This window comes from Macrobrachium nipponense, chromosome 17 (genome assembly GCF_015104395.2).
Source record: "Macrobrachium nipponense isolate FS-2020 chromosome 17, ASM1510439v2, whole genome shotgun sequence".
Classification (NCBI taxonomy): Eukaryota; Metazoa; Arthropoda; class Malacostraca; order Decapoda; family Palaemonidae; genus Macrobrachium; species Macrobrachium nipponense.
The window spans coordinates 39,867,337-39,939,425 of record NC_087210.1 but is presented as its reverse complement, the minus strand read 5'-3'; the positions used below and the strand labels follow the sequence as shown (position 1 = coordinate 39,939,425).

Below are 72,089 nucleotides of genomic sequence, written 5' to 3'. Positions count from 1 at the left end.
CAACAGGATTCACATTCTTGGATAAAGCTAAGTCTTTACCAACAATAATGTCAACACCTTCGACGGGCAAACTGTCCACAACTGCAAGTTTTACTTCTCCTGACACTACCTGACTTTCTAAATTCAACTTCAACAAAGGACAAAGAACACAAGTGTTAGGAAATCCACCTAACATGACTTTCTCTTCCATATCGATTTCTGCCCTGTTCGGCACACACTCACTTCTAATCAGTGAGACAGCAGCGCCTGTGTCTCGAAGCAAGACTACTTCTCTCGAATCTACTCCTCCAAGAGAGGAAACTACGCCTTCCGACAGAAATTCACCAAAAATTTTCCTAGTTTCTCTCATCACATCATTCCTACTTGACAAAAGGTTAACTAGAGATACTGGTTTCTTACCGTCCTTCCTTTCTACTGCACAATTTCTCACTAAATGCCCTTTCCCATTACATCGGAAACAAGTTAATTCTGAGCCACTAGATGCCAGTTTACTCTTACAAACCTTAGACGTATGACCAGGTTTTCCGCATGTATAACAGGAATAGTCACTTTTACTCGCATTGCTATTACTAAGACTGAAACCTTTACTGCTTTGTACTCTACCAGATGAAGGATCGTTTCGTTTCTTACTAACACTCAAATTATGAGTTAGATATTCGTCAGCTAGCCTAGTTGCTCCTGCAAAAGATACTTCTCACCTATCCTCTATATAAAGCTTAATCTCAGGGGATACGTTATCTTTGAAGTTTTCTAACAACACTAAGTTCTTCAAACTATCAAAATCATCAACCTTAGCAGAAGTTAACCAATCAAAAAACAGCCTATCTAACTTCTTACCGTATTCTACATACGTAATATTTTCATCCTTTCTCAAATTTCTAAATTTCTTACGGTACGCCTCCGGTACTAACCTATACGCACTAAGAACAGTTTCTTTCACAATATCATAATTATCACATTCCTCCTTAGACATGCAACTATACACAGTAAGTGCCCTACCACTCAAAACTGACTGCAAATATAAAGTCCACGTTTCTTTAGGAGAACCTACTCGTTCCACTAACTTCTCAAAACACATGAAATATGTCGTAACATCTTCCTCATCGAACTTTGGTACTAATTTTAGCACTGCACTCATACCTAACGTATCAGCTTCATTTTCGTTCTCGCCTGTCCGACTGTCGCGAGTACTTTCCCTTAACTGAGCAATTTCCAACTCATGCATACATTCTTAATCTCTCTCTCTTCCTGCTGCATTACCAACATTTCTCTCTCTTGCTGCATTTTCATTGCTTCTCTCTCTTGCTGCATTTTCATTGCTTCTCTCTCTTTCTCTTGCTGCATTATCATTGCTTCTCTCTCTTTCTCTTGCTGCATTTTCATTACTTCTCTCTCAGCCGCTCTTTCATTTCTCTCATACTTTTCTCTTTCTTTCTTTTCAACATACGGAGATCATTCCCCTCTAGACCTAGTAGCTTACCTGACTCAATAAACTCTTTCACCATCTCACTCATCCTGGTTCTTTCTATATCCTCCCTGTTTCAAACTGTTAAAGTGTTGATAGCCTAAGCAAGGTCGCCACAATGTTACGGTGTCGAAAAATCCTGGCCAAAGGTCGACACAATGTTACGGCCTCTGGGAGAGGTCCGCTTCAGGTTTGATATGAAATAATAAAAAAAAATATATATTTCAACACCAACAGTTGAAACTGGGGATACGAATATAGAAAGAAACACTAACACAACAAAGGTTTATTTACAAGCTTACTAACAAAGGTAAATGCAGAATGGTATCTCCTATCTACATAAAAAGATAGAATCTTACACTGCATGAACTGGGGGAACAGTGAGGCAATTCAAATACTTGCTAGTCAATATGATATTGTTATGATACAATAAAGTTTGTTCATACTTACCTGGCAGATATATATATATATATAGCTGTATTCTCCGAAGTCCGACAGAATTTCAAAACTTACGACACGCAGTGGTCGGCCAGGTGGTTAGTACCCATTCCCGCCGCTGGGAGGCGGGTATCACGAACCATTCCCATTTTCTATTCAGATTTTCTAGTGCCACTGTCCCCTGAGGGGAGGTGGGTGGGTACTTGATTATATATATCTGCCAGGTAAGTATGAACAAACTTTATTGTATCATTACAATATCATTTTGTTCATGAAACTTACCTGTCAGATATACATATAGCTGAATCTCACCTTTGGAGGTGGGAAGGGACAGAATAGAATGATTTAGGAAACAAATTGCATGCAGATGATTGACATCTTGGTTCCATACCTGTTAGCAAAGCTGATTTCGTGATTACTGTCACCCAAGTCGGGTTTTGTTTTACTAGAGTCACCAGCAAGGTAGTGACCTGTATAGCTGGTGAATTCTAGATGATCTATCAATGGGAGCGCGACCACAATGTGACTAGACCATATTGACCATACCATGAGGGCTAAGAAGTAATGTATATCACCACCTGACCAACCTAGCCAAAGTTAAGGATGTTTAACTAAGGCTTAAGAATTGAGAAGTCCGCCACTGGCGGCCGACCCAACTATAATTAACAGCTCTTCCTAACCATTTTCTATAAGATAGGATGAGTGGTACTTCTTGCCCCCAAGATTGTGTCTGTGGACACGTATGGCCCTAGCGAGCAGCAGATCCCATATGTTTGTCTTCACATCCCTTGCCCCCATGCAGGTATTGTGAAGCGAACACAGAGTTGCGTCGCTAAAACGTGGCACTCAGGATGTTACTGAGTGCCATGCTCTTTAGAAATGCCTCCGAGGCCGCGCCCTCACCTCGTGAGCATTTACTTTAAAAGTTTCAAATCCTTGTCCAAACATGACGAATGAGCCTCTTTGAAAAAGCTCTTTAAAAAGAACACGCCAGGGCGTTCTTTGACATGGGCAAGTCTGGCCTTTTTACGGAACACCGCAGATTGTCCGAAGGACCTCGACTTTCCTTAGTTTTATCTAGATAAAACTTGAGAGCCCTGACAGGGCACAGGACTCTCTCTGGATCTTGCCCAATAATTTGTGCCATTCCCTTGATCTCCAAGCTTCTGGGCCAAGGGTTAGACGGGTTTCCATTCTTAGTCAAGAATGAAGGGCTTAGAGAACACACCGCATTATGTCCTCTAAAGCCAATATGTCCGCTGATGGCTTAAACCTCACTAACCCTCTTTGCCGTAGCTATAGCGGTTAGAAATAATAATAAACCTTTCTGGTCACGTGCTTTAAGTTCGCAGAAAGGAGAGGTTCGAAAGGCTTCGACATCAGGAACTTCCAGACTAAGTCTAAGTCCCATGTCGGAAGCTTCGAACTATACAGTTTCGAGATTTCAACAGACCTCAAAGATCGTGACAGGCTTTGCCGTTCGACAGATCCAAATCTCTGAGTCTAAAGGTCGTCGACAACATACTTCTGTATCCTTTAATAGACGGGACTGCCAGCTTATCCACATTCCTCAGACGGAAAGGGAAGACGGCAATCTAATTCACAGAGGCCGAGGTGGAGGAAAAGCCATTCTTCCTGCACCATCTGCAAAAACGGCCCACTCCGGTTGGTACACTGCAAGATAGGAAGGTCTTCTTTGCCTTGGCAATAGCACTTGCCACTAGTCTTGAAAAGCCTCTCCCTCCGATCAACTTCTCTATAGTCTGAACGGAGTCAGACTCGGAGCGGAGAGGTTTTGTGGTACCTCTCGAAGTGGGGCTGTTAGAGTAGAGCGACTCTCTCGGGAAGGGTCCTTGGAAAGTGTGCTAGGAAGGACGTGACCTCTGTGAATCCAGTCTCTCGAAGGCCAACATGGAGCGATCAGCGTCATGCTCGCTCCCTCTGACGCCAGAAATGATCTTATTACTTCTCCTAAGAGTTTGAATAGGGGAAAGAGACTAAACATCCATCCCCGTTCAATCCCATAGGATGGCGTATATTGCTACCGCTCCTGGATCGAGAATAAGGGAGCAGTCTAGAGGAAGCCTCTTCGACTTCAACATTGCAAAGAGATATGTCACAAGACGCCATTAAAGTCTCCACCAACCCCGATATACTTCTAAGCGAAGATTCTACTCGGACGTCAGTATTCGCTGCAGTCGATCAAGACGATACGCACGGACGTTCTGCCAACGTGCAACGAACCTCTTGAGGATCGTTACGTTCTGTACTTGTTCTCACAACAGGCTCTCTCTCGTTAACTCGAACAGGGACCGAGAGAGTGTTTCTTGATACTTCTTGAGATATGCGAGAGCTGTGGAATTGTCCGAGTTGATCTGGACCACTGGGTAAACAACTCGTTTTAAGAAGAACTGGAGAGCCAACCGAACTGCTTCCAATTCTATGAGATTATGAGCCAGTACATTTGTACCCCTCTCCAGATGCCTGGCACAGTCTCGCTATCCCCTTAGGTGATCCTTGACTTTGAGAGATGTTCAGAATCATTTCTAGATCTTCGATGCTATTCCAGTTTTCTGGCAGGAAAAACTGGAGAGGTCTGAATTGCAGTCTATTCAGGGAAACAAACTTCTCCAGCGAGGAAATGGTCCCCAGCAGACTCATTCATTCCCTCACCGAGCATGTTTCCTTCCATAATAAGGCTGCGCTTTGCTTAAGCAGGTGTGCATTATTATAGTGCTATGCCGCGGTAGACTCGTACAGAATTCTGTTACCTTGCGGTAAACAGAACCGAAAAGGTCTTATATATATCTCTGTTGAAAAAATTCTCGCAAAGCGAAGAAAATGTTCATTCATGCATGCTAGAATTCCCCTCAACCCGAGGCTAAAGTCCATGATTGTAGGGCAGAGATACGGTTAGTCAGTCAATCCTGCAGGAGAGAGAGACGTAACCGACCGCGCATGGCAGAAAACCAGCTGGAACTGAGCTGGCTCTAGTGACAGCAGTGTACGTTCGCCGTCTCGCACTACTCTGCCTGAGTTGCCAGCTACTCCATTCTACGAATGAATAGATTTGTTATCATCATCGAGTAGAAAGAAAACTCTCAAGCTGGTATATTTAAGAAAAACGGAATTTGCTAAATATAGAAGGCTGAATTGGTATTGTTGTAACAATACCTTAAATATCTAAAAGGGAAACAGGCAACTCCGTTGTCCTCCGTAGGGGTAACTACGGTATGCGTATATAACTTGAACCATACAATCGCTTGATAGTAATAATAAAGTTTGTTCATACTTACCTGGCAGATATATATATCTGACAGGTAAGTTTCATGAACAAAACGTAGTGTATTGTAGACACTTGGACAGCTACCTCCCTACTACATCCTTTCCTCGCCGAGGGAGGGAGAGAATGGAAATCGACTGTCTTCGTTCTCTTAGCCAAGAAAACGAATTAATATTAATCGAAGGAGATCCTCAAATGAGAACCGAGAACCGACGAGGACAACTCAAGCTTATTATGGTATCAGACATAAGACTTCATGGACATAGTCTACAAGTGTCTTTGCCCGCCGAGCCTTCGCGAAGTAGTGACTAATGAATGAGGGTTCTCCTGAATCTTGTCAATGAGAGCTTATCCGCTTATGCGATAGAATGTTATTGGGATCTTTGTCAATGGGAACTAACCCATTTACGTGACAAAGAGTTTATATATTTCATCAATGGGGTCTTACCCACTACCTGACAAAACGTTTAGTATCTTGTCAATGGGGGGGAACCCACGTATATGACAGAAAGTAATCTAGGAATTTTAGCATACATTCTTCCCGATTCCCGTAGGAATCGAGGAAGGGGCAGGATTCCTGCTCAGAGACTGGGCTTACGGCGGGTAGGACCCGAAGGTTTCCCTTAGGCAGCGCCTTCCTGAACGCAGAAGAGGAGTTTTATGACACCGAAAACTGCTTCAATTAGATGTTCAAAATGACTAAAGTCTCCTTCTAGATGCCATCTCATCAGAACCAACCTGACTACCTTATCCATGCAGGTTAGATAGTTATTCTGGAGAAGAGAGTCAGGTCCCCGAGACTGCAGGTCCAGGGCTCCGAAACACCAATCTAGGAGTTAAAAATATCCATCGTCCTGAACAGCCCTTTCAGATGGTGGTGCAGATCTGAAAATGTTTAGGAAACCAACAGCGAGAGAGGAGAGCAAGGGACCGAGGGCCAAAACTTGTCAGCAAACAAGTCTTATAGAAGGCAGGTCGACACCTTGATAGATGAAGATGATGAGAAGTAGTCTCTTCTTCATTCGTAGGTTGCGAGTCGCTCCAGGACTCTGTCTCCTTTACGGGAACAGGAGAAGGGTCCTTAACAGACCGCAAAGCAATCAAACTCTGAGGCTCCTCTCGTAAAAGGGGGTTTTCTACTTGAAGTAGGGACGAAAGTCGGAAATGTATAATAGCCAACTCCGAAACTTTGCTAAGTTCCGGTAAAGGAACATCCTGCGGAGTGTTCTGAAGAGTGTCCGATAGAGAAGCTTCCTAAGGAGCGTACTGAAGAGCGTCCACAAAAGCGTGCAAAAAAGCGTCATGCTGGGCATCCTGATGGGTGTCCACAAATGTGACGAGCGTCCAGACGAGCGTCCAGCAAAGCGTAACGCCTGGCGTCTTGACAAGCGTCCAGAGAAGCGTCACGCTGAGCGTCCAGCCAAGCATCACGCCTGGTGTCCTGATGAGCTTGCAGAGAAGCGTCACGCTGAGCATCCATAAAAGCGTCATGCCTGGTGTCCAGCCGAGCGTCAAGAAAAAACGTCACGCTTGACGTCCAGCTTAGCTGCCGAACCAGTGTCATATCTGGCAGCCGACGGAGCGTCCCTTAGGGACGAGCGAGGGGCGTCTTGGCGAGCTGCTTGAATATGCAAAGCAGCTTGCCGGGCGTCAAGCTTAGCAGCTTGAACAACATCCTGTTTTGCAGTAGAGCGAATGTCATGTAACGTATACGGAGCGCAATGAGGAGAGGAGGGGGAGCGTCTTGGGGAGCAGGAAAACAATCCTTGCTACAAGAGTAATGACGTTCCTTCCTCTACACAGAGCGTCGAGTGTCTCGAAAGGCGTCCTCGTGAGGGTCTTGCCGAGCGTCTTGATGCATAGAACGCCGTCTTGAAGAGAGTCCCGAAGAGGAGAGCGACTCGAGTCGAGAAGCATCATGACGAACTTCCTGACGTGACGCGGAGGACATAGAATCGTCAACAGGAGCAACCTGAGAGGCGTTCTGGTGAGCTGCGCGCCGTTCATGAAGCGTGCGAGCGTTATAAAAAGACGTAAAGCGATCGTCGTCAAGACGAGCCTTATGGACATTCTTCATCTCTTGACAAAGACAGCGGCCGCCTGTGCGACATCTTGCGTCTTTGTCACACTTATCGATATTAAGTCTTGCCGAAGGGACACCAGATCGGTGGGGGTTCCCCGTAACCCTCCTTCGGCTTTCGACATGCCCTCTCCCTGGTCCTGGGAGTCCGACAGAGGTCCAGGCCTAGAGGCATTATAGGGCCGATCTGACGCCCCCTCCCCAACACTAGGGGCACTACACTTCACAACACTGATTGGAGAGCGAGCACTTTAGATTCCAAGATACGGATGGAATCCACAATAACAGAAAGGGCATTACCTCTCGCAGACATAACCTAATGGCCCGTAGGCCATACTACAGGGTTAGGCAAAACAAAGTCTACAGGAAGGTTAGCAGGTTCACTACCCTGACTTCTGTTTACTGATGCAGTCTTTGAGGAAGACCCCCTGATTCAATCACTCTCTAATTTGCGTACATACGAATCATACGTCTTCCCTTCAGAATCTGTCAAACTCTCACACTCCTTACATCGATCTTTCAACAAAGAAACATGACCCGTACACCTCGTGCATACCCAGTGCGGATCTACCGAAGCTTTCGGTAGCCTCACCTTACCTTGCAGACAACACACACTGAAACTAGCCTAACTAGATTCAGATATCTTATGGAAAGATTAATCAAAACCAAATTCAAATCAATTTATGATAGCGTATGCCTAGCCACAAATCCAAATTAATAAATAAAAAGACAATTAGGATACTTAGCGGCAATGAAGTTTCAAAATCCTAAGACGGAGGTACTGAAAACAGGTGTTTACAGTACCGGCGACAGAGAAAATCTGAATAGAAAATGGGAATGGTTCGTGATACCCGCCTCCCAGCGGCAGGAATGGGTACTAACCACCTGGCCGACCACTGCGTGTGTCGTAAGTTTTGAAATTCTGTTGGACTTCGGAGAATACAGCTATATATATATATATCTGACAGGTAAGTTTCATGAACAAATTGGTAATTCGAAGCGATGGCTTCTCAAAAGGAAAACGGTGATTGCAGATGTCCTCTTGACTCCGTATTGCAGAAACTAGTCTACTTGTAAGGCAGGAACTCCCCAAAACCTCTAGCAGGACCTTTTCTTCTCTGAAGTCTGCTCGACGTCGAGATAACACGAGATAATTCATCCACTCCTGTAGACGACTAGACCAGTATCCAACCAACTCTCGAACAACTCTTTTTCTGATCCTTCGTAGGTTCCTTTTTTCTCTCTTATCTCTCTCGGACGATCTCTGCTGCTGCTGATCTCTCACTGACAATCTGATCTGTGGCTCTTACTGAGGATATCTCTCTGTGACTAACTGGTGTCTCTCTTCTACGATCTCTGCTTTCTCCTGCTACGACCGTCGTATTTATACAGCACTCTGGGGGCGGAGCCTACGGCGAACTTCACAGACTCCAGGGATTTCTAGAACTTCTTAGATGAATCTAGATGAGGTATTGCATCAGAAATTGTGGCGTTTCTCACGTCCCGACGAGTTCCACAACACTCCTGCCAGTTCTAGAACCATCATGATAACAGGCACCTCCAACACAATGCACTAGCGCCTCCTTGCTGCCGAACTTCTCGAAAATGCGTTCTCCTTTCCTTTATCTTTCTTTGCTAGGAAGCAATTACCATCACAGGCTAGCACTTCCTCAGCTCCTAAGAAAGGCTTCTGCTTCAAAGGGGGCCAGAGGAACAACCCAGCCTTCTTCTTCTGCCCCCAAGTCCAAGACTTACTGTCCTTTTCAGAATGATTTCCAGTCAGGACGAGGAAGGAAAGGGAAGAAGTCCAAAGGGAAATGCTAGGGCTGGCGTTCCCCTCCAGCTGCTGCCACTGGTGGGGGTGGGGGGGGGGGGGGGGGGAGTTTGCCTATTGAGCCATTGGGCAACTTGGCAGCAATACGGAGCGGAGACCTGGGTAGTGGATGTCCTTCAGGAGGGGTTTCTACTCCCCTTAGAGTCTCCGCCACCCCTCACTAACCATCCGGTCCAGCTTCGATCCTACATAGTGGGATCCGAGAGACACCAGGCATTGCTGCAGGAAGTGCAAGCAGTGTTGCAGAAGAGTGCTATAGAAGTCATGTCGGACAGGTTTCCAGGCTTTTACAGCAGAATCTTTCTCACAGAGGAGGCTTCGGGGGAATGGAGACCAGCCGTAGACCTCTCTCCTCTGAACCGATTGGTTCGTCAGACTCAGTTCAAGATGGAAACAGCATGCTCAGTGCTGGCTTCCATCAGGGAGAATGACTTCATGCTGACAGTGGGTCTGAAGGATGCGTATTTCAAATACCCATTTACAAGTCTTCCCGCAAGTACCTCCGCCTCTTCCAGGGGGAGATGATCTACCGTTCAAGGCTTTGTGCTTCGGATTGTTGACCGCTCCCAGGTGTTCATAAGAGTGTTCACCTTTGTTTCAGCTTAGGCACATTCAAACAAGATACGTCTCTTGAGTTATCAAGACAATTGGCTGGTTCTGGCGAGCTCTCGCTCGCAGTTGCTGCAGGACAGGGGTTGACTCCTCGAGTTGTCGGAATCTCGGGATCCTGATAAACCTGGAGAAGTCAAATCTTGAACCCAAGCAGAGGACATTGTATCTGGGCACGCTGATAGACACGGTAACAGCAAGAGTCTTCCCCTTGGACTCTCGTATCAGCAAGTTCAGAGAGGTAGTGCGGCGGTTTCTGTCAAGACAGGAGCAGCCTGCCTGGCTTTGGCAAGTCACCTGTCGTCCTTGGAAAAGCTGGTCCCTCACGGACGGCTGCACCTGCGGTCTCTTCAGTGGAGACTCAGGGACTTTTGGTCCCAGTCACGAGATTCTCAGTCTCTCCTTGCTCCTCTCTCACAGGAGGTAAGGGAGGACCTCAATTGGTGGCTGGACGACAGGAACCTCACGGTAGGAGTGGACCTCACCACTCCCCCTCTGGACATGCTCCTATTCTCGGATACATCAAATGAGGGGTGGGGTGCACACCTGGAGGAGTTGCTGATTGCAGGTGTGTGGAACGATCACGACAAGCACCCTCACATCAATGTTCTCGAACTCAAGGCAGCCTTCCTGGCTCTCCAAGAGTTTCGTGAACGAGTGATGGGACACTCTGTGGTCCACAGGTTGACAATGCAGGTGCACGAGTGGGCCTTGGCTCACACAGTGGAGCTGTCAGCCAGGTACATTCCGGGCAAGAGGAATGTAGTGGCAGACAAGCTCAACCGCCAGAATCAGGTGGTAGTAGCCAAGTGGTCCCTACACCAGGATGTAGTGGAAAGGCTCTTTAGCCTATGGGGGCATCCAGTCATAGACTTGTTTGCCACCCGGTCCAACAGGAAGGTGGAGATCTTCTGTTTGGCTGTACCGGACCCGTGGGCAGCAGCAGATGCATTCCAACATCCTTGGGACAACCTGGAAGCGTACATCTTTCCCCCGTTCTGTCTGATCTGTGCCGTGCTCAACAAGGTGTGGATCACGCAGAATCTGAGTATGATTCTGGTGGAACCAAAATGGCCTCAAAGCACCTCAGTGGCATGATCGGTATGCTCTTGACCTGCCACCTTGGTGGCCGTGAGTTCGGTTCTCGGGCATTCCATTTAGGTGTTAGAGACGTGTATTTCTGGTGATAGACGTTCGCTCTTGACGTGGTTCGGAAGTCATGTAAAGCTGTTGGTCCCATTGCTGAATAACCACTGGTTCCATACAAACAAACAAATGGCTTCAAGCCATTTGGTATCCTGACCTTCTTTCTGGCTCTTCTCGCTGAGGCACCAAGAGATTCCCCCAAGGAACAACCTGCTGTCTCAGCCACACATAGAACAGTACCATCAAGCAGTGGAGTCCCTGTGTCTTCGTGCTTGGAGGTTATCCACCATCTCTTGCAAGCGAGAGGTTTTTCACGACGAGCAGTGACAGAGATGGCTGGATACCTCAGGAAGTCATTTGCGACTGTTTATCAGAGGAAGTGGGTCATCTTTTGTAGTTGGTGTTGTAGACAGGTTATCTCTCCGATTGGAGCCACTATTCAGCAGGTCGCGGACATTCTAGTGTACCTTCGTCAAGAGAAGCTCCTCTCCGATTCAGCGGTAAAAGGCTATAGGGCTGCCTTAGCCTTGGTCCTCAAGCTGAAAGGGAAAGATATTATCTCTTCTTCTTTTGAGATATCTCTCCTTGTGAGGAGCTTTGAGAGGTCTTGCCCACCCAGGGACCTCAGGCCTCTTGCGTGGGATGTGATTCTTGTGCTGCAGAGCCTGACTCGTGCTCCGTACGAGCCACTCCAAGAGTCATCAGACAGGGATCTGACTCTCAAGATTGCCTTTTTTCTGGCCCCGCCATCGGCAAAGAGAGTAGGCGAACTCCATGGACTTTCCTTCGATGTAAAGCACACGAGAGGGTGGGGATCGGTGAAGGTAGAATTTGTCCCAGAATTCATGGCCAAGACTCAGAATCCTAAAGTCCCTGATACCCAATTCGAGTCCTCCATCCCCTCCCTCAGTGACTTTGTTGATGATGATCCAGACGAGATGCTACTCTGTCCAGTTAGAGCGCTACGCTGCTACCTGAGGAGGACTCGACATCTTCAGCCCGAGGTATTCAAGAGAACTATCTCTTTCTGGCTTCGTGAGATGATCAGGAAGGCGTAATCTGCTGCATGCGATGATACCGGTGCCCTTTGTTTGAGAGCTCACGAGGTCAGGGGTATTGCCCCTTCCCTTGCGTTTTGGAAGAACATGTCAGTTCAACAGGTTTTGATGGCGGGGGTCTGGGCACACCAGACTACCTTCACCTCTCATTACCTTTGGGATGTTGTCCACAAGTCCTTTGACACCTTCTCCTTGGGACCAGTGGTGGCTGCTCAACAAGTTGTGTAGCTTACCTAGCTCCTGTAACAGGACAGGTTAGCATCTAGTCTCGTTGTACTATATGATTGGATATGATTCCAAAGTGACTAGCTCTTCTTCTTTCCTTTCATCCTACTCTTTCCCTTCAGGCAAAGAGTATATGGTCCGTTACATGCTGGACCGAGCACGGATGCAGGAAAGACACTCCTTGGAGTACCCCTTATATTCCTTCTTACGAGGGTCAAAATGACGCTCGTTTAAATAATTGGAGAGAACTCCTAACTGGGAAATGTAACCTATCTTCCATTGTTCCCTTCAAGTGTCACCTCTGAAGCTAGCTGTAAGTCAAATGTCATATTACAAAAATATACTTTTTATTTCCCAAAATAGCTAACATGAAAATGGAATAAAATGAGTTAAGAAATATCTCAAAAAGAATGTTAAACTATCATATTCTTCCCAAAATCATACCTAAGTAAGTACCCCCTCTTATCTCTTTTTGTCCAAAAATTCATAGTCTATTAAAAGTCAATACAAGTCTAAAGAAATCCCATTTTTCTATATGGTGACTTCGATTCCATTTGAAATAAAGAGACCATAATTATCAGACAAATGTGTGTCGCACCTCACTACCCCTCTTTAGAAGCTGAATGTAATGTCACCAGAAAGGTGTATAACTTTTTCCAAAGTCCTCGCTTTACCTTGCAACAGACCTCAACACCTGTTCTGTGGCGTGTTCCACACACAATCAATCAATATCAGGTAGTAATCTTTTAATTCTCATACCAGAGATTATATCTCAATTTCTGTGACCCACATACGTATGTATGCCCACCAACAAACGTACAGATACACGCATGCACGCTAGTTTGTTCCTATGTCCTCGATAACTTTTCCCGTGGTTATCTCATGTCTCTGGAATGTATTCACGTTCTCGTTTATGCACATGGCATATTTTCTATTTGTTTTTTATCTCTGCATTTCCGAGGAATCCATCGTTTGCACCTGTCTCTAACCAGCAAGAGCTAAGGTTATCAACCCCCACTTATTCTAATATGTATATATGACGATCTTTTCCCTCTACCAGTGCTTTAAGAGATACGACTGCAGAGTGACTGGCTCTCCTTCGTTCCTTTCATCCTACTCTTTCCCTTCAGGCAGAGTACACAGACCGTTACATGCTGGACCGAGCACAGATGCAGGTTAGACACTCCTTGGAGTACCCTTTCTATTCCTTCATTAGCAATAGAAGCACATTCCTCTCCGTTTCCCTTGCAAGGCGGGGAATAGGAGTTCCCAGAGATAAGACAAACCCATTGCCTTGTTTTTGCCATATTGTGTCTGACATATGGTTCTTTGGTTTCCCCTAAGCGCGAATTATGTTTCGCTCCTTAAGGAAAAGCCCTGAAGACTGTCTCTGATCTCGCAGATCCCCAACTCTGATCAGAGGTCAGTGGCGGATCCCTCTCCCTTGCTCTAAAGATCGGAAGAAGAGCCCAGGTAGGCTGAACTCCAGTCGATTTAGAAGCTCACTCAGATTCCTCCCACCAATTAGTGAGTCTTCCTATTGTAAAGGACCGACGTTTTGTATACGACAAATCACAATTTTTTAAAAGTAAATTGTATATTTCCTAACTACAAACTTAGGTCCTCTACACATATTGCCCACCTCATGCCACCCCTCAATCTGTTACCTGGCCCAAAAGCAAATTGAATGCTCAACCCCGGTCTTGGCATAACCAATGACCGGACAGTAGATAAATACCGCACTGCCTTGTTTGAAAGTTCAGCAGCTGTGTCCAGGCTTCGCCTTAAGTAATTCCTATTGTAAAGGACCTAGGTTTGTATAGTTAGGAAAAATACAATTCACTTTCAAAAATTGTGATTCTTAATTTCAGCTATTCTGTGAAATATGGCCGATGTTTCATCTGGGGCTCCAGACATTTTCTAGGCAGAGGCTGTTGAAGGACTGAATGTGGAAAGTGAGTCCATCTGCTTATGTACTGGCGGTGTAGCGGGGATCTTCGTGTCACTGTTTTTTCATTGGCTCCTGGCCTGTTGGTTCAAGCTAGTTCCAGGCTGTGCGTTGTAATCATACAGATCTTCATAACTGCGTGGTGTTACGGCGAGCTGCATCTTGATTGGCCAATGGCTGCATGACATCACTGCTGGTATTATTATTATTAAAGTCAAGGATCGGGCTGTCATATCCGGTGGTATTCTCTTGTAATGGGGCGTTTTCAGGCGCAATATGGTGTTGGGTGGCTGCAGGTGCAGGAGTGTTTCTTTGTATGAGGGACAGGACCAGAAAGGCCTCCTGTGTAGTATTCATGGAGGGCTTCTGTTCCTGGATGAGAAGCGCCTCCAGAAGGTGCAGACGGCGAGTTGGGTGGGTGCTCTCCATATTATTCTGGTATTACGAATACTAACACTTTCGCAGGAGATTGTGTCTTGGTGGGTGGTGAGGGCATGATTCTTGATCGCCCCTTCTTGTATTTCCCAAGACAACCTTGGGCAGGGCATATGAATTGGTATACTACTATGTTCGTCTGCTTGAGGAGGTCTCTTGTAGGCGGTGAGCGGTTATTTTTCATGATTGTTTCATTCTTCTGTTCTTGTAATATATTATAAGGTCCACCATCTTGCCCTCTCCAGTTCAGAGGGTGTTCTCCTTGATGATCTTCCTCATCGAGTTCTCATGATACTGAGAATGCATGAAGGCCTTATAATATAACTTGATACTATCAGTGGGGTGGGGTCGTGGGTTTTCTTCCTTGTTCGAGTACCATCTTTCGAGGGCAGTGCGCACTTCTCAGTTGATGAGCTCCTTAGAATACCCATTGTTAACGAGCATCTGTGAAGCTCTGTCAAGCTTGAGGTGTGTCTCCTGCCAGATAGAACATTGAGAGAGGCCCCTTTTCACAAAGGCCTTGATGGTGGTGCTCTTAAATCAACCTGGTAGGGCGCTCTTTGCTAACTTCTACATGGGCACAGTGGAAGAGAGGGTTTTTGCCCAGAGCCAGCGCCCCCGCAAATACGTCTGTTACATCGAAGATATCTTCACACAAGTCAACACTGAGGATGAGGTAGAAGCCCTTCGTTGCCAATTCCAGCAATGCAGCGTGCTTAACTAAACTGTATAGTTTAGCACCAACGATCGGCTCCCCTTCCTCGATGTCCTTGTAACAAAGACAGAAGACGGCAACCGGAATGCTGTCTATATGAAGAAAGACCAAATGGAGAATGAGCCTCAACGGGGATAGCGAGTGCCCTACCAGGTTTAAGAGTACCACCGTCAAGGCCTTTGTGAAAAGGGCCCTCTCCCATTGTTCTATCTGGCAGGACACACCTCAAACTTGATAGAGCTTCACAGATGCTCGTTAAGGCTGCCCGCACATGAACATGTTGTCTCAAATTATTCGCCTTTAGCTTATTTAGGTTCTAACCCGGTGGTCTGGGCGATAACAAGGTCTGAAGGACTAGACTCTACAACTTGGTTGAGGGATTGAGGAAGCAAGGTTTGCAAATTTTACATATTTATTAAAAAAAATAAACTAATAACACTCAACACTTTGCCCCACATTATATATACATGTTAATTCCACGTAAAAAGGTTCACAGAAAACATTTACTACAAAAATGCAAAGAATCTAAGTAACACGTGGCAATTCTACGCCTGTGAGGCAGACTAAGAGATAAGAAAATCAAGAATCTAACATAAAATCCATATAAGCAGATTATTCACTTTACGTTTGGCCATACGAACTCGAATCAGACTTCCTCATTCAAAGGATGCGTGGGATACCCGCGATGAACTTACACTATATCATTCTAACTGAATCAAAGTAATGGCCCTGGCTGTGTTGGGGAGGAGAGAAGCGATCTGCCTTACCTGTTATCTATGGTACCTGGGGAGCGAATGAACGCTATGCGTGTCATTGCCCTCAAGCACAACTTTCGTGACGTCATGGTGTAGCAATACCTGACGCTTGACGCTTTACTCCATTGCGTCCCATCTTTATGCTTTGACTACAAGATATATCAATTCGTATTAAGGTGAAAGACGAATTCTAGTTTTACATGCTGTGATGTAACTTGAGCAAACTCAAAGGATTTCCCTGTATAAGGTTTTCGCTATGTGCGCTTCCTTGTTTTCATCTCATATACATGGTTAATTTTGTCTCAGAATTTGATAAGACATATAAATTTTATAGTAGATTATTTCGCTCTCCTCCCCCACACAGTTTCATAAGAGTTAGCTACGTATTTAAATACTCGTGGTTTAAGTCACATTGACGCTTGCACTCGTCATTGATTCTTCTTCTTACTCAAGTTAACCTGACGTTTGTGGCAGGTTTGTCGCAAAAAGAAGGATCTGTCTCTTTTCATGACACGTGTTTAAACGGAAGGCCGCAGATGAGCCACAAGCAGTCGATGTGACTATATATATATATATATATATATATATATATATATATATATATATATATATATATATATATATATATGATATAAAATTCATAATGCTACAGTACATGTATGACAGTATGTGTAAGTGGATGCACATGTCTGTGCATTAACCAAATATGTACATATGCTTACATGAATTTATGTATTTATGTTTGTCTTTATGTCTATCTACCTGTGTATTTCTATGTATGTATAAATGGAAACATGTCCAGTATGTACATGTACGCCAGTATGGATGAATGCATTTATATGTGTCTGTATGTAGGTAAGTAAGCATGTACATTTGTCATTTATTTATTATTGCATGTATGTATGAATGGTTGCATGCATGCCAGTATTCATGTATGTATGTTTGCATGAATGCAGTTTTGTATGTATGTTCGTATTCATGAATGCAGTTTTGTATGTATTTACGTAAACATGAATATAAGTATGTATATATATTAATATATATATATATATATATATATATATATATCTATATATATATGATATCATTATATATATATATATTAATAAAAAAACTTTTCCTCTCTACAGTCTTACTGAATGCATGCGTGTATCATTCATGGTGTATTCGTGTTGTACCTCACTTTCTTCCGCCGCATTGTCTTCGTATGAGACGTGTCAATCGACTCAGTCACCCCGAGTCACCGTACACCACAGCCGTGTGTGTAGTGTTTGACAGTTTGATTAGCTGGCTTTACCGTAACTAGTGCACTTGTGTCACTGGTACTCGCTTCAACTAGTTTAGCTTTTGATGATGTCAAAAAGAAAGTGCACATTCAATTAGCGATTACAGTCTCAATACCCATTCATTAGAAAACCTATTTTAACAAGTGATGTATGCTGTGAAAAATGCAAAAGTGGTTTCAGCATCGCACATAGTGGAGTTGGTGATACCTTAAACTTCTTGGCACTAAGAGATGCAAGTCAGCTGATATTAGCACTTCTTCGAGTAAAGCTGTTACTGATGACTTTAAGTGCCAGGCCCAGTGAGAAGGATCTAGAAGTGGCTGCTACTGAAGGTTTGTGGGCTTACCACACGTCAGAGAAAATCAAAGCTTTAGATCTACCGACTGTGCAACAAAAATTTTTAAAGCATGTTTTGGACCGAAATTTTCATGTGCTAGAACAAGGTGTGAGACAATTGTTGCAGTATTCGCACCATATGCTGAGAAAGAACTTGAGAGTCAAATGAAAAACGCCCACTGCATAACACTGTTAACAGATGCAAGTAACCATGGCAACACCAAGCTATTCCCTGTTTTTATTTGTTTCTTTCAGCCATATGAAGGTGCTCAAGTGAAACTCCTTGACCTAAAGTCTCAACCTGGAGAAACCGCAGATATAGTTATGGAGTATTCAGCACAGATAATTGAGAAACACGAGTTGAGCAGAAAATTAGTTGCTTTTTGAGATGATAATACAAACTGTAATTTTGGGGATCCAGCAAGAAAAGGAGTGAATAATATCTTCAGGAAACTGAATGACTACAATGGCAGAGAACTTATTGGGATTGGCTGTTTTGCACACATCGTACATAATGCTGTGCAGGCTGCTAGTGACTGTCTCGCAATTGACATAGAGGCAGTGGTTGTAAAAATATACTCATTTGTTCCTACATGATATACAAACCCTCTGTCCTTTACAATAGGAATATGCTTAAGGCGAAGCCGGACTGGCCACTGAATCCTTAACAAGGCAGTTAGGTAGTTACTTGCCGGTCCGGTCGTTGGTAGTCCCTCTGACCGGAGGTAGACATTCCAATTTGCTTTTGGCCACCGTCGTGAGTAGACATGTCTCCATCGCTCTCTGCACGACTGTTTGATGCTGTTTTCTTCTAATCCCGGTGGGATTTTCTCTATTTTCTTATTGTGGATTATTATTGTTGTTGCGATAATGTGTTTGTGATATTCTGAAGGCAAACCCATGAATTGCAACTGCCTTATACGTTTTCGTTGTTGTGATATTCTGTTACGATAACGAATCATGCATTTTGTATAACCTTGTACCTGCCGCCCCACCCCAATGGGTGTACGAGATGTGGCATGTCCATGTCTTTTCTTGTGTTTTTCTATCTTTACGCCTTCACCCGTTGTTGCTGGGAGCGTAAATGGGTTAAGTACAAAGCACATGGATGTTTTCCCTCATGCTCTTGCCCATCGTCGCTGGAAGCGTGAGCATATTCATCGGCATGCGTGCCTTATTTCTTTTTTTTATATGTTAAGGAGCGTGAGTGTGATTTTTGTTTAGCATATTTGGTATGCATGCGGTGAGTGAATTTCGATTAAAGGTAGACCTGTTAGGAGGATAGGCCCCGGTCCTCATACCAGCGCTGCTCTTTCCCCTTCTTGGTCTTCCCTGGGACTCGTGACTCAGTGGCAGCACGGCTCACATCAACAAGATCTCGGGTCGATTGCCTCGCCTCCCCCCTATCTTCCTTACACGGGCGGTGGACACCTGCTGGTTCTGGGTTCCTGTCATACTGCCAGGCACGTAATTGTGGGACCCGCGTCATCTAGAGCGGCTCCTGTTCCCAAACTGGCTCCCTCTCACAGACCTGTTCCTGCCATTGCTGCTGCTTCCGCCTCCATGCTAGAGGATGGCTCTGACTCGAAACGTACCGATGATGCAGACTCCTGAGGAAACTGCAACTGTTCCCTTTGCTCTGCAGCAATGTTGGTAGCAGCGCTGGTAGCAGGATTGGCAGCAGGACTGGCAGCAGTGCTGGTAGCAGGACTGGCAGCAGCGCTGGTAGCAGGAGCGGCAGCAGTGCTGGTGAGAAACGTAGTCTTCTTCCGAGACCCGATTCCATACCTGCTGAGAACGTGCATGCCCCTCACGACAGGTCCCAGTGCTCTTTGGGGCTGAAGCCCCTGATGAAAAGTACTGAACAGGGTACCTCTTGTTTGTCTCTTCCGTTGCTCCTTCCGACGTGGGAGGTGCAACGGTCATGGCTCCTGATGAAGAACCAGTCTTGGTCTTCGCAGGAGGGTTCGAGATGCGGCTCGATCCCTTCTCTCGTTTCATGCCACCACCAGTGGCACGGCTCCAGTTCCTCCGGCAACGCCATCAGAACTCACAGTTGGAGTGCGAACTGTAGTTCGTTCTACAGAGGATGCCAAAGCTCTGGCCTCTGAAGGAGGAGCCTCAGATCCCTTTCCTGAAGGAGAGGGAGAGCCAACCAGAGAGTCAACTGCCTTCTTCCCAGAGGAGGGGTGCAGAAAAAGGGGAAGAGGAGGCAGACGAAGACAATGAAGATGAAGACGAATCCGAAGAGGAAGACAACAATACCTTCCTAGCTCTCTTCCTCCTTGACTTCTTCGAAACCTTCTCCAGGAACGATACGACGTACCGGGATGACGATGACAGTGGTGATAAATGGAATACAAGAGTTGAATCGTATACCTTCACTCCCCTTCGTAGCACTGCTGCCTGGGGAGTGAGCAAAGTCCTTGTACCAACCTAAGGTGGCGACAAGTCTGTGAGTTCAGGAGAGCGTGATCGTATAGGTGATGCGAGCTCCTGAGGAGAACATGGTCTTCTGCCCGCACTGTATGGTAGCAGCGCTGGTAGGTGCCGATGTCATACGAGCAGCGCTGCTGCCCCTTGAGATGCGGCTGCCTCCCTGGAGACTTGCAACAACCTCAGTTACGATTGTTCTCGCCACACCGCAGAAGTACTGTGACCACAGGAATGGTAGCAGCGCTGGTAGGTGGCGATGCCTTACGAGTAGCGCTGCTGCTCGCAGGGACGCTGCTCACTACCTGGCGAGAACTTGCAACGCCGTTATAGATGTTGAAAGGAACCCCCACCCCCAATAGCCTGTACTGTTGCTTCTATCCCATGGGCAGATGCAACACCATAGGCTCACAACGAAGAACCAGGTTCGGACATTGCTGGGGTGGGTACGGGTGGGGCTCGACCCCATCTCTCGTCCCACTCCACTGCTGCGATGTGAAACTGAAGCCACGTCTCGGCAGTGGGTGTGCTACTTCCCTTGGAGGTTAGCACATTCGAGGAATTTCACAAAAGAGATCTTGACATGGACCCGGTTCCGTAGGGCGTGCCCTTGGAACTCGGGGCTGGAGAATGGAGCTTCATCCGAGCTCCAGAGGCTCCCGAGCCTCGTGCCCCGTGCCCCTAGAAGCAGAATCTCGGTTCACGCTCCCGCGGAAGTGGGAGAGCCAAAGAGAGAGCAGCTGCTTTCTCTCCGGAGGAGGAATGCATACCCCTCGAAGTCTCATGCGAGACCTCTCGGGGGGAAAGGCTCCAGAGTCTGGTGCTCCTAGAGGCCGAGTCTCGGTTCCCGCTCCCAAGGGAGTGGGAGAGCTGACGACCAAGCCAGCTGCTTTCCTCCCAAAGGAGAAGTGCAGCCCCTCGAAGTCTTGCACAAAACCCCTGGGGGGTGGGGGGGAGGGGGGAAGGCTTCCGAGTCTCATGCCCCTAGAGGCCGAGTCTTGGTTTCCACTCCCAAGGGAGTGGGGGAGCCGACGATAGAACCAGCTGCTTTTCTCCCGAAGGAGGAATGCAGACCCCTCGAAGTCTTGCACAAAACCTCTGGGGGGGGGGTAAGGCTTCCGAGTCTCATTCCCTTAGAGGCCGAGTCTTGGTTTCCACTCCCAAGGGAGTGGGGGAGCCGACAATAGAGCCAGCTTCTTTCCTCCCGAAGGAGGGATGCAGACATCTTGAAATCTCCTATGAAACCTCTCGGGGGGGAAGGCTCCCGAGTCTCATGCCACTAGAGGCCGATTCTTGGTTCCCACTCCCAAGGGAGTGGGAGAGCTTATGAGAGAGCCAGCTGCTTTCCTCCCAAAGGAGGAATGCCGGCCCCTCGAAGGCTCATGAAGGCTATCATCTGCTTCTAAGTCTCCCACCTTCGAAGGGGAGGGAGATGAGAAGGCAGATGATGACAAGGAAACAGACGAAGAGGAGATCCAGAAAGGCGTCGCCATTTCCGTCTTCGACCCAGCCTCCGAGGGATCGTAGTCAGAGCCATCCTCTAGCATGGAGGCAGAAGCAGCAGCAATGCCAGGAACAGGTCTGTGAGAGGGAGCCAGTTCAGGAACAGGATCCACTCTAGATGACGCGGGTCCCACAATTACGCGCCTGGCAGTATGACAGGAACCCAGGACCAGCAGGTGTCCACCGCCCGTGTAAGGAAGATAGGGGGGAGGCGAGGCAATCGACCCGAGATCTTGTTGACGTGAGCCGCGCTGCCACTGAGTCACGAGTCCCAGAAGACCAAGAAGGGGAAAGAGCAGCGCTGGTATGAGGACCAGGGTCTATCCTCCTAACAGGTCTACCTTTAATCGAAATTCACTCACCGCATGCATACCAAATACAAGTCTGAAAGTAATCGTACTTATATGCTAAACAAAAATCACACTCACGCTCCTTAACATATAAAAAAAAGAAATAAGGCACGCATGCCGATGAATATGCTCACGCTTCCAGCGACGATGGGCAAGAGCATGAGGGAAAACATCCATGTGCTTTGTACTTAACCCATTTACGCTCCCGGCAACAACGGGTGAGGGTGTAAAGATAGAAAAACACAAGAAAAGACATGGACATGCCGCATCTCGTACACCCATTGGGGTGGGGCGGCAGGTACAAGGTTATACAAAATGCATGATTCGTTATCGTAACAGAATATCACAACAACGAAAACGTATAAGGCAGTTGCAATTCATGGGTTTGCCTTCAGAATATCACAAACACATTATCGCAACAACAATAATAATCCACAATAAGAAAGAATAGAGAAAATCCCACCGGGATTAGAAGAAAACAGCATCAAACAGTTGTGCAGAGAGCGATGGAGACATGTCTACTCACGACGGTGGCCAAAAGCAAATTGGAATGTCTACCTCCGGTCAGAGGGACTACCAACGACCGGACCGGCAAGTAACTACCTAACTGCCTTGTTAAGGATTCAGTGGCCAGTCCGGCTTCGCCTTAAGCATAATCCTATTGTAAAGGACAGAGGGTTTGTATATCATGTAGGAACAAATGAGTATATTTTTTCAACCACTGCCTCTATGTCAATTGCGAGACAGTCACTAGCAGCCTGCACAGCATTATGTACGATGTGTGCAAAACAGCCAATCCCAATAAGTTCTCTGCCATTGTAGTCATTCAATTTCCTGAAGATATTATTCACTCCTTTTCTAGCTGGATTCCCCAAAATTACAGTTTGTATTATCATCTCAAAAAGCAACTAATTTTCTGCTCAACTCGTGTTTCTCAATTATCTGTGCTGAATACTCCATAACTATATCTGCGGTTTCTCCAGGTTGAGACTTTAGGTCAAGGAGTTTCACTTGAGCACCTTCATATGGCTGAAAGAAACAAATAAAAACAGGGAATAGCTTGGTGTTGCCATGGTTACTTGCATCTGTTAACAGTGTTATGCAGTGGGCATTTTTCATTTGACTCTCAAGTTCTTTCTCAGCATATGGTGCGAATACTGCAACAATTGTCTCACACCTTGTTCTAGCACATGAAAATTTCGGTCCAAAGCATGCTTTAAAAATTTTTGTTGCACTCGGTAGATCTAAAGCTTTGATTTTCTCTGACGTGTGGTAAGCCCACAAACCTTCAGTAGCAGCCACTTCTAGATCCTTCTCACTGGGCCTGGCACTTAAAGTCATCAGTAACAGCTTTACTCGAGGAAGTGCTAATATCAGCTGACTTGCATCTCTTAGTGCCAAGAAGTTTAAGGTATCACCAACTCCACTATGTGCAATGCTGAAACCACTTTTGCCTTTTTCACTGCACACATCAATTGTTAAAATAGGTTTTCTAATGAATGGGTATTGAGACTGTAAACGCTCATTGAATGTGCACTTTCTTTTTGAACTCATCAAAAGCTAAACTAGTTGAAGCGAGTGACAGTGACACAAGTGCACTAGTTACGGTAAAACCAGCCAGCTAATCAAACTATCAAACACTACACACACGGCTGTGGTGTACGGTTACTCGGGGTGACTGAGTCGATTGACACGTCTCATACGAAGACAATGCGGCGGAAGACAGTAAGGTACAACACGAATACACCATGAATGATACACGCACATGCATTCAGTAAGACTGGTAGAGAGAAAAGTTTTTTATTATATATCTGTGTATATATATATATATATATTATATATATATATATATATATATATATATATATATATATAAATATATATATATATATATATATATATATATATATATAGATATATATATATATATATATATATATATATATATATATATATATATATATATATATATATACATTATATATATATATATATATATATATATATATATATATATATATATATATATATATATATATATATATACATACTATATTCATGTTTACGTAAATACATACAAAACTGCATTCATGAATACGAACATACATACAAAACTGCATTCATGCAAACATACATACATGAATACTGGCATGCATGCAACCATTCATACATACATGCAATAATAAATAAATGACAAATGTACATGCTTACTTACCTAACATACAGACACATAAATGCATTCATCCATACTGGCGTACATGTACATACTGGACATGTTTCCATTTATACATACATAGAAATACACAGGTAGATAGACATAAAGACAAACATAAATACATAAAATTCATGTAAGCATATGTACATATTTGGTTAATGCACAGACATGTGCATCCACTTACACATACTGTCATACATGTACTGTAGCATTATGAATTTTATATCATATATATATATATATATATAATATATATATATATATATATATATATATATATATATATAATATATATATATATATAGTCACATCGACTGCTTGTGGCTCATCTGCGGCCTTCCGTTTAAACACGTGTCATGAAAAGAGACAGATCCTTCTTTTTGCGACAAACCTGCCACAAACGTCAGGTTAACTTGAGTAAGAAGAAGAATCAATGACGAGTGCAAGCGTCAATGTGACTTAAACCACGAGTATGTAAATACGTAGCTAACTCTTATGAAACTGTGTGGGGGAGGAGAGCGAAATAATCTACTATAAAATTTATATGTCTTATCAAATTCTGAGACAAAATTAACCATGTATATGAGATGAAAACAAGGAAGCGCACACAGCGAAAACCTTATACAGGGAAATCCTTTGAGTTTGCTCAAGTTAAATAACAGCATGTAAAACTAGAATTCGTCTTTCACCTTAATACGAATTGATATATCTTGTAGTCAAAGCATAAAGATGGGACGCAATGGAGTAAAGCGTCAAGCGTCAGGTATTGCTACACCATGACGTCACGAAAGTTGTGCTCGAGGGCAATGACACGCATAGCGTTCATTCGCTCCCCAGGTACCATAGATAACAGGTAAGGCAGATCGCTTCTCTCCTCCCCAACACAGCCAGGGCCATTACTTTGATTCAGTTAGAATGATATAGTGTAAGTTCATCGCGGGTATCCCACGCATCCTTTGAATGAGGAAGTCTGATTCGAGTTCGTATGGCCAAACGTAAAGTGAATAATCTGCTTATATGGATTTTATGTTAGATTCTTGATTTTCTTATCTCTTAGTCTGCCTCACAGGCGTAGAATTGCCACGTGTTACTTAGATTCTTTGCATTTTTGTAGTAAATGTTTTCTGTGAACCTTTTTACGTGGAATTAACATGTATATATAATGTGGGGCAAAGTGTTGAGTGTTATTAGTTTATTTTTTTTAATAAATATGTAAAATTTGCAAACCTTGCTTCCTCAATCCCTCAACCAAGTTGTAGATTCTAGTCCTTCAGACCTTGTTATCGCCCAGACCACCGGGTTAGAACCTAAATAACCTAAAGGCGAATAATTTGAGACAACATGTTCATGTGCAGGCAGCCTTAACGAGCATCTGTGAAGCTCTATCAAGTTTGAGGTGTGTCCTGCCAGATAGAACAATGGGAGAGGGCCCTTTTCACAAAGGCCTTGACGGTGGTACTCTTAAACCTGGTAGGGCACTCGCTATCCCCGTTGAGGCTCATTCTCCATTTGGTTCTTTCTTCATATAGACAGCATTCCGGTTGCCGTCTTCTGTCTTTGTTACCAAGGACATCGAGGAAGGGGAGCCGATCGTTGGTGCTAAACTATACAGTTTAGTTAAGCACGCTGCATTGCTGGAATTGGCAACGAAGGGCTTCTACCTCATCCTCAGTGTTGACTTGTGTGAAGATATCTTCGATGTAACAGACGTATTTGCGGGGGCGCTGGCTCTGGGCAAAAACCCTCTCTTCCACTGTGCCCATGTAGAAGTTAGCAAAGAGCGCCCTACCAGGTTGATTTAAGAGCACCACCATCAAGGCCTTTGTGAAAAGGGGCCTCTCTCAATGTTCTATCTGGCAGGAGACACACCTCAAGCTTGACAGAGCTTCACAGATGCTCGTTAACAATGGGTATTCTAAGGAGCTCATCAACTGAGAAGTGCGCACTGCCCTCGAAAGATGGTACTCGAACAAGGAAGAAAACCCACGATCCCACCCCACTGATAGTATCAAGTTATATTATAAGGCCTTCATGCATTCTCAGTATCGTGAGAACTCGATGAGGAAGATCATCAAGGAGAACACCCTCTGAGCTGGAGAGGGCAAGATGGTGGACCTTATAATATATTACAAGAACAGAAGAATGAAACAATCATGAAAAATAACCGCTCACCGCCTACAAGAGACCTCCTCAAGCAGACGAACATAGTAGTATACCAATTCATATGCCCTGCCCAAGGTTGTCTTGGGAAATACAAGAAGGGGCGATCAAGAATCATGCCCTCACCACCCACCAAGACACAATCTCCTGCGAAAGTGTTAGTATTCGTAATACCAGAATAATATGGAGAGCACCCAACCCTCGCCGTCTGCACCTTCTGGAGGCGCTTCTCATCCAGGAACAGAAGCCCTCCATGAATACTACACAGGAGGCCTTTCTGGTCCTGTCCCTCATACAAAGAAACACTCCTGCACCTGCACCCAACACCATATTGCCGCCTGAAAACGCCCCATTACAAGAGAATACCACCGGATATGACAGCCCGATCCTTGACTTTAATAATAATAATACCAGCAGTGATGTCATGCAGCCATTGGCCAATCAAGATGCAGCTCGCCGTAACACCACACAGTTATGAAGATCTGTATGATTGCAACGCACAGCCTGGAACTAGCTTGAACCAACAGGCCAGGAGCCAATGAAAAAACAGTGACACGAAGATCCCCGCTACACCGCCAGTACATAAGCAGATAGACTCACTTTCCACATTCAGTCCTTCAACAGCCTCTGCCTAGAAAATGTCTGGAGCCCCAGATGAAACATCGGCCATATTTCACAGAATAGCTGAAATTCAGAATCACAATTTTTGAAAGTGAATTGTATTTTTCCTAACTATACAAACCTAGGTCCTTTACAATAGGAATTACTTAAGGCGAAGCCTGGACACAGCTGCTGAACTTTCAAACAAGGCAGTGCGGTATTTATCTACTGTCCGGTCATTGGTTATGCCAAGACCGGGGTTGAGCATTCAATTTGCTTTTGGGCCAGGTAACAGATTGAGGGGTGGCATGAGGTGGGCAATATGTGTAGAGGACCTAAGTTTGTAGTTAGGAAATATACAATTTACTTTAAAAAATTGTGATTTGTCGTATACAAAACGTCGGTCCTTTACAATAGGAAGACTCACTAATTGGTGGGAGGAATCTGAGTGAGCTTCTAAATCGACTGGAGTTCAGCCTACCTGGGCTCTTCTTCCGATCTTTAGAGCAAGGGAGAGGGATCCGCCACTGACCTCTGATCAGAGTTGGGGATCTGCGAGATCAGAGACAGTCTTCAGGGCTTTTCCTTAAGGACGCAAACATAATTCGCGCTTAGGGGAAACCAAAGAACCATATGTCAGACACAATATGGCAAAAACAAGGCAATGGGTTTGTCTTATCTCTGGGAACTCCTATTCCCCGCCTTGCAAGGGAAACGGAGAGGAATGTGCTTCTATTGCTAATGAAGGAATAGAAAGGGTACTCCAAGGAGTGTCTAACCTGCATCTGTGCTCGGTCCAGCATGTAACGGTCTGTGTACTCTGCCTGAAGGGAAAGAGTAGGATGAAAGGAACGAAGGAGAGCCAGTCACTCTGCAGTCGTGTCTCTTAAAGCACTGGTAGAGGGAAAAGATCGTCATATATACATATTAGAATAAGTGGGGGTTGATAACCTTAGCTCTTGCTGGTTAGAGACAGGTGCAAACGATGGATTCCTCGGAAATGCAGAGATAAAAAACAAATAGAAAATATGCCATGTGCATAAACGAGAACGTGAATACATTCCAGAGACATGAGATAACCACGGGAAAAGTTATCGAGGACATAGGAACAAACTAGCGTGCATGCGTGTATCTGTACGTTTGCTGGTGGGCATACATACGTATGTGGGTCACAGAAATTGAGATATAATCTCTCGGTATGAGAATTAAAAGATTACTACCTGATATTGATTGATTGTGTGTGGAACACGCCACAGAACAGGTGTTGAGGTCTGTTGCAAGGTAAAGCGAGGACTTTGGAAAAAGTTATACACCTTTCTGGTGACATTACATTCAGCTTCTAAAGAGGGGTAGTGAGGTGCGACACACATTTGTCTGATAATTATGGTCTCTTTATTTCAAATGGAATCGAAGTCACCATATAGAAAAATGGGATTTCTTTAGACTTGTATTGACTTTTAATAGACTATGAATTTTTGGACAAAAAGAGATAAGAGGGGGTACTTACTTAGGTATGATTTTGGGAAAAAGATGATAGTTTAACATTCTTTTTGAGATATTTCTTAACTCATTTTATTCCATTTTCATGTTAGCTATTTTGGGAAATAAAAAGTATATTTTTGTAATATGACATTTGACTTACAGCTAGCTTCAGAGGTGACACTTGAAGGGAACAATGGAAGATAGGTTACATTTCCCAGTTAGGAGTTCTCTCCAATTATTTAAACGAGCGTCATTTTGACCCTCGTAAGAAGGAATATAAGGGGTACTCCAAGGAGTGTCTTTCCTGCATCCGTGCTCGGTCCAGCATGTAACGGACCATATACTCTTTGCCTGAAGGGAAAGAGTAGGATGAAAGGAACGAAGAAGAGCTAGTCACTTTGGAATCATATCCAATCATATAGTACAACGAGACTAGATGCTAACCTGTCCTGTTACAGGAGCTAAGTAAGCTACACAACTTGTTGAGCAGCCACCACTGGTCCCAAGGAGAAGGTGTCAAAGGACTTGTGGACAACATCCCAAAGGTAATGAGAGGTGAAGGTAGTCTGGTGTGCCCAGACCCCCGCCATCAAAACCTGTTGAACTGACAGGTTCTTCCAAAACGCAAGGGAAGGGGCAATACCCCTGACCTCGTGAGCTCTCAAACAAAGGGCACGGGTATCGTTGCATGCAGCAGATTACACCTTCCTGATCATCTCACGAAGCCAGAAAGAGATAGTTCTCTTGAATACCTCGGGCTGAAGATGTCGAGTCCTCCTCAGGTAGCAGCGTAGCGCTCTAACTGGACAGAGTAGCATCTCGTCTGGATCATCATCAACAAAGTCACTGAGGGAGGGGATGGAGGACTCGAATTGGGTATCAGGGACTTTAGGATTCTGAGTCTTGGCCATGAATTCTGGGACAAATTCTACCTTCACCGATCCCCACCCTCTCGTGTGCCTTACATCGAAGGAAAGTCCATGGAGTTCGCCTACTCTCTTTGCCAATGGCGGGGCCAGAAAAAAGGCAGTCTTGAGAGTCAGATCCCTGTCTGATGACTCTTGGAGTGGCTCGTACAGAGCACGAGTCAGGCTCTGCAGCACAAGAATCACATCCCACGCAAGAGGCCTGAGGTCCCTGGGTGGGCAAGACCTCTCAAAGCTCCTCACAAGGAGAGATATCTCAAAAGAAGAAGAGATAATATCTTTCCCTTTCAGCTTGAGGACCAAGGCTAAGGCAGCCCTATAGCCTTTTACCGCTGAATCGGAGAGGAGCTTCTCTTGACGAAGGTACACTAGAATGTCCGCGACCTGCTGAATAGTGGCTCCAATCGGAGAGATAACCTGTCTACAACACCAACTACAAAAGATGACCCACTTCCTCTGATAAACAGTTGCAAATGACTTCCTGAGGTATCCAGCCATCTCTGTCACTGCTCGTCGTGAAAAACCTCTCGCTTGCAAGAGATGGTGGATAACCTCCAAGCACGAAGACACAGGGACTCCATTGCTTGATGGTACTGTTCTATGTGTGGCTGAGACAGCAGGTTGTTCCTTGGGGAAATCTCTTGGTGCCTCAGCGAGAAGAGCCAGAAAGAAGGTCAGGATACCAAATGGCTTGAGGCCATTTGTTTGTTTGTATGGAACCAGTGGTTATTCAGCAATGGGACCAACAGCTTTACATGACTTCCGAACCACGTCAAGAGCGAACGTCTATCACCAGAAATACACGTCTCTAACACCTAAATGGAATGCCCGAGAACCGAACTCACGGCCACCAAGGTGGCAGGTCAAGAGCATACCGATCATGCCACTGAGGTGCTTTGAGGCCATTTTGGTTCCACCAGAATCATACTCAGATTCGCGTGATCCCCACATTGTTTGAGCACGCACAGATCAGACAACGAACGGGGGAAGATGTACGCTTGTCCAGGTTGTCCCAAGGATGTTGGAATGCATCTGCTGCTGCCCACGGGTCCGGTACAGCCAAACAGAAGATCTCCACCTTCCTGTTGGACCGGGTGGCAAACAAGTCTATGACTGGATGCCCCCATAGGCTAAAGAGCCTTTCCACTACATCCTGGTGTAGGGACCACTTGGCTACTACCACCTGATTCTGGTGGTTGAGCTTGTCTGCCACTACATTCCTCTTGCCCGGAATGTACCTGGCTGACAGCTCCACTGCGTGAGCCAAGGCCCACTCGTGCACCTGCATTGTCAACCTGTGGACCACAGAGTGTCCCATCACTCGTTCACAAAACTCTTGGAGAGCCAGGAAGGCTGCCTTGTGTTCGAGAACATTGATGTGAAGGTGCTTGTCGTGATCGTTCCACACACCTGCAATCAGCAACTCCTCCAGGTGTGCGCCCCACCCCTCATTTGATGCATCCGAGAATAGGAGCATGTCCAGAGGGGGAGTGGTGAGGTCTACTCCTACCGTGAGGTTCCTGTCGTCCAGCCACCAATTGAGGTCCTCCCTTACCTCCTGTGAGAGAGGAGCAAGGAGAGACTGAGAATCTCGTGACTGGGACCAAAAGTCCCTGAGTCTCCACTGAAGAGACCGCAGGTGCAGCCGTCCGTGAGGGACCAGCTTTTCCAAGGACGACAGGTGACTTATCATGACTTGCCAAAGCCAGGCAGGTTGCTCCTGTCTTGACAGAAACCGCCGCGCTACCTCTCTGAACTTGCTGATACGAGAGTCCGAGGGGAAGACTCTTGCTGTTACCGTGTCTATCAGTGTGCCCAGATACAATGTCCTCAGCTTGGGTTCAAGATTTGACTTCTCCAGGTTTATCAGGATCCCGAGATTCCGACAACTCGAGGAGTCAACCCCTGTCCTGCAGCAACTGCGAGCGAGAGCTCGCCAGAACCAGCCAATTGTCTTGATACCTCAAGAGACGTATCTCGTTTGAATGTGCCTAAGCTGAAACAAAGGTGAACACTCTTATGAACACCTGGGAGCGGTCGACAATCCGAAGCACAAAGCCTTGAACGGTAGATCATCTCCCCCTGGAAGAGGCGGAGGTACTTGCGGGAAGACTTGTAAATGGGTATTTGAAATACGCATCCTTCAGACCCACTGTCAGCATGAAGTCATTCTCCCTGATGGAAGCCAGCACTGAGCATGCTGTTTCCATCTTGAACTGAGTCTGACGAACCAATCGGTTCAGAGGAGAGAGGTCTACGGCTGGTCTCCATTCCCCCGAAGCCTCTTCTGTGAGAAAGATTCTGCTGTAAAAGCCTGGAAACCTGTCCGACATGACTTCTATAGCACTCTTCTGCAACACTGCTTGCACTTCCTGCAGCAATGCCTGGTGTCTCTCGGATCCCACTATATAGGATCGAAGCTGGACCGGATGGTTAGTGAGGGGTGGCGGAGACTCTAAGGGGAGTAGAAACCCCTCCTGAAGGACATCCACTACCCAGGTCTCCGCTCCGTATTGCTGCCAAGTTGCCCAATGGCTCAATAGGCAACCCCCCCACCATGGGCAGCAGCTGGAGGGGAATGCCAGCCCTAGCATTTCCCTTTGGACTTCTTCCCTTTCCTTCCTCGTCCTGACTGGAAATCATTCTGAAAAGGACAGTAAGTCTTGGACTTGGGGGCAGAAGAAGAAGGCTGGGTTGTTCCTCTGGCCCCCTTTGAAGCAGAAGCCTTTCCTAGGAGCTGAGGAAGTGCTAGCCTGTGATGGTAATTGCTTCCTAGCAAAGAAAGATAAAGGAAAGAAGAACGCATTTTCGAGAAGTTCGGCAGCAAGGAGGCGCTAGTGCATTGTGTTGGAGGTGCCTGTTATCATGATGGTTCTAGAACCGGCAGGAGTGTTGTGGAACTCGTTGGGACGTGAGAAACGCCACGATTTCTGATGCAATACCTCATCTAGATTCATCTAAGAAGTTCTAGAAATCCCTGGAGTCTGTGAAGTTTGCCGTAGGCTCCGCCCCAGAGTGCCGTATAAATACGACGGTCGTAGCAGGAGAAAGCAGAGATCGTAGAAGAGAGACACCAGTTAGTCACAGAGAGATATCCTCAGTAAGAGCCAAAGATCAGATTGTCAGTGAGAGATCAGCAGCAGCAGAGATCGTCCGAGAGAGATAAGAGAGAAAAAAGGAACCGACGAAGGATCAGAAGAAGAGTTGTTCGAGAGTTGGTTGGATACTGGTCTAGTCGTCTTCAGGAGTGGACGAATTATCTCGTGTTATCTCGACGTCGAGCAGACTTCAGAGAAGAAAAGGTCCTGCTAGAGGTTTTGGGGAGTTCCTGCCTTACAAGTAGACTAGTTTCTGCAATACGGAGTCAAGAGGACATCTGCAATCACTGTTTTCCTTTTGAGAAGCCATCGCTTCGAATTACTAATTTGTTCATGAAACTTACCTGTCAGATATATATATAGCTGTATTCTCCGAAGTCCAACAGAATTTCAAAACTTACGACACACGCAGTGGTCGGCCAGGTGGTTAGTACCCATTCCTGCCGCTGGGAGGCGGGTATCACGAACCATTCCCATTTTCTATTCAGATTTTCTCTGTCGCCGGTACTGTAAACACCTGTTTTCAGTACCTCCGTCTTTGGATTTTGAAACTTCATTGCCGCTAAGTATCCTAATTGTCTTTTTATTTATTAATTTGGATTTGTGGCTAGGCATACGCTATCATAAATTGATTTGAATTTGGTTTTGATTCATCTTTGCATAAGATATCTGAATCTAGTTAGGCTAGTTTCATTGTGTGTTGTCTGCAAGGTAAGGTGAGGCTACCGAAAGCTTCAGTAGATCCGCACTGGGTATGCACGAGGTGTACGGGTCATGTTTCTTTGTTGAAAGATCGATGTAAGGAGTGTGAGAGTTTGACTGATTCCGAAGGGAAGACGTATGATTCGTATGTACGCAAATTAGAGCGTGATTGAATCAGGGGGTCTTCCTCAAAGACTGCATCAGTAAACAGAAGTCAGGGTAGTGAACCTGCTAACCTTCCTGTAGACTTTGTTTTGCCTAACCCTGTAGTATGGCCAACGGGCCATTAGGTTATGTCTGCGAGAGGTAATGCCCTTTCTGTTATTGTGGATTCCATCCGTATCATGGAATCTAAAGTGCTCGCTCTCCAATCAGTGTTGTGAAGTGTAGTGCCCCTAGTGTTGTGGAGGGGGCGTCAGATCGGCCCTATAATGCCTCTAGGCCTGGACCTCTGTTGGACTCCCAGGACCAGGGAGAGGGCATGTCGAAAGCTGAAGGAGGGTTATGGGGAACCCCCACCGATCTGGCGTCCTTTCGGCAGGATCTGTTGACACTCCCCAGGCTGCCAAAGATCGTGCACGTGCATGAATCATGAAGGATTGCTTCGCGTCCTCCCCGGGCAGGGGTTGGACCTCTGTCGGACTCCCAGGACCAGGGAGAGGGCATCTCGAAAGCCGAAGGAGGGTTACGGGGACTCTACACTGATCTGGTGTCCCTTCGGCAAGACTTAATATCGATAAGCGTGACAAAGACGCAAGATGTCGCACAGGCGGATGTCATCTTTGTCAAGAGATGAAGAATGTCCATAAGGCTCGTCTTGACGACGATCGCCTTATGTCTTCTTATAACGCTCGTGTGCTTCATGAACGGCGCGCGGCTCACCAGAACGCCTCTCAGGTTGCTCCTGTTGACGATTCTATGTCCTCCGCGTCACGTCAGGAAGTTCGTCATGACGCTTCTCGACTCGAGTCGCTCTCTTCTTCGGGACTCTCTTCAAGACGGCGTTCTATGCATCAAGACGCTCAGCAAGACCCTCACGAGGACGCCTTTCGAGACACTCGAAGCTCTGTGTAGAGGAAGGAACGTCATTACTCTTGTAGCAAGGATTGTTTTCCTGCTCCCCAAGACGCTCCCCCTCCTCTCCTCATTGCGCTCCGTATACGTTACATGACATTCGCTCTACTGCAAAACAGGATGTTGTTCAAGCTGCTAAGCTTGACGCCCGGCAAGCTGCTTTGCATATTCAAGCAGCTCGCCAAGACGCCCCTCGCTTGTCCGTAAGGGACGCTCCATCGGCTGCCAGACATGACACTGGTTCGGCAGCTAAGTTGGACGCCAAGCGTGACGTTTTTTCTTAACGCTCGGCTGGACACAAGGCGTGACACTTTTATGGATGCTCAGCGTGACGCTTCTCTGCAAGCTCATCAGGACACCAGGCGTGATGCTTGGCTGGACGCTCAGCGTGACGCTTCTCTGGACGCTTGTCAAGACGCCAGGCGTTACGCTTTGCTGGACGCTCGTCACATTTGTGGACACCCATCAGGACGCCCAGCATGACGCTTTTTTGCACGCTTTTGTGGACGCTCTTCAGTATGCTCCTTAGGAAGCTTCTCTATCGGACACTCTTCAGAACACTCCGCAGGACGTTCCTTTACCGGAACTTAGCAAAGTCTCGGAGTTGGCTATTAAACATTTCCGATTTTCGTCCCTACTTCAAGTAGAAAACCCCCTTTTATGAGAGGAGCCTCAGAGTTTGATTGCTTTGTGGTCTGTTAAGGACCCTTCTCCTGTTCCCGTAAAAGAGACAGAGTCCTGGAGCGACTCGCAACCTACGAATGAAGAAGAGACTACTTCTCATCATCTTCATCTATCAAGGTGTCGACCTGCCTTCTATAAGACTTGTTTGCTGACAAGTTTCGGCCCTCGGTCCCTTGCTCTCCTCTCTCGCTGTTGGTTTCCTAAACACTTTCAGATCTGCACCACCATCTGAAAGGGCTGTTCAGGACGATAGATATTTTTAACTCCTAGATTGGTGTTTCGGAGCCCCGGACTTGCAGTCTCGGGGACCTGACTCTCTTCTCCAGAATAACTATCTAACCTGCATGGATAAGGTAGTCAGGTTGGTTCTGATGAGATGGCATCTAGAAGGAGACTTTAGTCATTTTGAACATCTAATTGAAGCAGTTTTCGGTGTCATAAAACTCCTCTTCTGCGTTCAGGAAGGCGCTGCCTAAGGGAAACCTTCGGGTCCTACCCGCCGTAAGCCCAGTCTCTAAGCAGGAATCCTGCCCCTTCCTCGATTCCTACGGGAATCGGGAAGAATGTATGCTAAAATTCCTAGATTACTTTCTGTCATATATGTGGGTTCCCCCCATTGACAAGATACTAAACGGTTTTTCAGGTAGTGGGTAAGACCCCATTGACGAAATATATAAACTCTGTCACGTAAATGGGTTAGTTCCCATTGACAAAGATCCCAATAACATTCTATCGCATAAGCGGATAAGCTCTCATTGACAAGATTCAGGAGAACCCTCATTCATTAGTCACTACTTCGCGAAGGCTCGGCGGGCAAAGACACTTGTAGACTATGTCCATGAAGTCTTATGTCTGATACCATAATAAGCTTGAGTTGTCCTCGTCGGTTCTCGGTTCTCATTTGAGGATCTCCTTCGATTAATATTAATTCGTTTTCTTGGCTAAGAGAACGAAGACAGTTGATTTCCATTCTCTCCCTCCCTCGGCGAGGAAAGGATGTAGTAGGGAGGTAGCTGTCCAAGTGTCTACAATACTCTACGTTTTGTTCATGAAACTTACCTGTCAGATATATATATATCTGCCAGGTAAGTATGAACAAACTTTATTATTACTATCAAGCGATTGTATGGTTCAAGTTACATACGCATACCGTAGTTACCCCTACGGAGGACAACCGAGAGGACGATTATTCTTATTGCATTTAATTGGTACTCCCTGCAACCTTCCAGGAGTTGCCTGTTTCCCTATTAGTATTTAAGGTATTGTTACGACAATACCAATTCAGCCTTCTATATTTAGCAAATTCCGTTTCGCTTAAATATACCAGCTTGAGAGTTTTCTTTCTACTCGATGACGATAACAAACCTATTCATTCGTAGAATGGAGTAGCTGGCAACTCAGGCAGAGTAGTGCGAGACGGCGAACGTACACTGCTGTCACTAGAGCCAGCTCAGTTCCAGCTGGTTTTCTGCCATGCGCGGTCGGTTACGTCTCTCTCTCCTGCGGGATTGACTGACTAACCGTATCTCTGCCCTACAATCATGGACTTTAGCCTTGGGTTGAGGGGAATTCTAGCATGCATGAATGAACATTTTCTTCGCTTTGCGAGAATTTTTTCAACAGAGATATATATAAGACCTTTTCGGTTTTGTTTACCGCAAGGTAACAGAATTCTGTACGAGTCTACCGCGGCATAGCACTATAATAATGCACACCTGCTTAAGCAAAGCGCAGCCTTATTATGGAAGGAAACATGCTCGGTGAGGGAATGAATGAGTCTGCTGGGGACCATTTCCTCGCTGGAGAAGTTTGTTTCCCTGAATAGACTGCAATTCAGACCTCTCCAGTTTTTCCTGCCAGAAAACTGGAATAGCATCGAAGATTTAGAAATGATTCTGAACATCTCTCAAAGTCAAGGATCACCTAAGGGGATAGCGAGACTGTGCCAGGCATCTGGAGAGGGGCAATAATTTTAGCTCTAGTTAATGACTGAATAAATTGATTATTCATCAGTGTTTTTTCAAACAGGTCTGCCCAGCATCGTAACAAAAGGACTCAAATTTTCTTATGTACTACATTAAGAGTAAATGTAAATCATTACTACCCAATGACAAAATAGTGATACTAATGGTGGATGAAACTCACGTACTTAATACCATATTTTCATTATAAAGGCAAAAATATTGTTGGTTCTGCCTTTGGCTATAGTGATGCTGCAACAGGTGCATTTTACTTTTATGTTGAACAGGTAAAGTCTAAATTCAAGTAAGTCAATTAAAGCATAAAAGCTGACGTTCTGCACTGCACACTGAAGAAAGTAATTATGGGCTTATAAAAAATCATTTTTAGTGTTTTGCATTGTAACATCATAATGCTATCATTGGGAAAGCAATGTCCTATTTTCCCAGCATTCCAGAGCTGTCTATAGTGTATCCTCACCCATTTCAAAGTAACAAATGCTTTTTCGTGTATGTTTCAGTAAAATTGTTAAAATATATCAGGAATAATTCAGAAAGTTATAAATAAAACAATGAAGCTACTTCAGTTCTCCTTTGATGTTGTTGAGACAAAGAATGCATGACGGTGGAAAAATGGGTAATATATGGGAGGATGCTTGAGTAAAAAGCCGATAATAATTTCACAGGCTACAACGCCATTTTACTGTTTCCTCTTCTCTGATCAACAACAGTAGTTACAACTTTCACCAACAGAGGCGCCAGCGGCAAATCACAGACAATGTAATAAAAATAAATGGTAAACTTAAATAAACACGTATAGAATTATTCATCTTGAGTTTATTACTCAACAACCCCACTTTAACTCAAGATTAACCTCTTATAAAATAAAATTTACACAACTTTTGTTTGGTAACTGGCTTTGTGAAAATATCTGAAATGTTTTCTTCTGAAGGAACATACAACAGTTCAACATAACCCCTTTGAATTTCAGATCTAATATAATGATAACGTTTATCTATGTGTTTAGATCTTTGATGGTGAACTGGATTCCTAGACAATGCTATTGCCCCTTGGTTATCAGAATGCAAAACAACTGGTTGCTTATTACATCCTAGCATTTCAGTAAATAACTGATTTAAAAACTAAGCTTCCTGGATAGCACAAGTTAAAGATACATACTCTGCTTCACAAGATGACCGTGCTACAATTATTTGTTTCTTAGATTTCCATGAAATAAGGGAACCTTTAGAATATAACTGAAAACAGTAACCTGTGATACTTCTTCTATCACTTGAAGAACCCCAGTCAGAATCACAAAAACCACTCTCTTTTAATTCATCATCAGACTTAGAAAACTTCAAATCATAATGCAAAGTACCCTTTAAATATCTCAGGACATATTTTGCTAGACTAAAATCTGCTTTGGAAGGGTTAGACATATATTGTGATAACTTAGTCACAACAAAACAAATATCAGGTCTTGTTACCATCATAATGTAAATAAGACTACCAACAATTTCTCTATAAAGCTTAGCATCCACTAACTTTTCAGAATCAAGAAACACTTCATTATTTACACTTGGATCACATGGTACAGATTTTGGCTTACAGCCTGACATTTGAAATTTATCAAGAACTCTCTTCAGATAATTACACTGGTTCATTCTAATACAGTCTTCTTCAAATATAAATTCCATACCCAAAAACCAATTTCATTTTCCCAAGTCATTCATCTTAAATCAAATTACATAAAGGAATTTTCACACCATCTATGACTTTCTTACAATTAGTAGCAATCAATATGTCATCAACCCAAATGATAATTTTTACTCTCGCATTATTTTCACATTTAGTGTAAACACAAGGATCTGCAAAGATTGTTCAAAGTTGTTTGATAAGAGAAAATTATGTAAAAGATTGTTCCAGTAGCAGCCGCTTTGCTTAAGGCTGTACAATGACACTTTCAGTTTACAATAGAGTTTTTCACCATTATTACCATTTTTAATAAAGCCTGGCTGAGTTAAATAAATTTCACAATCAATATATGCATTCAAATATGCAGTCTACATCCATTTGGTGTACCATAAAACCATACTGTATAGCAAAATGACAATTTGTCGAAAATTGCATTTTTCCTAACTATACAAACCTGAGGTCCTTTACATATAGTCCGACCTCATGCCACCCCTCACTCTGCAACTTTTTGCATGGGCCTAAAGCAAAAGTGATTCTTCACCTCTCGGGCGTGCGGTGCGCACGATCGGACAAGCAGTTAACTATCGTTCTCCCCTTGTTCGAAGCTTACGACTGTCCCAGCTGCCGCTAGTTACCTTCCTATTGTTAAAGGACCTCAGGTTTGTATAGTTAGGAAAAATGCAATTTTCGACAAATTGTCATTTGTTCCGATACGTAATACAAACCATCGGTCCTTTAACAATAGGAAGACTCACATTTGGTGAGAGGAATCTGAGTTTTTTTGATGAACAGACTGGTGTTCATCCAACCTTGGAGTGCCTCCCTGGTCGTAAGAGCAAGGGAGGGGTCCAAGCCTCTGTCCGATTGATCGGGGTGTGCACCGCAGGATCAATGGTCAGACCTCTGAGCCAAGTACTAAGATAGAGGCATGCGTATCTCGTCGTACCAGCAAGCAAGAACTGTTTGCAAGAGGCAATATAAAGTTATGGGTTTGTCTCAAGTAGGCATCCACTTCCTCCCCCTTGTTGGAGGAAGTGGTGGATATTAGCTCCTATCCCTAACTAAAGGGATAGATTGGGGCTCTGTCGAGTAGCTTACCTGCATCAAATTCCTTTCCAGCATGGTGATGACCGTGACCCTCTGCCTACAGGTAGAGGGAGAGAAAGATGGGGAAGAGAAGCCAGTCGCACTCTCATTCACACATTCATTCCCACAATCACACAAGGAATCGATGCTGTTCTGCCTGCTCGGGTGCTGGGTAAGCTTACACAATGTGTTGAGCAGCCACCACAGGTCCCAAGGAAAAAGTATCCAAGGACTTGTGGGCAATATCCCGAAGGTAGAAGGACGTGAAGGTAGTCTGGTTGGCCCAGACACCTGCCTTCAGGACCTGCGCCACGGAGAAGTTCTTACGGAACGCCAAAGAGGGTCCAATACCTCTGACTTCGTGGGCTCTCGGACGAAGGGTATGGGTGTCGTCACTACCATCAGCCTCGTACGCCCTCCTGATCACCTCACGCAGCCAGAAAGAAAGTGTGTTCTTGGATACTTCTTTCTTGGTAACCCCAGTGCTAACGAAGAGGCGTCGACACTCAGGCCTGAGGTGTCGAGTTCTCTTCAGATAGTGCCGTAGCGCCCTCAAAGGACAAAGCAGCATCTCATCCGCATCGTTATCGGTGAAGTCCATTAGGGAGGGGATTGTGAAAGAATCGAACCTGTCATCAGGGATCGATGGATTCTGAGTCTTAGCTATGAAGTTCGGGAAGAAATCGAGTGTCACAGATCCCCATCCCCTGGTATGTTTAACATTGAAGGACAGACCATGAAGTTCCCCTACTCTCTTCGCCGATGCCAGGGCCAGCAAGAAGAGGGTCTTGTGGGTCAGATCCCTGTCTGACGACTCTTGGAGTGGCTTGAAGGGTCTTCGAGTCAAACTCCTAAGGACGAGAGTCACGTCCCACTCAGGGGGCCTGAGTTCCCTGGGTGGGCAAGACCTTTTGAAGCTCCTCATAAACAAGGAAATCTCGAATGAATTCGAGATGTCCAATCCTCTCAGTTTTAGGACAAGTGCCAGGGCAGCACTATATCCTTTAACTGTGGGGACAGAGAGGAGCTTCTCTCGGCGAAGAAAAACGAGGAAATCCGCTACCTGCTGAAGAGTGGCTCTGAGAGGAGATAGACCCCGTCTACGACACCAACCACAGAAGACTGCCCACTTCCCCTGGTCCACAGCTGCAGAGGACTGTCAGACGTGTCCAGCCATCTCTGTTGCTGCGCTACGAGAAAAGCCCCTCGTTCGCAAGAGATGGTGGATAACAGCCAGCCATGAAGTTGTAGGGACTGGACTGTTCAGTGGTACCGTTCTACGTGTGGCTGGGCTAGAAGGTTGTGCCAGTGGGGCATCTCTCTCGGTGCTTCCGCAAGCAGAGCCAGCAGGTCCGGATACCAAACGGCTAGGGAGCCACCAGGATCATCCTGAGATTTGGAGTGGCCAGCGCTCGGCTGATCACTTTCCGAATCAGACAGAAGGGAGGAAAGGCGTAGACGAAGAGGTTGTCCCAGGGGTGTTGAAGAGCTTCCTCTGCAGCTGCCCATGGGTCCGGCACAGCTGAGCAAAAAACCTGGAGTTTTTTGTTGTGCCGGGTGGCGAACAGGTCTATGAATGGACGCCCGCACAGGTTGAAGAGCCTCTCTGCCACTTCTGGGTGTAGAGACCATTCGGTTCCTATCACCTGATCCCGACGGCTGAGCTTGTTTGCTACTACATTCCTCTTGCCTGGAATGTAGTGTGCTGACAGCTCTATTGAGTGAGCCGTGGCACACTCGTGCACCTGCACGGTCAACTGGTGTAGCGGGAGAGACACTAGGCCCCCCTGCTTGTTGACGTATGCCACTACTGTGGTGTTGTCGCACATCAACACCACCGAGTGTCCCACCAAGCGGTCCTGAAATTCTTGGAGAGCGTAGAACGCCGCCATGAGTTCCAGGACATTGATGTGATGGTGCTTGTCGTGACGGTCCCACACACCTGCAGTCAGCAACTCCTCCAGGTGTGCGCCCCATCCCTCGGTTGATGCGTCTGAAAACAGCAACATCTCCAGGGGGGGAGTGCGGAAGGGCACTCCTCTTAAGAGGTTCCTGTCGTCGAGCCACCAGGCTAGGTCCTGCCTCACTTTCTCCGTGAGGGACACGGGGAAGTAAGGTGGATCCTTTGCCTGTGACCAACTCTCCCTTAGTCTCCACTGGAGAGACCGCAGGTGAAGACGTCCGTGAGGAACTAACTTCTCGAGTGACGACAGGTGTCCGATCACGACTTGCCATTGCTGAGCTGCCTGTTCCTGCCGAGACAGGAACCGGCCGGCTGCCTCCCTGAATCTGCTGATCCTCAAGTCTGTGGGGCAGACCTGACCTGCTACCATATCGATCAGCATACCCAGTCGTCTTCTGCTTGGGTTCGAGGTCGGACTTCTCGTAGTTTATCACGATCCCCAGATCGCGACAAAACTCGAGAAGTCGATCCCTGTCCTGCAGCAACTGCGAGCTGCTCACCAGAACCAGCCAGTCGTCGAGATACCTCAGAAGACGTATCCCGTGTGAATGGGCCCAAGCAGACACCAGAGTGAACACTCGCGTGAACACCTGTGGGGCGGTTGAGAGACTGAAGCAAAGTGCCCTGAATTGGTACACCGTCCCGTCGAAGATGAAGCGGAGGTACTTTTTGAAAATACGCGTCCTTTAGGTCCACTGAAAGCATGAAATTGTTCTCCCTAATGGAGTCGAGCACAGACCGTGCCGTCTCCATCTTGAACCGAGTCTGGCGAACAAATCGGTTCAGGGGAGAGAGATCTATCACCGGGCGCCAGCCCCCCAAGGCCTTCTCCACCAGGAAAAGGCAGCTGTAAAAGCTTGGTGACTGATCCTCTACAATTTCCACAGCTCGTTTGGTCAGCATGGTCTTGATCTCCTGTCGAAGAGCGTTGTCCTTAGATGATCCCTGGACATAGGTTTGAAGATGGACCGGGTTGGAGGTGAGGGGTGGCCGAGATTCAAAGGGTAGTAGATATCCCTCCCGAAGGACGTCTACTATCCAGGTCTCGGCACTGTAGCGCTGCCAAGTTGCCCAATGGCTGGCCAGGCACCCCCCCACTTCCGGCAGCAGGTGAGGGGGAACGCCGTCCCTAGCGTTTCCCACCTCGCTTTGACTTCTTCCCAGCACCTCCTCGGGGAAAGGAGGGTTGGGAGGAGGGCTGATTATGGCCTCCCTTACCAGAAGTTGAAGCAGCAAGAGTCTTTCCTCGGGGCTTCGATGGAGCAGCCGTCCTAGCAGCTGAGGAAGCGCTAGCTAAACTCTTAGGCTTAGCTGCAGTAGCTCGAGGTTGCCCAGAAACCTTCGAGACTGCCTGGTGAACCAGACGGTCACTGTCATCAGTGCATCGTCTCTCCACCGCAGCGTCCACCATCTCTCCAGGAAAGAGAGAGGAGGAACTCTTGATAGGTCCGTTGCGAAGTCGATTTACCACCTCACGCCCAGCCCCCTTGGCTACTCGTGTAAGGACTGCGTCCCTACGATGAAGCACCAAGTTGGCCCACATGTTTGCTGTCTGATGGGCGAGGTAGGAGATGGCTCTACCTCCAGACTGGCACAGTCTCCTGAAAGCCGGGTCGTCTTCGAGGGCAGAACCCCCAGAGTCGGCCGCGACTTTGGATACAGTGAGGGACCACAGATCCAACCAAGAGACTGCCTGGAATGCTGCCATAGATGTAGATTCCAGGGAGAGTGCCTCCTGCTGTGAGAACCAGAGGTTCTCCGACAGGAGCTGCTGCAGGGACACACCTGGAGTTAGCCTTGCTAACTCCGGGTTAACCTGTTTGGGCAGTATTGGATCTTCCGATGGCACGTAAAATCGCCGCTGTCGCTGCAGAGGAGGAAGTAGCTTGGAAGACCGTCCTGACTTCAGTGAATCCTCTCGTCCGGAGACGAAAGACTCCACTTGGTCAAGAACAGAGTCTGCAAGCTCCGATCGCAGCAAACCCACCATCATTTTGGGTTCCCTCTTCGAGCCCCAAAATGACTCGAGCCGGGACGTGGGCTCAGATGGTGGTAGCGGCGATCCTTTCCCCAGGTCGTTGTGCTGACGAATCAGCGCAATAACCTGGGCAAAGTTCCTCTGGATCTCGGGAGTTACAGCATCTTGAGGAGTAGGACCGTCCAGTCCCTCCAACAAGAGCAGCTCCCGAGACCCTCCTCCTTCAGAAGGAGGAACAGCAATAGACCCCTCACGGTCTCCTCCAACCACTTGCGCGTACGTCCTGGCCGGTCCTAAAACCGTACCTGGCACGTGCGGCGTCGTGGCAGGATCATGAGCGGCGCACCTCTCACGATCACTCCTAGATACCTCGCTCTTCCCGGCGTAACCCGAGGAAGGTGAATGTATAGGAGAGGCAGACCTGACGCTCCCCCCCCCCCCCCCCCCCCCGCTGGCAGGACCAGCGTGCGTGGGGGGCTGCAGCCGATCACCAACCCGCGGTGGGGATCGGTCTGCAGGCCTGGCCGTGCCGCTCACCTGTGGCGAGCGGCTCGACTGAGCACGTCGACCCCGGTCCCGTGCGCCAGATGAGCTGCTGCTGGTCGCCCTATCCGCCTGGTCGCCGTGGGAGCGGCGGTCAGGTGACCTGCAGAGCTCGCTGTCTCGGTGAGACCGGTGAGCGTCCTCACGGCGTGTCGAACCGCTGGTACCAGCCTCGGCTGGTACCGACGGTCAAGGGGACCTCTTCCCAGCCTCAACCCGTGGCCGGTCAGAGACCGTCACGTCAGCCCGAGGTACCGGCTGGTCGCTACGAGAGTGGCCGCTGGCCTGGCGAGAGTCACCTGAGCGGCTCTCGCCAGTCTTCTGTTCCGTGCCTCAGTCTTGGCGTCGAGCGAACTCGGATGTCTCAACTTTGGCTGCACGGTCTCCCAAAGGAGACCGTACACTTGGAACTTCTCGCGGACGAGAAGCCGAGCCAGTACCTGGCTTAGCGGCAGAGCCGCTAAGACCAGGCGAGGGAGTACCAGCAGTAGCCAGAACTCCCCTGGTCCCCGTCTTCTTCTTCTTCTCAGAAGAGGAGACGGGCCCCGTTCCCGAGGGAACAGGAAGACCAGCAGAAGAACCCCCTGCCCCACCGGAGTGAGACGGGCCCTTCGAAGGTCCCAAAGGAGCCTTCTTAGGGGGAGAGGAGGCAGCCTTCTTCTTCTTCGGTTTGGAAGCCTTAAAAGTCGAAGGGGGAGAGGCGGCAGCAGACGACGAAGAAGACGATGAAGACGACGACGACACCTTCCTCTTCTTCTTCCTCTTCCTCGTCAGCTCTCTCAGGATAGACGTCAGATCCTCCATCCAGGCCAGAGCCGGGGCAATTGCCGAAGCAACACGGCCCGACTGCACCTGTCCGGAAGGACCTGAGTCTGGGGCAGCACTTCCATGACGAGACACGACGTGGGCAGGGGCAGGCAAAGCAGGAACAGCAGGAGCGTCACGAGCAGCTGGCACAACAGTAGCGGCGAGAGCGGCTGGGCCAGCATCATCAACAGCGACAGGTACGGCAGCAAAGTCAGGCGTCCCAGGCGGCTTACTTTCAGCCACCGTCATCCTGGGAACGGGCGGCAGGTCCAGGGGAGAACTCTTTGGGCAGCGGAAGTCCGGGATCGGCAGTACAAAGAAACCAGGTGGAGGTGGCACGCCCCTCCTCGGTACGGCAGCGATAGGCATTTGAATAGAGGCTGTCGGAGTCACCGAGGCAAGATGCGGTGGGGCGGCGTACCCTGGAGTAGTTAACGTAGTGGTGGTTGTGGTCACCACTCCATGAGTGACCACTGCCGACCCCGCCAACCGCTGAATCAAACCCTGAATACTGGGGGTGCCCTGCAGTCCCAACGACACCCACACCTGCCCAAGGTCGTCACTCACAGAAGGCACACCTGAGGGAGGAACAGTCGGGTCAATTAGAGGGGCACCCTCACACTTGGGGGGGGACGAATCCCCCCCAGAGCGGATGGAAGACCCCGAGTACAGTTGCACATCTGGGTATCGGGCGCCCTCCTCCACACTCGACGGATCGAATGAGGAGCAGGACTCCAAACACCCCCCCCCCCCTTCGCAGGGGAAGGCGCGAAACGTGAGGGCTGAGCCGGGGGTAGGAAGGATGACGAGGTATCCGTCACCAAAGGAGTCACTGGAGAGTTTTCCAACGACTCCTTGGCGGGCCTACGCCTCTTCCTACCCTCATACAGCACCCACTGCGCCTCAGACCAATTATGACAGACATTACATGGTTCGGTCCGAGAGCACTCTCGCCCCCGGCACCGAGAACACAATTCATGGGGATCTATATCCGGAAATGAGCGGAAGCCGCCACATTTACACCCCTCCAGCCCGGGACACACTCTACGGGCGACCGGGGGCCATTTCAATTCACTTCACTTTCATTAACAAATGAAAAATGAACAAAGAATACTTACAATTTCACATTCACTACTCAAACAAGCCAGTAAAGAAGAAATTGTAAACAATCATCAAAGCACACGACGAAGTAGCGGGCAGAGAGCGATGACGAGCACGTCTTTACACACCACGGCCGAAAGCAAAAGTGGTTCTTCACCGAGCCGTGCACAATCGGACAAGCAGTTAACTATCATTCTCCCCTTGTTCGAAGCTTACGACCGTCCCAGCAGCCGCTAGTTACCTTCCTATTGTTAAAGGACTGATGGTTTGTATTATGTATCGGAACAACTGCATTAACATGCTACTGAGGTAATACGGGCTGTTGGAGAAAAAGTCTTCGGATAACCTATATCTTGAATTTGTGAATAGCCTTTTGCTACAAACCTTGCCTTGTATTTTTCATCATTATTAGGTCCTAGTTTAACAGTATAAACCCATCTACCCCCAATGGAGAGCGACCACCAGGTTGAGGAACAAGTTCATATGTGTCATTCTCCTTAAGTGATTTCACCTCCTCCCTCATGGCCTCCTTCCAATGAGTTGCATCGGGAGATGAAACTGCTTCATCATATGTTCTAGGTATATCAGAAACCTTATAACAATAATCTGCAGAACATTTTACTATGCTAGATAAATGTGTCAATGTCATAATCATCAAGATACTCTGGCTTACGTCTCTCCCTTTTAGGGTATTTTCTGTTAGAATCACATTTCTTTCCTCTGGAAATTTTTCAGTAAATTTTACACATCTGATTTTCTTAACATCATCAATTTCTGAGTAATATACAAGATAAGCTGGGCTTTCAGTGTCATAACCTACAAATATCCCTTGCTCACTGCGAGCGTCCAGCTTCTTTTTATTTTGAACATACCCATAGCAAACCGTACCAAATTATTTAAGCTAGGCCTAAGTTTAGTCATCATCTCATATGGTGTCCTTCCAGTTCTTGAATTATAAAATCTATTACGAATATATGCAATGTCTTTACTGCATAGGTCCACAAATTCTTTGGCAATTTTGCTTCTAATAATAAACATCTAGCCATGTCGAAAATTGAACGCCATGACCTCTCTACAGTGCGGCGAATAAGGAGCAGAAAATTCATGTTTAAAATAATTTCTGATAAGGAGTGACCTACAGCTAGAAATTTTTTAGTAGCTTTTACAGAATCATTTACATGTCAATAAATATACAACAATTAATCCAGAATAACCATCCACAAAAGAAATCACATATATAAAACCTCCCCTTGCAACAGGGTCTTTGGACCAGATAAATCACAATGGACCAATTCGAGCTGTTCAGTGGCTCGTCTGTCTGTCTCTGTTTCTGAATTGGCACATTTTACCCTTAGCACAAATATCACAATCAAAATTACCTTTATTACTAATTTTCATACCATCAACAATTTCAGGTAATTTAAGTAAATCCTTTACATTACAGTGACCCGTCACTCTATGCTACTCCTGTACAGTTTGAGAATTACTCTTGGTAGAATCTACATTATGAAAATATAATTTACCTTTCTTTTCTATATAAAAAAAATAGTGCCATCTGCTGCTTCAAGTTTAGCATAGTTAGGGGTAAAAAGAACAGATGCTCCATTTTCTGTGGCAGCTTGAACAGAAAATATGTCTTGTTTGAAAGAAGGAACACATAAAACATTCCCTAATCGTACATTATGTGGATTACCATTATGATCATGTAAAACAACATTAGCATTACCCTTGCCCATCACTATACCATTAGTTTTAGTGCCATCGGCTAGTTCGATAAAATGATTTGATAAATCAAAATCTTTTTCAAAACTCTTAAACTTATTTCTATCACTTATAATATGAGAAGTTGCCTCAGTATCTACCAATAAACATTGTGCACTAATATCACATGACTTCCCATTAAGGCTAGGCTTAGCAGGGGTACTAGGCCCAGGAGGGTCATTAGGCTTAGGCTTACTCATAGAAAAATGATCATGCACAGTAAAAACAAATGAATGAGAAATACTATCATCATCATATATAGGATTATCATTTACACACTTTGCAGCACTTGGTTTAGGGTTAGCCCTACTTCTACAATTTTCAGAATTATGAGAACGAGATTTATGATAATCACACCAATTCTGCTCATGTCTATTAGGGCAATCAGGCTTCCTGTGACCTACCTTTCCACAAGAAAACAAGTACCGGTGAATATTATTACACTACCGAAGGGCTTGCTGCTACTAGGCCTACTGGAAATTTTCATAACACTATCTTCGCCTGTAGACAGGCCTAGGCCTACTTGCTGACTTCTTTCAGGCTCTTCGAAAGATCTAAGGGCTTTCTTGAATATACTGAAGCTAACTGTAGTCGTCTTCTGGGTTATTACCGTAGAAAATGTATTGAAACACTGGGGTAATCCTTTAAGAACCATTGCTATCAATAAACTTTCTCTCTTGTTCCAACTGAACTCTGGACCCAGTTCTGGTTTCTGGCTCCACCTTTTATTCTACTGGAGACCACCCTAATTCTTCATAATTGGATAATCTACTACTTCCGGCGACGACATCTAACGAATCAGGGCGTATATATGCTGTGAGCAGTCGTTACCACCCACTTGTTGGGTCACAGTTCAAGACTAACAGCTTGCATCATCAATTTTTGTTGTCTCACTTGGTTCCTTTTCTGTGTTTTACGAGGGTCGTAACGCAAACATCCTGGTTTGCGTTCCTTTTCTACCTCTCTCTCGCCTTCACCTACCAAAACTCTACTAATAGATTTTCCTAGCTAATATATTACCTACATAACTAATTTTATAGACTTCTGCCTTTACGTGCTTTACATAACACTCGGGGCCACCTAAACCGGCCATTGGCTCAGTGGCCAAAAACATTCATAAGCAAAGTTTATCATGAATGGCAATATTTATAACAAATGTTAGAACATCAGTTACCCGAAGGCAAATTATTTATCAAAGTCTTAATAGTGTTGAGCTTGTTAATAACTAACACTCTGACAATACTTTATGAAAGCTAGCATGGTGACTACTAACAAAACAACATTTACCATTGACATGATGGGGGAAATGTCAGTCTTGTACACATGGAAAAAATAGTTAGCTTCTTCAAGTTGGCTAATGACTCTAACTCAAGTTTGGACAATTTGAAACCCTTAACATTCTCAAAATGATTTATGTGGCTTGATAAATTCGATGTATAGGTAGTAAAAATGGTAGGTTTGTTGTATAAATAATTCAAAATTAATTCACAAGATGTAACAAATGATTTAATGCTATTAAACATTATTTGTCATTGATTATTTTTGCAAGTGACTTTAGCTGCTACCTGATTTTGTGAAAACACTACTAACTCATCATACAGTATTTGAGCCTTGAAATAATGATTGTAAGGGACATACTCACAGTTATTCTTACCATTTCTGTCATTAATTAAATCATCTATGCATTACAACTTGTTAAGTGGCTCATAAAAACTGTATATTACAAACAAACTCGTTGGCTTCAAGCATGATACAATCATCAAAATCTTTGTTACTTAGTTGTACTAAAAGGAGGGAATTCTGTCGCAATGCAAAATGTACCATGTCCTGGTTCAAAGCAATTGACTTGTTATTTACTAACATTGGGAAAGGGTAAATTGATAACAAGTTATTAACTTCATTATTATTGAATGGTATAACTAAGACAGTGTGATCAGAAACCATCTTAACTGTTATTAAACTAGAATAAGTAAGGACATCACACACAAGCGGCTTGAAGTGATGATCGAACTTACACCTTTCTATAATGAGGTTTAACTCACTAGGACTGATAAGGTATGGTGATAAAATGTTCTTTGTGGACATCATAATGGCATTCAGAAGTTCTTTATAGTTTAACAGAAATGACTCTGTTTCAAACATTAACTGGTTCACAAGTTTAGACCTATATAATTCATTTATCTCTGTTGTAATATTTTGAACTACACTGTTAACAAAGTCCTTCAGTTTATTAATCAACATTTGGTTTTTGTTAGCCGCACCAATTACCTTGTTCATAATGGTAGCTTTTACAGAATCATTTACATGTCAATAAATATACAACATTAATCCAGAATAACCATCCACAAAAGAAATCACATATATAAAAACCTCCCCTTGCAACAGGGTCTTTGGACCAGATAAATCACAATGGACCAATTCGAGCTGTTCAGTGGCTCGTCTGTCTGTCTCTGTTTCTGAATTGGCACATTTTACCCTTAGCACAAATATCACAATCAAAATTACCTTTATTACTAATTTTCATACCATCAACAATTTCAGGTAATTTAAGTAAATCCTTTACATTACAGTGACCCGTCACTCTATGCTACTCCTGTACAGTTTGAGAATTACTCTTGGTAGAATCTACATTATGAAAATATAATTTACCTTTCTTTTCTATATAAAAAAAATAGTGCCATCTGCTGCTTCAAGTTTAGCATAGTTAGGGGTAAAAAGAACAGATGCTCCATTTTCTGTGGCAGCTTGAACAGAAAATATGTCTTGTTTGAAAGAAGGAACACTAAAACATTCCCTAATCGTACATTATGTGGATTACCATTATGATCATGTAAAACAACATTAGCATTACCCTTGCCCATCACTATACCATTAGTTTTAGTGCCATCGGCTAGTTCGATAAAATGATTTGATGAATCAAAATCTTTTTCAAAACTCTTAAACTTATTTCTATCACTTATAATATGAGAAGTTGCCTCAGTATCTACCAATAAACATTGTGCACTAATATCACATGACTTCCCATTAAGGCTAGGCTTAGCAGGGGTACTAGGCCCAGGAGGGTCATTAGGCTTAGGCTTACTCATAGAAAAATGATCATGCACAGTAAAAACAAATGAATGAGAAATACTATCATCATCATATATAGGATTATCATTTACACACTTTGCAGCACTTGGTTTAGGGTTAGCCCTACTTCTACAATTTTCAGAATTATGAGAACGAGATTTATGATAATCACACCAATTCTGCTCATGTCTATTAGGGCAATCAGGCTTCCTGTGACCTACCTTTCCACAAGAAAAACAAGTACCGGTGAATATTATTACCACTACCGAAGGGCTTGCTGCTACTAGGCCTACTGGAAATTTTCATAACACTATCTTCGCCTGTAGACAGGCCTAGGCCTACTTGCTGACTTCTTTCAGGCTCTTCGAAAGATCTAAGGGCTTTCTTGAATATACTGAAGCTAACTGTAGTCGTCTTCTGGGTTTATTACCGTAGAAAATGTATTGAAACACTGGGGTAATCCTTTAAGACCATTGCTATCAATAAACTTTCTCTCTTGTTCCAACTGAACTCTGGACCCAGTTCTGGTTTCTGGCTCCACCTTTTATTCTACTGGAGACCACCCTAATTCTTCATAATTGGATAATCTACTACTTCCGGCGACGACATCTAACGAATCAGGGCGTATATATGCTGTGAGCAGTCGTTACCACCCACTTGTTGGGTCACAGTTCAAGACTAACAGCTTGCATCATCAATTTTTGTTGTCTCACTTGGTTCCTTTTCTGTGTTTTACGAGGGTCGTAACGCAAACATCCTGGTTTGCGTTCCTTTTCTACCTCTCTCTCGCCTTCACCTACCAAAACTCTACTAATAGATTTTCCTAGCTAATATATTACCTACATAACTAATTTTATAGACTTCTGCCTTTACGTGCTTTACATAACACTCGGCCACCTACCGGCATTGGCCTCAGTGCCAAAACATAGCAAAGTTTATCATGAATGGCAATATTTATAACAAATGTTAGAACATCAGTTACCTGAAGGCAAATTATTTATCAAAGTCTTAATAGTGTTGAGCTTGTTAATAACTAACACTCTGACAATACTTTATGAAAGCTAGCATGGTGACTACTAACAAAACAACATTTACCATTGACATGAATGGGGGGGAAAAAAAAAAAAGTAAAATGTCAGTCCTTGTACACATGGAAAAAATAAGTTAGCTTCTTCAAGTTGGCTAATGACTCTAACTCAAGTTTGGACAACTTTGAAAACCCGCCTTTAACATTTCTTAAAATGATTTATGTGGCTTGATAAATTCGATGTATAGGTAGTAAAAATGGTAGGTTTGTTGTATAAATAATTCAAAATTAATTCACAAGATGTAACAAATGATTTAATGCTATTAAACATTATTTGTCATTGATTATTTTTGCAAGTGACTTTAGCTGCTACCTGATTTTTTTGAAAACACCACTAACTCATCATACAGTATTTGAGCCTTGAAATAATGATTGTAAGGGACATACTCACAGTTATTCTTACCATTTCTGTCATTAATTAAATCATCTATGCATTACAACTTGTTAAGTGGCTCATAAAAACTGTATATTACAAACAAACTCGTTGGCTTCAAGCATGATACAATCATCAAAATCTTTGTTACTTAGTTGTACTAAAAGGAGGGAATTCTGTCGCAATGCAAAATGTACCATGTCCTGGTTCAAAGCAATTGACTTGTTATTTACTAACATTGGGAAAGGGTAAATTGATAACAAGTTATTAACTTCATTATTATTGAATGGTATAACTAAGACAGTGTGATCAGAAACCATCTTAACTGTTATTAAACTAGAATAAGTAAGGACATCACACACAAGCGGCTTGAAGTGATGATCGAACTTACACCTTTCTATAATGAGGTTTAACTCACTAGGACTGATAAGGTATGGTGATAAAATGTTCTTTGTGGACATCATAATGGCATTCAGAAGTTCTTTATAGTTTAACAGAAATGACTCTGTTTCAAACATTAACTGGTTCACAAGTTTAGACCTATATAATTCATTTATCTCTGTTGTAATATTTTGAACTACACTGTTAACAAAGTCCTTCAGTTTATTAATCAACATTTGGTTTTTGTTAGCCGCACCAATTACCTTGTTCATAATGGTACCTCGCTCAGCTGCCCACATTTCTAACTTTTCTATTCTAGCTCTGTCTTTGTCTACGTCAGTATCAGTGGCCACACCAAACAAAGTGTTTAATGCTGTACCTATAAATGGAAGGACTGAACTCTCTCTAATTCTCTTAGGTAGAACCTGGCTGAGTTTCATTAATTAACAAAACTGTGTTGGTACCATTTTGGTTACTATCTATGACACTTTCAAGTTCATTAAGTAGTTCCCTCAATTGTTCCTGTTGCCGATCCACGGTTGTTATGTTAATCTTTACCACTGCAATATCGAGTATCATCTTTACTTGACCGAGATCCTTTAAGATTGCTCTCCTCTTGATTTGACTCACCATGAGCCATAGTGAAATCCATTTCCTGCAAAATACATTCTAAGCAGTAAACCTTATACAACAATGTTATAGACCGTTGCACATGGTCCTATCTTTTCCTTAAATTGTATCTCGGAGTCACCAATGCTGATGAAGTATGGGAAGCATTTACGTTAATGTTTTCTTCACTACTTGACTCCTTTAAGTCTTTAAATTCTTTTAAATGTTCTTCTGACCAAATGTCAGAATGTACTACTTTAATATGGTTCCAATGTGCAACAGTTTCCTTTAAAGTTGATTCATGCATTAGCTTAAATTTATTTAATTTTAACCTTTCTATTATTCTATATGGACCTTGGAATTTAGGACTCACTTTAACATTAGGTCCTTCAATTCAATGGTTAAGCACATATACCTGCTGCCCTATTTTTAAACCTGGAACTGTTGATTTCTGATTGTAATACTTACTAGACCTTTGATGTAACTCCTTTTATCGAGCCCTTGTACATTTAACTGTCTCGAAAGTCCTTCTCGTCTTCCATGCAACATAGTCTTCGTAGTTATAAGTATGTCTGGGTGGAGTTGCATCGTCTAAAAGGTTATTTGGCATTCTTTTCTGATAGCCATATAACAAAAAATGTGGGGTTTCTCCAACAGATTCATTTACAGTGTTATTAATGGTGAACTGTATGTCTTCAAGAATTAAGTCCCAATCTTCAGTCTGTGGGGTCACCAAAGTTTTCAGTACATCCTTTATCTTACGATTCGTTCTCTCAACTGCTCCATTAGAGCTTGGTTTATAAGCTGTAATCTGGCACTTTTTAATTTCATAAAACTCACACAATTTCTTTAAAATGTCACTAGTAAATTCGCCTGCATTATTAGATAATAGTGTTTGAGGACATGAATGTCTAGTAATTATTCTAGTTATCAGAGCTTCTGCTACAGTGGTTGCTTCTCTATTTCTTACTAGAATGATCTCAACATATCTATTCAAGTAATCTAAGAAAACTAATATCTCACGGTTACCTCTAGTTGTGTTTGGGAATGGACCTACAAAATCCATTGAAAATACTTGAAACGGAGTTAATTCTTATGGATATTTCTCAAGAGGGGCCTTTACATTTACGTTACCCTTGTGTACGTTACAGATATGACAATTCTCAACAAATCTCTTAGCATCTTCATTGCAATTGGGCCAAAAATAGTTTCTAGTGACCGCTCTACATGTTTTCTTTATTCCAGGATGTCCTGACAACTTATAAGAGTGTGTTAGTTCTAAAACTTCTTGTTAACGTTAGTGTGTTAGGTACATATAAACGTGAACAAGCATTCGGTTCTTCTAAGGTTTTATATAGAATTCCGTTGTTTAATTGAAATTCAGACTGATCATCCTCATTTTGCATTAAGCTACCCATTATTTTTCTAATGTTAGCATCCCTTTGTTGTTCGATCTGAACTCTTTCCAAATCTAGATCTATGATCTGACAACTAAAGCAGAAGGTATTAGTTGTGATTTGTTTCTCAGTCTCTTCTTGCGATCTTGACAATGCATCTGCTATAGTGTTATATCTACCTGGGATATATCTAAACTCTGGGGCAAATTCTAAGACACTTATAAACCATCTGTTAAATTTCATATTATTTGTGATAGCTCTTTTCTTAAATAGATCACAAATGGGTTTGTGATCTGTAAGCACATTGACTTTATGTCCTAGCAAAATATGCCTAAACTTTCGTAATCCCCAATATAGAGCTAAGCACTCTCGCTCGGTAGTGCTATAATTTCTTTCTGCAGCATTCAAAACTTTACTTGCATAATATACTGTTCTCATTCTTGTTTTCCCGTTACATTAATACTGCTCCTACACCTGTACTGGAAGCATCGAAGGCTAAGTAAAATTCCTTTGAAAAATCTGGGTAAACTAAAATTGGATTTCTTGTCATCATTTCCTTGAGTGTTTGGAAAGCCCTGTGATGTTCTGCCTTCCATTCATAAGATACACCCTCCTTAGTTAAATCTTAAAGGTTTGGCTATTGTGGCAAATCCCTTAATAAACGGTCTGTAATAACCTATCATTCCTAAGAATCTTCTCAAGGCTTTCAAGTTACTAGGAGCTGGATATGCTACAATTGTCTTTATTTTACCTTCCTGCATACGCAGTCCATTTTCACTGATGACATGTCCTAAATACTCTAATGATCTCATCATGAATTGACATTTCTTAATTTTTATCTTTAATCCTGCGCTCCTCAGTCTTTCTAGCACTATTTCTAGTCTTAAAGTGACTATCCAAGTCCTTACTAGAAATGACTACATTATCTAGGTACACTGAAACATCCTCTATATCCCCCAAGATTTGGAGCATCAATCTAGTAAAGGTTAATGGGGCTGATGTATGACCAAAGGGTATGACTTCAAACTGTAAATGTTGCTTATGAGTACTAAAAGCTGTCAAAGGCTGGGACTCTTCATCTAAGGGTACCTGCCAATACCCACTGAACAAATCTAATGACGTAAATATTTTTGCTCCACCTAATAGAGCTAACATATCATTTATGACAGGCATTGGCATTCTATCTGGGATGGTGTGTGAATTTAATTTCCGATAATCTATTACCATTCTCCAACTGCCATTTTTCTTTGGAACTAACAAGAGAGGTAAATTATATGGTGATTTAGAAGGTACTACTACTCCATCATTCTTCATTTCGTCAATTAATTGATCTACAATCGGTCTTTGACTTATTGGTAACTTATAGTTAGGTATATAGAATGGTTTAGTACCACCTTATATTAAAAACTTATGCTGCAAAGTATCTGTTCTTCCTAACTTATCTCCTTCTAAAGCAATGACATTTCTATCCCTCTCCAATAATTGTAGTAATTTATTTCTATTCTGAGGAAAATCTGTTTTATTTACTTCTTTATCTAAAAATGAACTTTGTTCTGTGCAAGAGAAGAATGCCTTTTCACCTAGTGTTAGTAAAGGATTATTCACTACAATTCCTGTACAAAACTCTATACCAGACCTTAGTAATAGTCTTTTGTCTGAGTAATTCTGGACGTACGTCTCGCAATTAGTACCATTCATGTGAACTAGGGAATTGTCCATCCTAACAAAGTCAGGTAAGTCTTCATTAGTTAGCATTACATCTGTTTCATACAAGTCCTCGTCTGTTTTAGCTCTAAGACAAACCTTGGTTAGACATTGCAGGTGCAAAACTACTTCTCTGTTAAGCACAAATCTGACAGTATGGTTATCTGCAGTACTAACTAAACATATTTCTTCCTCATCGTATATCTCTGAGAAATAACAGACATCCGTTTCATCTGAACTTTCGTCCAATAGTATTGTTGAATTTAAATCAGTCTTATTTGTTTTTCCCAATAACGGGACTTCATTGATATATTTTTCTTCGTTACCTTCATCCATTATTAGATATGTGCAATCAATTTGTGATTCATCATCATCTATTATTGAATGCTCATAATCAATCTGTGATTCATCTTCATCAAATTGTTCACATGCAATAATTTGTCCTCTGAGTATCAAGGCTTGCATTATTAATGTTATTTATTTGTGCACAATCTATCATAGAATTATTCCTGGCTAATGACATTTCTTCAAAAACTGTATCTCTACTATTTATTTCACTATTATCCATTAATTCTGGACTACCCGGACTAACATTATTATCCATCTTAGTTTCCTGGATGTTCGCTTCTCTAGAAGATGTCGTCTCGGATAAATTGATCAGAACTATGCAAGACTTTCCTTCTTCTAGATGAAAAAAAACATTTTCTCTATTTCTGCGTTGCAAATTGATTTTATTTTCTTCACAATCTAACATTATTCTACATCTCATCATAGCTTTATATGAAAACAGAGCTTGAGTAGGATAAAATCTTTCTTCTAATACTACAAACACTTCCTTAAAAGTTTTGTCTAACATCTCTACGATGTCCAGTGTGACATTACCCAAAGCATTAATCTGTTGTCCTGCTATTCCTTTTATAATTCTACCAGGACCTTGTATTTCTGAATCTGCAAAGCCTAAATGTTTTTATTAATGTTTGTTTATCTATAATATTTACTTTACTGCCTGTATCTAAAAGTATTGAGCATTGTTTACCATTAACTCTTGTTTGGATGATAGGTAAATCTTCCTGGCATATTTCATTATCCTTTACTGAAAATACTATCTCCCCATTTCCTTCAATAGACAACTTACCTACAGTGATTATTTCATTCTCATTCTCAATTGGTAAGGAAGCTTTCTTTTGTACTACCCCTTTCTGTAATTGTCACTGCGTCTGATCATTATTTTGGGGTGTACATATTTGAGCATTATTGTTTGTATGAACCAACATTTCTGTGTTAGGTGACCAGCATTAGAATGGTAGGGAAGGTGGTGACATTTAAAAATAAACAAAATCTACAGATATTAGAGCCTAATCCATAGTGTTTGAGGTCCCTGGGGTGAAAAGAAACACTCCCGATCCCCATCAAGTCCAAGTTCAGCTCCAATAGGAATGGGGCCGAGAAGTGGTGAAATGTGAAAAATGCTGGGCAATGTAATTGAAGCAACTATATATTAACAGGAATGAGAGAGAGAGAAAGAGAGTTTATTGGCTGTTATTAAGAGAATTATCCAGGCAGCGCTGTGTTGGTCAGCTAGTGTATATAAAATAAATATATATATATATATATATATATATATATATATATATATATATATATATATATATATATATATATATATATATATAAAGGTTTTTTTGCCACGAAGGAAAAAATGAAAAAAGCGAGATAGCCAAGTACTTTCGGTCCTGTTCGGACCCTTTACTGAGGCAAACTGATTTTGCAAAGAACAACATAGTCAAAAGAAGGCTTAATATACAAACTGACACTACCAGATTAGCCATAAGGGCGATTTTCACTCTACAGAAAGGAGGAGCCGCCAGAGTCTAGCCACACCTTGAAGGATACCCCGCAGTAAACAAGTGATTCTTCAGAAAACAGTACATTTTGAAAAAAAACACGGAGCATATACAATTTAATATCATGAATTTTTACACAAATTTTCCCAACAAAAATTATTATTAATGAAAAGACGAAAGAAAATATAAATATATATATATATTAGATATATATATTTATATATATATATATATTATATATATATATATATATATATATATATACTATATATATATATATATATATATATATATCAAGCAAGAGAAAGAGGGAGAGAATATCGAACCAGAGAGAGAGAGAGAGAGCGGAGAGAGAAAAATAATAACTACATACATGTGGCACTAATCTATTAGTTGTTCATTAATTTTGAGGTCCTTCATAAACATCTTATAAACAAATATATGGGTCCAAAATGGTACATTCCCAGACTAAGATTTAGGTTGTTTTTATTAGTGATTTGTATAATTGCCGATTCCAGTAAATTTCTTGAAACATAATCAGTAGATCTAGCAATTACCGAGGTATCACCCCAATCAATATATATATGTATATATATATATATATATATATATATATATATATATATATATATATATATATATATATTATATATATATATATATTATATATATATATAATATATATATATATATATATATATATATATTATATATATATATATTATATATATATATAAAAGGTGTGTGTAACCTGGAAATAATTACACATGGCAGAACTTAGATATCCATCAGTAACATTGTTGTATTCACATAAGAAGGTGATGAACGAACTATAGCAGCATACTCTCCATTTCTCGTTTTCAGGTTCTTCCTAGAGAACTTACCACAATGACTATTTGCTGATCAGTAGCAATATTTGTTAACAGCAACTATTTGAAGAACTGGTTCCTTTATTTACTTTGCAGCTCCCTGTCACTACCTCTTTTTCTGAAATGGAAATGTAAATCTCGTCTTCTGTGGTTGTTTGCGATTTTCTCACTAATTTGAACAAATTCACCAAATGCTGAATTAATTTCTATTTTATTACTTTCATGCTACTATGTATACTTGAACGACAAGTATTGCAATTTCCTTGCACTTATTTCCCTCACTGATCTTACCAGACTTTCATGTATCGGTGCTTTCCCAAATTTGGTAGTTACACGGAAGTAAAGAAAAAGAAGAACAGTTCCTCCATATTGTTGCTGCTCAAGTGTACCAATCAAGGTTAAAAAGTCTCATTTGCATAGAGATAATGATAAAAATTAAGTTTGGTATAAGGAAATAGGATATCGTCGTTAGTGTTCAATACGTTTTTATTAGGAGCCCACCTCCAGACATTAATTCGTAGTCGTGTTAGGATTTTCTGATTTATATTTTGTCAAATGTTAATTATGAAAGGACAAATAAGATACAGACGGAGACGTCTGTTATATGAAATCATAATAAATTTTATTGGAGATCCAGTAAAAAGTAACGTGTGAAGAACGCAAAGAGAAAAAATTGGGGAGAGTTACAATATGCTGCCATTACCTACACAAAAGTCTTGTAGGCGTCAACGGTTCTATGTAAATTCTTCCAGTGAAAATGTATTTGTCTGGAAAACGTTGCTGTAGGGTCCTTCTGCCTTCCCTCTCCTACAACTTTCACTGTCTACTTCTACCTCGACTTTCACTGGGAGCTTCGGCTTCGTTAAGTAAGTAGTTGTGACTGACCAGATTTCTATTCCCCGTCTCATCCGCCTCCTCTTCCTAACCCCCCCCCCCCACATCCTCCAGCTTCATATTTCTGTCGCCTGTTGTTTGCTTGCAGTCATGTTTTCCTTGATTTTAATAACTAGATCAAATATGATGCGATGTTTACTTACGCATTTTCTCAATGCTCTTAGCCGTCCGTTTCTTGGTTGTTCCTTTTCTATTCACTTACCTTCGCCCTGCCTTGTCCAGTGAATGTTATCATTTGTGGTTCCCAGCCGATTCTTCTCTCGCTGCAATTTCAGCCATTTCTTCATTTACAGATTTGTATCCAACTTTTAAAAATATTTTTGAAGATACTCTTAAGGTCAACGTTCGGCCTAAGAAAGTAGGCAAGAAAGCGAGGTCTCGGTATCGCATCTGAGAAGTTCTACTGGTTTTATTTCAAGAGGAATGATGAAGGGTGACCTCATACTCACTTTAGGGTTTTCACGTTATTTCATCATCCATTTTTTCCTCGTCCTTCCTCGCAGGAATAGTAGAAATGGGTCTTGAAGTGTCACAAAGACAAAAGGATATTTAAAGGATGTAGCTACATTTCCTTCGAGGTCTCTAACATACAAATACATCGATCTGGTTGGACAAGAAAATATTTAATTATTACTTTTTCTATGAACCAGTTGTTTAAAGCAAGGATCCAGGTTTATATGGATACTGTGACTGTCGTAACAACTGGGTTTGGCCAAATTCTAATAAGAGAGAAGTCTGGTCACTTGCTGCGAAAAAGTAGCACGAGCCCCGCAATGACGTCATCTATCCCCGCAAATGCTGGCCCGCTGGGTCCATTATATGAAGCCGAAGCCGAGTCAGTCAGCGACGAGCCGTTGTGTTTTGAAGTCTGGCTGCGGCAATCAAACATGCTTAGCAATTGTGCTGTTAGTGTCTGCACATCCAATCACGAAGACAAAGGTGGAATTGTTTTCCACAGTTTCCCACAAGATGAGGCTTTGAGGGAAAAGTGGGCCACATTTTGAAATAGAAAAAAATATAAATCCTGTTTTTTTATGCAAGAGTGTGCAACCGCACTTTCACGAGAATGATTACAAAAAACATTTGAAAAATGAACTCCTAGGAGCCTGAGTATCCTAAATTATAGAAGACGGAGTGATTAATGTGGGACTTTTATTTTTATAGGTTATTTTGTCCACTTCTCAGTCACACTATTTAACTTTATTAATTTCAAATTAATTTCAAATTTCTTTAACTACTTCATTCGTAGTTAAAGAAAAAATAGTATGATTGAAATATATACGCAATGTTTCTGTCTATTCTTATTATAGCCTACAATGAGCCTACCAAATGAAAATATCAAACTTCTTTTCATAAAGAATCATGCAAACAAATCTGTATGGTAAAACTAAATCACTATTTTAATCATATTTACTTGAACTATACGCCCAAGCCTGAATATTTTGTTATATGAAAAATACATGGGACTATTTGTAGCCATTTATTCCCCTTCTTTACATGTAGGCTGAAATATATGCTTTACGAACAATTAAGAAAAAATATCTAAAACGGTAAAATAGAATTCAAATGGGGAAAAAATGGCAAAAGTATTGGTCTGAAATTAGAAATAGAATATGTAGGTTAGCCCCTATATACTCCTGTATCCGTCAGTGCACTGTATAATGATATTCATGTGGATAAATTTGTGTTTATGTTTTTCTGTAGTGAGTATAACTTCATAATTCTATATCAATCTACCTGCCTTCAATCCCTGTCCTACTCGACTGGTTTCATTCTGTGTCTTCAACAACTTTAAACCTGACTGAATTCTTCACTATGAACATTTTAATAGTTTGCTGCTAATTTTATGATAAAAGATGTTAACGTCTCACTTTTACTCTTATTTAACATAATGCCTACTTAATTACGCATTATACTCGGTGTTAGTTCATCCGTTTCTGCATCAACTTCACAAGTTGTCATGTAGCCCAGGCCCGAACCCAGAGTTTTTTTTATGGGGCGGGGGTCGTTTTTCCAAAAACTAGACCTTTTCTTCTATATCTTTGCATATATAGGTATCTACAAGATGAAATACTTGAAAATGTTATTTTAGTTTAATTTAGAGAAAAATTGGGTATGCGGTCTATGCCCTTCTTCCTGATTAGATGTTATTCAAAGTACTTACTTTGGTTAGCAGAATTTTACTTATAAGGTGTAAATTTTGCACTGAAATTCAAGAATATTTCTTCAGTTTTATTGATTGATTAATTTATCATATTAACAATAACATGCATATTACTTTGTTTGTTGTAATGTTAAATATACTTTGACTTAACAAAAAACAATAATTATTTATTACTTTGTAAGTACACTTCAATGAAAATGATAGTCACAGATAATATGGAGTTCCAGAAATTGGGGAGAGGGGTTTGGGTCGGGGGTTAGTTCGGCACCTCCTTCCACGGTGGGCCTGTAGCCATATCAAAAAAGACATGAGGATAGAGGCTTACATTTCAAAGCTTAATTATCTAATTAAATGCTAAATTACATTACACAGTAATTTACTGATAGAGCACAGTGCTGGCCACTCCTCATCCAGTATTATTAACTTTAAGTAAGCTATAACAAGAATAGACATAAACATTACATACATATTTTAATCATACTTATATTAATTTTTCTTTTAATACAAATGATATACTCGAAATTAATAAAGTTAAATAGTGTGACTGAGAAGTGGACAAAATAACAGATAATTAAAGTTCCCAATTAACCACTCCGTTTTCTATAATTTAGGATACTTGGGCTAGGTGACGTCATCACCTGCGCGTGAACAGACTTAGGCTAAGGCTAATGCTAAGGTCACACATTCACGTATCAACGCACGCACGCCCACGCATGAGCGGAAATTGGTAGTTGGCAACAGCTTACGTCAGTAAACCGTAAATGTAACGTAAAACATACGTAAAATCGTAGACGTACGGTGACGGGTCGTCCGGGCGCTAAGCTCCGCCCACTAGGGCACCGTAGCCCGCTCCAGTTTTGAAATGTTCAAAACAAGTCGTGGGTGGTCATGCCAAATGTCACCTGACGTAGCTCCAGGCATTGCACCTGGGACCCACTGTGACTGCTGTGGGGTAAGCGCTAGGGTCACCAGCATCGTTCGCCGTCGTTGTTTTCTTTCCGCGGCGAAACACGCGGGCCTCCTAATTGCGCTGTAGCATACGGCGAAACCGATTCACACATTTACAACCCTGTACGACTTGGCAACGCTGTAGCGTGGTATAAAAGGTCAGGTCGGCGCCCTCAGGTCAGCTGTTGTTTCCGTCTCTCAAGACCAGAAGTTTCCTTCAAGCTCTCCACAGCGCCCTTCAAGATGCCGAACCTCCTAAAACGACCAAGGAAGGGACCATCAACGTCACATCTTGCAGGACCTTCTTTCGGCCCGGAAAAGACTCCTACAGCCACTCCTACAACCACTCCTGCAGACATTCAGAACAGGGAAAATGTCAACTTCCACCTACAGGAGTCGGAGTTGGATGAGATTCTGACTGATGACAGCGACACGGAAACTCTCCATGAAGCTACCCCATTGACGAGGGACAGAACGTTCCCTTGTCGAAGATATTTATTTCTTCTGAATAGCAGTCTTACAATAATGGTGTAACAAATAATGTAAATATCTGAGAGGAATTCTTATATTCATCTAAAAAATATTATCTTGAATAGGTAGAATTCCTATTTATTTCCAAAAATGTTTGATAAGTTATTAGATGTTATTCTATATCGCTTAAATATAAATCGCCCATAGGCAACAGTTTTATATGTCTAAGTGTATGTCTGAATGGTAAAATCGAAGCAAGAAAATTCTAGTGCTAGTCTTACATAGTACTTATCCTATGTTCATTTATTTGTAATGTTACATTAATTACATATTATATATATTACAGATGGCTACTATCAAAAAGTTACCATAAAACTAAAATAGATAAATTTGTAGGAAAACAACGAAGAGACGAGCTGTTACAATGATTGTTTACGGAACGGCAAGCTCTGTTCACAGGCCCGCCCTTTTGTACCCTACGGCACCACAACGATGGGCGTGGTATTGACGTGAAGTTGACGTACATAGAACATTACAATATCGGCGTTAGTTTCAGGTAGACGTCCGACCTTGCTTTCTTTGCGCGCACATTTGCGGCGCAATTTACGGTGCTGGCTTTACGTCCGTTAGCCCGTGTCCTGTTTACCAGCTATTCAAGGTCATTTCACTGCGATGATGCCCACGATCCACATACGTGGGCATACGCCGTCGTGATACGTGAATGTGTGACCCCAGCATAAGGCCCCACCGAATCCGTCACGGCACGTCGCGTGCGTTCAACACGGCTACGCGTTTTGATCAACTGTCATAGTTCAAACACGAGTGGCCCCACACGGCGCATGAGCGTGCATGGCGTCAGGTGCGTTACCGGACTGGACGCGCAAGGAACAAAACATTTTGTTTTTAGCCGCACGTGGACGTACGTCTCCGAGCTGGGGTCCGCATGAAGGAAGAAATTGTGGTAGACCTACAATAACCTGCATTTGAACCATCTGCCCAACTTTGAGTTATAATCAAATGTGATGATTTGTGGTTATGATAAAGGATTAAAGTATTTTTTTATTATATTCTAATGGATACATTTATGTAAATATCTGTTTCAGAAGTTCCTGTATCAAAGTGTTCAGTTCACACACAATTCTACGTATCTTAATTTTTGTATTAAATAAAATAAAGTGCAACTTTACAAATTTCGAAATCAGTAATCCTTCCCTCAGAGTTACTACAAGTTTCTTACGTTGATACGGATCTTCTGTAATTGGTATCAAATTTTGATATTCCAGATATAATGCCCTCGTGAATTAAGTCAAAGGTTTTCGGCGGTATCCGACAATATGAGAAAAACTTGTCTGGACACTATCGTAACTTATGAAAGAGTTTGGCATATTCTCCACTCTTCCCTCTTCTATAAGTCCAGATTTTCCTACTGTTCAACGCCTCTAATTTGGTTGACAGCACCGAGTCAGAGGAAAACCTTGCGCGCTCCCTTCATAACGGCAAGTACTGCCGAAGTTTGAATTGTCCGTCTTATAACCGTCACTCGTTTGTCTGGGGCCGCATACTAAAAACTTCCAAAGGCGCCGTTCCTGTTGGCCGTTACCCGAAAGGCTCATACTCAAAACACCGAGTGCGCCCCGCCATCTGGGAAATATGGCGCCGTGAAAGCCTTTGCGCTAGGGCTGGTTAGAGCAGCCTTTGAGGTGGGAAAGGCAACTTTGAGATTGACAAGAAGAAGAGGATGTCTCCTACCTCTTGTATATGTCAATGAACGCCGTTATACATAGTTTTATTTTGCAAGTTACTCTAATTGCTTTGTAATAGTGTGATTTTCCTCTGCAGACGTTAGATTTAAAGTTATTGGATGTGTATTATTTAAAATGATTTCATATATACACAGGGTGACCAGATTTTGAAAATTGAAATACGGGACATCTAAATTGGAGAGGTAGTTGAACAAAATACACACACACACACACACACATATATATATATATATATATATATATATATATATATATATATATATGTGTGTGTGTGTGTGTGTGTGTGTGTGTGTGTATATATATATATATATATATATATATATATATATATATATATATATATATATATATATATATATATATATATATATATATATATATGTATATATATATATATATATATATATATATATATATATATATATATATATATATATATATATAGTTAGAATATTAAACTTTTTATTTATGATGCATTGGTAATGCTGATTATACGCTTGGGTGCAGTCATTTGTTTTACCCATAATTCTTGCGTCATGATGTGCGTGGCATGACGCCGCTTTTGAAAGTAGTGTAACCAGCAAGTTGATCGCCGAAGGTACTCTGTACTGCTGTATCTCCCACATTCTCCATTAAAGTGACTCATTTATGAAGTGATTGCTTATTTAATAACCCACCATCATGTCCTCGTCGGTCACAGGTTATGGGCCCAGCTCAAGCAAGAGGAACTTGTATTTTGATGGTGATGAGGAGAAATATGAGATGTGGGAGATAAAATTTCTAGCCCATCTGAGACTTCGAAAGCTTATCCTAGACGAAAGTGAAGATCGAACTTCAGCAGAATCATCGACAAAAATGCTGACATTTTCGCCGAGATCGTTCAAGTTCTAGATGACAAGAGCCTCCAATTAATAATGAGAGATGCAGTCAACGATGGAAGAAAGGCATTAGCGATTTTACGCGACCATTACCAAGGTACAGGCAAACCAAGAATCATCTCCCTCTACACGGAGCTGACGTCACTTCGTTAAAGTTAGCTGGTGAGACGATCAGCAACAGCCTTCTTATTGCTATGGTATTGAAGGGTCTTCCAGAGGAATTTACTCCATTTAATATTGTTGTTATGCAAAAGGATAGTGAGCCTACGTTTCTGGAATTCAAGTCTTTGCTACGGAGTTATGAAGAAAGCCTGAGGAGTCGAGAGGCACATAGGCCTAATGTAATGAGTGAGAACGTCCTTAAGGTGAATTATAAAAATCCTAATTTTCAGTGTGTGGGTGCAGTGGCTCATCAGTAAGGTGTTACTCATGTGGTAAGCCTGGACATAAGTCTTTCGAGTGTAGGTTGAAGAAAGACAGAGGTAAGTGGTGCAAAGAATGCAAAACCATTACACACAATTTTGATGAATGTAGAAAGGCTAATAGGCCTGCTAGATTTTCTAGTGCAACTGTGAATGTTTGTAAGCCTGGATCCACTAATAATTATAGTGATGAAGAATGTTGTTTCAAAATAAGTTGCTCTGTTGATAACATATATACAGATGTATGTAATGTTCTTGTTGATTGTGGTGCTACTACCCACATCATTACTGATAAATCCAAGTTTAAGTGTTTTGATGAAGACTTTGATGAATCAAAACATATGGTTGAACTTGCAGATGGTGCAAGATGCAAGAATATTGTTAAAGGTAAAGGTAAAGCTAAAATTGTACTTCATGATACAAATGGTATAAAACAGAATGTTGTTCTTGATAATGCCTTGTATATTCCTTCTTTTAAGCGAGTATATTTTCTGTACAATCAGCTGTTAGTAAAGGAGCTACAGTAAGCTTTAATCCTAATCATTCTGAGTTGATAAGCTCAAATGGTGTGTCTTTTGAAATAAATAAGAAAGGTAAGCTGTATTATCTAAATAATGTAAGCTCATGTAAATCTCGTTCACTAGAGGAGTGGCATAAGGTTTTTGGGACACTGCAATGTTAAAGACATTTTGAAGTTAGAAAGATAAAGCTGAAGGTATGAAAATTAGTGACAAAAGTAATTTTGATTGCATAACTTGTCATGAGGGTAAAATGCATTTATCTAGGAACAGATTACCAGATGAGAGAGCAAAGAGTAAAATGGAATTTGTACATTGTGATCTTTCTGGACCAATGAGTATTGAATCAAGGGAAAAATCTAAATATTGTATTGTTTTTGTAGATGATTATTCAGGGTCTGTTTTTGTTTATTTCTTGAAACAGAAAAGTGATGCACTTAATGCTACTAAGAAATTCCTTGCTGATACTAGTTCTTATGGTGTTGTTAAAAGATTAAGGTGTAATAATGAAGGAGAATTTACTTCTTCAGAATTTAAAGAATTTCTGGTAAGTAATAAGATTAAACAAGAATTTTCTTCACCAAATTCACCACACCAAAATGGTACTGCTGAGAGGATGTGGCGTACATTGTTTGAAATGGCTAGATGTCTCTTAATTGAAGCAAAGCTACCAAAATTCATGTGGAATTATGCTGTTAGGGCAGCTGTTTATATAAGGAATAGATGCTACAATTCTAGACTAGATAAAACCCCATATGAAGTGTTAATGTCTAAGAAGCCTAAACTTGAAAATATGCATATTTTTGGTTCCCTGTGTTATGCTTATGTAGAAAAGAAAGCTAAGCTTGACCCAAGATGTGAAAAGGGAATATTTGTTGGCTATGATTCATACAGTCCTGCTTATCTTGTATATTATCCAGGAACTGACAGTTTGAGAAAGGTTAGGTTAGTACATTTTACTGATAAATTCAATTTTGATAAATCCCAATGTCTTCAGGAAGATGGTGAATCGGATTCTGATAATGAGAATCAAAGTGATCCTGTTTCTAAACTTATCCTTGTTGAAGATGAGCATAGTGAAATTAATGCAGATTTGACTGAAACTGAAAGGGAAGGTGAGCCCCGTTATCCAAGTAGGGAGCGAACTGCTCCCAAATATCTTGAAGAATATGTTGATCCTGATAATGTTGATTTACTGGGCTATTCTGTTCATTATTGTTGTAAGGTAACTGAAATTCCTGAAAGCTATAGAGAGGCATTAAATTCACATGTGGCTCACAAATGGAAAGCTGCAATGGATGATGAGATTCAATCTTTAAGAGATAACAATACTTATGAATTGTGTAGTTTACCAAACAACCGTTGTATTGTAGGTGGACGATGGGTATATGCCATTAAAGAAGGGTTAAATGGTGAAGAGCAATATAAAGCTCGCTATGTTGCCAAAGGGTATTGTCAAATTGAAGGTGTTGATTATACTGATACTTTTTCTCCTACTGTGCGTATGACTTCAATTAGAATGCTTATGCAATTGGCAGTACAACACAATTTAATTGTGCATTTTATGGATTTTAAAACTGCCTATCTTAATTCTGATATTGATTGTGAAACATTTGTTCAACAGCCTGAAGGTCACAATGAAACTGGTAGTAATAATGAACAATTGGTTTGGAAACTGAATAAATCTCTGTATGGTTTAAAGCAATCAGGCAGAAATTGGAATAATATGCTCCATGATTTCTTAATTCAAAATCATTTTGAGCAGTTATTAAGTGATCATTGTGTGTATGTCAATAAAAGACATAACTCACATGTAATTATTTTGGTTTGGGTTGATGATATGATCATTGCCAGTAGTAATGAGAAAGCTCTGTTTGACACTAAACGTGTATTATTTCATAGATTTAAGATGAAAGATTTGGGAAAACTTTCATGGTTTTTGGGTGTTGAGTTTGTTTTTGATTACCATGATGCATATATTTGTTTGATGTGTAGTAATTTGCAGATTGATGAGAGTAAAAGTTTATGAGGGGGTGTTAGAATATTAAACTTTTATTTATGATGCGTTGGTAATGCTGATTATACGCTTGGGTGCAGTCATTTGTTTTACCCATAATTCTTGGGTTATGATGTGCGTGGCATGACGCCGCTTTTGAAAGTAGTGTAACCGGCAAGTTGATCGCCGAAGGTACTCTGTACTGCTGTATCTCCCACATTCTCCATTAAAGTGACTCATTTATGAAGTGATTGCTTATTTAATAACCCACCATCATGTCCTCGTCGGTCACACACACACACACACACACACACACACACACATATATATATATATATATATATATATATATATATATATATTATATATATTATATATATATATATAGTAATTTTTTGTTGGGAATAATGATCTTATTCCTAACACTGCTGCAGCTGAGGCTGCTTGTTTATTTGATTTGTGCTGCTGTTGATCCATGCTGTCGTACATCCCTCAGTCCACTGTGCGTAATGCTAAAATTCTTCGAGCATATTTTGCAGTATGCACCGCTTTTGTTGTTGTTTTGGGGGACAAGCCATTGCTTGAAATCACTGTAATTTTGCCACTCTGGTCTAAAAGTACATTTCCTCTTCACTTTTTTGTTGCACTTTTTGTCGGACATGCTGCCTTATGTTTAAAAAATCAAATACCAAGGACAGATTTGTTCGTTCTCGGCCCACTGCATTGTTACCGCCTTTACCCAGTATTTTGCAAAATGTCACTCGTATATTGTAATTTAATTTTTTCAAATATTGAAAATACGGGACAAAAGGCGTCCCGGGGAGGGTCGATACGGGACAAATGTCATAAATATGGGACAATCCCGTCAAATACGGGACGTCTGGTCACCCTGTATATACAATCTAAAATTCCTATGTTATAATCTTGTTTTGACCTTTAGTTATCGTATATCTTATAAAATGTTCATGTATAATCAATGCTAGAAAAACAATATATTTTTTTGTGTTGTTTGATAAATCTCAATACAGAAAATATATCTTTATACTATGTACTATGTGCAAAGGTGAAAATATGTATGCAATTTCCCTGCCTTATCACTTCTCTTAGGTTAAAGTGGTCTGAGATAAGTACAGTACTACATACAGTGACTCACATTATGAAATAAATGCCGCCTAGATACAAATAAGTTATGAAATAAAGGAATTTGATGTTCATATTACCTAGATACAAATAAGTTACTGTATCACTGAATGACCCTTAATAATAGCAATATCAGTGTATCACATAATACATTATCTGCAGGAAAGAAATAACATACTAAAGTAAATAAAAAATAAAAACTTTCAATAAGGTAGAGGTAACTGAGATCACAGAGGTATCATTTTATACTATTATAAATAAGAAAACATGCTTTGTAACCACAATAGAGAAATTACATGAAATAGCATTGTAAATAAACAAAAACTACTAATCTTATCACAAGAAGCACAATATAAGAGTAAAGGGAGGAAAAATTAAAAATTAACCTCATTAAATAATGGAGTGATTAGCATAAGACAATGAGGTAGTATATCACATTACTCTTAAAACAAAAAAACTTACAAAAAACTAATCTCAATAATGAAGAGGTATATGACATTTATCACATTATGGGCACCCTTGGTATAGGAACATATAAGGCATGGTATGAAAAAAAAAAAAAAAAAAAAAAAAAATTTACTACTATATCAAAAGTACTACCACTTTAAAAAAAATTATGCTTAATGTCTCTCAAGGATATCAGTCATAGTTAGCATGCTGTCAGCTATTACTCTTACACTTCCATTTAATTCTTTTACACTTTCATTTAATTCTTTTTGATTAGACAATATATCCTGAAAAATATCAGAAACATCTGCCAACACCTCAACTGCTTCTTGCCCCAGTAGGCCCAATCTTACCAAAGCTTCCTCTGAAGGTTCTAGAGCTAAACTTTTATGAGGACCACCACCTAAAAAGATTATAATACAGAAATTAGCTACTGCAATAACTCTGGAAAAGAAACATCAATGTAATTTTGTAATTATTGACAGTAATTATGATCAATGACTTCCCACATCTCTACCTCATCAAAGGAAAAAAAAAGTGACACTGATACCACAGATAGAGTACATAATTATTTGAGTCACAACTAGGCATGGTTAGGTTAGGTTAAGGTTAGGCTAGGTTAAGAATTGGTCTTGTAGATAAGACCCTTTTAAAAATATGGACCCCAGTTTTATCCTTTTGAACAGGTCCCATGTTCGTGTGGGGCTGCTATTCTTCAAAAGCTCCCTAACTTTTTACCCTAACCTAACCTAAGATTAAATGGTTAACATTCATTTGCGGCAGAAATGCCACACATGAAAAATGTCTTAGAATTGTGTAAAATATATAAAAATAAAATGATCTGGTTAGGCTAGGCATAGGTATTGGCAACTTATGCAATAATACCCACAGGCCTAGGCATATCATCACAGCTTAGGCTGAAACATTTATTTCCAAGCAATATCATAGGATACTTTTGCATAGCCTAACATATAGCCTACTAGGCATATATCATAACTAGCATGAAGTTACCAGTACAACATAAGCCAAGGCCTAGACAAAACTCGCTTCAATCTAGGTATGTATGGCAATTAGTCTATGCTAAATTAGGGAGGTTGCTTCCTTTTCTTAGCCACAAGGTCCATCGCGTCGCTCTATAATCGCTCTGCCATCAACAATCAGCTGATATGCTGCTGTAACGTGATTGGTTCTCATTCTCTAGGCATGCTATGATACGGGCGAAGTGATTTGCTGGATTATCCAAAGGCGCCTTTGACAAAAAGGCAGCCTTTTCATGCAAAGGCACATCAAAGGCGCCTTTGAAAATCTTTGTGTATACGATTTCGCCTTCGTCGAAAGGCGCCTTTTGTCAAAAGGCACCTTTGCGTAAGGCTTGTTTTGATT

The 72,089-nt window shown here is 42.7% G+C and overlaps 1 protein-coding gene across 1 annotated transcript; it reads right to left on the bottom strand.

Annotated features, from left to right (window-relative positions):
* Nucleotides 1-37,940: 37,940 nt before the first annotated feature.
* Nucleotides 37,941-38,462, bottom strand: LOC135195887 (uncharacterized). Its single transcript, XM_064222394.1, has one exon. The coding sequence runs from the start codon at nt 38,460-38,462 to the stop codon at nt 37,941-37,943; it is 522 nt and encodes a 173-aa protein (XP_064078464.1).
* Nucleotides 38,463-72,089: the final 33,627 nt, after the last annotated feature.

Bases quoted from the DNA above. Each gene is read 5' to 3' on its own strand.
- LOC135195887 (XM_064222394.1), bottom strand. From the start codon at position 38,462: ATGAACCAGTGTAATTATCTGAAGAGAGTTCTTGATAAATTTCAAATG.